Genomic DNA, 71,403 nt, shown 5'->3' on the forward strand with positions numbered 1-71,403 from the left:
TATATATGCATAAATATATATATATACACACACACACATGAAATGTATGAGATAAATAATAATGAGGCAAAAACGTGTACATATATACAATTCAATGTAATAAAAACATTCTACTCTTTCAAGATGGCAATTTCATCCTGTTACCTGGGTTCATACTGCACCTTCCCCTGTTAATGTGCAATGGTTATCTTAAATTTTTGAAGCTCTTCAATATCTGTCTTTTTTGGGGGGTTAGCATTATGGAGGCTTCATGGTATAAATATGATTCATTAAATCATTGGCCACTGAAGATCAACTTCACCTTCAGCCCACTCTTCCAGGAAGGCTAGGGGATGGGGCTACAAGTCCCAACCCTCTATTCCTGCCTTGGCCTGTCCTGGACAGACCCCATCCTAAAGCTATCAAGGGGCTGTCAACCATCAGTCAGCTGTATTTGGAAAGACACCACTTTGAAAATTCCAAGGATGTTAGGAAACAGAGATGAAGACCCAAAATAAATTTTTGCAATATTGGGCTGGGGATGTAGCTCAGCTGGTAAAGTGCTTGCCTCTCACACCACACACAAGACCCTGAGTTCTAATCCCAGCACCACACAAAAACAAAAACAAAACAAACAAACTATATATATATATATATATATATATATATATATATATATACACACACACACACACATACATACATATATATGGAAGAATCACAAGTCTATGATCTCTAGACAGAATTTATCTGCCCTCTGCTGGGCTCCAAAAGCACACTTAAGATTTACATAATCCTACTTCTCATTGAAATAATTGCAACACCACAGGTTTCAAAAATTAAATCAGATCACATTCTACGCCAGTTTAAACCCTACCATGGAACAAAATAGCCTCTTTTTTTTTTTTTTTTTTTTTTTTTTTTTACCATGCTGGGAACAAATCAGGGCCTCATGCATATTAGGCAAGGGCTCTACCACTGAGCTATGTACTCCCAACCTATGGAATAAAATAGAAAGTTCAAAACTGACCCAATATACTTAGGAATGTAGTTCTGACAATGAAGGTATTTCAAGTCAGTAGGGAAAAGATGATGACAATATGATCATAACTTGATAGTCATTTGGAAAAAAGTTTTTGATTTCTACCTCACACTTCATATTAAGAGAGTGTTCAGTATATTTAAACGTAAAAGATGAAACCACATAAAAACTAGAAGAAACCGAGAGTGTTTTTTTTATAATATTGAACTGGAGAGTTTTTTTAATATTATTTTTTAGTTTTAGGTGGACAATATCTTTATTTTACATTTATGTGGTGCTGAGGATCGAACCCAGTGCCTCCCACATGGTAGGCGAGCGCTCTACCACTGAGCCACAATCCCAGCCTCAAGAATGCTTTTTTTTTTTAAGTATGACATAAAACCTAGAAAAACTGATAAATTAAGACACATAGAAAATAAAAGCTTTTTCCATGATAATAAATTGGAAAAGTATCTATTATTCATATGTAAAAAAATAAGTAATGAGAAAAAAGTTGAATAGGAAGACGAACTGAAAAAGGAACAATAAAAAATATAAATGAAGAATTCAAGATCCACCCTTCCAGAAGAACTAAAACATATGACATATTGCTTAAGCTCACTCGCAATAATAAAAAGAAATGAAAAATAAAGGTGCCTCTCAGTTTTCACCTGGTGGCAAGGATAAAAAAGTTTGATAACACAATGTATAGTTCAAGATGTGAGGAAATAAGCACTCTTATTTAATGATGAGAGAATAAATGGATACAGCTGGGTGTGGTGGCACAGGCTTACAATCCCAATAGCTTGGGAGGCTGAGGCAGGAGGATTGCAAGTTCTAAACCAGCCTCAGCAACAGCAAGGTACTAAGCAACTTAGTGAGACACCATCTCTAAAGAAAATACAAAATAGGACTGGGGATGTGGTTCAGAGGCTGAGCACCCCTGAGTTCAATCCCTGGTACCAATCAAAACAAGAAAAAAGCTACATGGATTACTTTGTCAATATTCATCAAAATAAAACAAAAGTAACTAATGTTGGGCCATGATGGCCCATGACTATAATTTTAGCTACTCAGAAGGCTGAGGCAGGAGGATCGAAAGTTCAAGGCCAGCCTCAGCAACTTAGCAAGATCCTGTCTCAAAATAAAAAAAATAAAAAGTACTGAAAATGTAACTCAGTGGTTAAGCACACCTGGGTTCAATCCTAGTACCTATAACACTATACATTGTGTTATCAACCTTTTTTATCCTTGCCAATCAGGTGAAAACTTATGTCCTCAAGTACAGGAACGGGCAATTAGATCACAATGTGTCCTTATAAAGTTATTATTTTTTGTGGTGCTGTGGATGAAACCCAGGGCCTTTCACATGCTAGGTATTCCCTCTGCCTCAGAGCTACACTTCCAGTGCTAAAGCTAATTTTTATGAGGATCTGGGGGTATAGCACAGTAGCAAAAGAGCATGGTTGGGCTGGGGACATAGCTCAGTTGGTAAAGTGCTTGCCTGACATGCACTAGGCCCTTGGTTCAATCCCCCAGCACCACCCCCCCCCCAAAAAAAAAAAAAAAAAGCTTAATATGCCTGAGATCCCTCAGGTTCAATCACCAACACCATAAACACACACACACAGAATTCTGAGGGGGTGGGGAGTGCATGCCTGTAATCCCAGCAGGAGGCTGAGGCAGGAGGATCATATGTTTGAAACAAGCCTCAGCAATTTAGCAAGACCCTAATCAACTTAGCAAAACCCATCTCAAAAAATAAAAGAAGGGTCAGAGATGTGGCTGTGTTGAGAACCCCTGCGTTCACTCCCTGGTACTAAAAAAGAAAAAAGAAAAGTTGAGCCATCTTCAAAATGTAGAGCCCAGTGTAAAAAGCAAAGTACAGAAGTGTTTATACCAGGCTACTGCTTGAATACAACTTTTATACACATGAATATTCTCTTGAACACACCTTGGGAACGCAAACCAAGAAATAGGTTATGAGTGATGACCTATACCTATGTGATGGAAACTGGGGACTGAAAAGCAGGTGGAAGAGGATTTAATTTCCATTCCATGCTCTTTTTTATTTAGGTTTCTGTACCCTTTCTTTCCCAGGGCCTTGTGAATACTAAGCTGGTACTCTGTTACTAAACTACACCCTGAGAATATATATATTTAGAAAAAGGAAAAAGAAAGAAAGTTTATTGCTTTGCTTTGCTGGCAAAGAAACACAGGAGACTCCAGTCCCAAAGGCTGTGATTCTGCAGGAACAGGAACAGGATATATCTTTTTTTTTTTAGTTGTTGATGGACCTTTACTTATTTATATGCAGTGCTGAGAATCGAACCCAGTGCTTCATCAAACCCAGTGCCTCGCACATACTAGGCACACATTCTACCACTGAGCTACAATCCCAGCCCCAGGATATATCTATTTTTAATCAACTAAATTAACATAAAATATTTTCACTGGGCAAGGTGGCACACACCTGTAATCCCAGCTATCCAGGAGGCTGAGGCAGAGATTCACAATTTTGAGGCTAGACTTAGCAATTTAGGGAGACTCTGTTTCAAAATTTAAAATTTAAAATGAGTCCACACTCTTTTATATGATTTCTTTGGCACATGAGGTGATGCCAGCTATATCCTCTTTAAAAGTAATTTGAACCAGGTGCGGTGGTGCATGCCTATAATTCTAGTCATCTTGAAGCTGAGACAGGAGGATCACAAGTTCAAGCCAGCCTGGATAACTTAGTGAGAACATATCTCTAAAAAATAAAAAGGTTTCAGGGTGTAGTTCAGTGGTAGGTTCAATCCCCAGTATTGTTGAGAGAGAGAGAGAGAGAGAGAGAGAGAGAGAGAGAGAGAGAGAGAGAACGAACTGAACAAAACAAACAACAATAACAACAAAGCTTCAATTTTTAGAATCAATTTCAGTTCATTTCCAAGGTAAATTTTCCAACTTCTTCCCTACTATACTTGCCCTCATTCTAGCCACACTGCTTCTGTTTCAGCTTTTGGGACAAGCCAACATCTTCCTAACTTACAATATTTGCACATGTGCTTCCCTCTGCCTAAATTGATGTTGCCTAGGCGCTTAACCATCCCTTGCATTTTCAATCTTGGGTTCAGGACTGGGGATGTAGCTCAGTGGTAGAATACTTGCCTAGCATCACAAGGAAACAAATACCTGGATTCAATCATCTTTGCAAAGAGGCCAGCCCTGGCCACCCTACATAAAAATTATTGAAAATGCCTCTCTCGGCAGGAAAAGTGGGGCTTACATCTTAGACCACCCACTCTAAAGAAGACCCTCTCTCTTTACCATTTTCATTACAATACCCTAATTTACTGTTTTCATAGCATTAGTCACTATTTGCGATTATTCTACCTCTAGACAAGTTTTAGTGAAAGCGAGACCATGCCTTGATCCTAAAGCTCTATCTTCAGCAACCCAAACAATAACCATTTGCTCAATGAATTGATGCAGCATAGATTATGGACCATATACTGTTCTGTGGGATTTACTTAATCTTTGCAATCAGTAAAAGAGGCTGGTTCTATTACCCATTTATAGTTGAGGAAATGAAGATACAGTGCAGCTGAGAAACTTGCCCAATTAGCAGAGCTTGGACTTCAGAGAAAAAAGTGTTTAAGCACAACGTGGCCTTTTTTTTTTTTCTTTTGTATACAAACTATGGATGGATGAATTTGAACGAATGAATGGAAATGTGAATATAAACCTTGATTCTTTGCGTCTCGGGATTCCTTAGGCCTTCCGCAAGGGGGTGCTCTATCCCAGGTCTTGACGCCAATCATTTAAGGCGCGCGCTCCCTTTGCGTCTCGGGCTCGCGCGCGCCGCCTCGGCACCGGAAGTGAGTGAGCTTGCAAGTTCCCCCCCGTCTCTTCAGGGGAAACTGAGGCCGGCTTGTTCGAGACAGACGGCGTGAGCAGTCCGCCAGGTAGGCCGGCCCGGGTCTGTGGCTCGGAACTCGACTGTGAAGAGCCCTCCCGTTTGGAAACCACCCGGCCGATGAAGGGGGATGTGGCCCCCCACGGCTCGCTGGGCTCGCAGGTGAGAGCGCCGCCTCCCCTGTGCGTGACAGGCGCTGCGCCCAATGGGAACTTTCGCCGTCCCGCTTCCGTGCCGACTGGACTCGCTGATTGGTTCTGATGGGGCGGGCCGCCGGGGGCGAGACCCCTCCTCCCAGAAAGGTCTAGGGGGCGCCCCTGAGGGAGGGCGGTTGCCTAGCAACAGGGCGGTGGCTCGGCGGGTACCCGGCCTAGGAAGCGCGAGAAGCCGCAAGGCGGTAGCCCACCCACCCTGGGCTCGGGAGAGGTGCTTCCCCCAGCCCCTGAGCCCTCCCTGGGGCTCCAGAAAGCCGCGTTGGGCCTGTCCCCAGGAAAACGTGGTCTCAGCTGTGAGGGGCCTAGAGCAGGCCTCGACCCCTCTTCCTGACCGGAGGAGAGGCCCAGCGCCTCCTCTTCACCCCGTCTTTGTGCAGGGCGCCGGCGGCCATTGTGTCCGGGCGGGGAATGGAGGACCTGGCAATCCCCCACCGCCACATCCAGGGCCTTTGGGGAATTCAAAGAAAACCAGCGACGTGTGTGGGGGGTCTCTGGCCTTCAGCCTCCCGGAAAGGCCCGGGGGTGGCCTTTCCAAAGTCAGATCGCAGATCCGAGGCAGATTTCCTCCCCCTGCATCGTTCATCGGAACCTTGAGACCCATTAAGACGTCCCTTCAGGGTTTCGGAAGCCTCACCCAGGGCTGGTACTTAAATAGGAGGGGGGGAGAAAAAAAAACTCCACTGAACCCATACCAGCCACCTCCGGGAGAGTTCTCCTGACTCCCAGTAGGAGGCGGAGAGCCAAGGGGCGTGCAAGAGCGAGGGGGCTGGGCTCCCGGGTGGCTGGAGGCCGCGGTTGCCGAGCGGAGAGGCTGTCCTCGATCCTGGCGATGCGAGGAGGAAGCCAGCCAGGGGGCAGGTTCCTGAGCTTCGCAATTCCTGTGTCGCCTTTTGGGCTCCCAGCCTACCAGGTCGCATGATCCCTCTGGCTGGAGCTGGTTTTTTTGCCAGCCGCCGTGAGGCCGGCTGAGTTACCGGCAACCCGGCCGCCACCTCCTCTCCCGACCTATGATACAAAAGATCTTCCGGGGGCTGCACCTGCCTGCTGTCGCCTGAGACGGATTTGAATGTAGGTGGTGCGGGAGGGGGGGGTGCAGACTGCCCATGGGGGTGACTTTCCGAGGAAGGTATTTCGGAGAAAAGGGGGTGGCCGGGGTGAAAGAGACCGATGGGATGATTCAGAGCCTGCTGGTCCTTTCAATTTGACTTCATTGAAGTCTCTTGGAACCTGGACCCAGACCTTCACAAGAGCCACAAAGAAACCAGTTCGGGTACCTGGAGGGGAAATGAGATGTTGTAGGATAAATGACATGCATATTAATTTTTTTTCCTGAAGCTCTTTCTCTCTCTTCAGAACCTTATCTTGGCTTTGGATCTTAGAAGAGAATCACTAAGCAGAGACCAGACTCAGTGAGTGAGCAGGTGTTTTGGACAATGGACTGGTTGAGCCCATCTCTATTATAAAAATGTCTCAGAGCAACCGGGAGCTGGTGGTTGACTTTCTCTCCTACAAGCTTTCCCAGAAAGGATACAGCTGGAGTCAGTTTAGCGATGTGGAAGAGAACAGGACTGAAGCCCCAGAAGGGACTGAATCAGAGGTGGAGACCCCCAGTGCCATCAATGGCAACCCATCCTGGCATCTGGCCGACAGCCCCGCGGTAAATGGAGCCACTGGTCACAGCAGCAGTTTGGATGCCCGGGAGGTGATCCCCATGGCAGCAGTGAAGCAAGCATTGAGGGAGGCAGGCGACGAGTTTGAACTGCGGTACCGGCGGGCATTCAGTGACCTGACGTCCCAGCTCCACATCACCCCGGGGACAGCGTATCAGAGCTTTGAACAGGTAGTGAACGAACTCTTCCGGGATGGGGTAAACTGGGGTCGCATTGTGGCCTTTTTCTCCTTCGGCGGGGCACTGTGCGTGGAAAGCGTAGACAAGGAGATGCAGGTATTGGTGAGTCGGATCGCAAGTTGGATGGCCACTTACCTGAATGACCACCTAGAGCCTTGGATCCAGGAGAACGGCGGCTGGGTAAGAACCACGCCCCTTGTGTGTCCCTTTTCTTTGGAGACCTCCAATAACCCTTCCCTCTATCTCTTTCTGCTTGTGTTGGTGATTGTGGGAGATGTTGATTGTTAGGAGAACTGCCTGGCTTCATTTCACCACAAGAGGTGAACTGTTTGGAAATCTGGATAACCCAGTTTCTGAAGGAACCGCATCTTTTCATTCTGGTCACCCATATGACCCCACTCTTTTATACTTGTGTTCCAGTTTCTTAGCAAAGACTAACATAGCCTATGTGTTCATTTGGCTCAAAAGCTTTGAGACTGAGGAGTTCATATGGTGTTTCCTTCCCCTTGATCCAATGGTTCACCATGCAGAGGGGTGGTGAACATAGTGCCTAGAGGATCTGATGGCCCACAAGCCCCTTCATCCTTTATCCTGCAACAGTGTCAGTCCTATCCTGGCTTCCCTTCCCCAAATCAGGTTCCCTTTATTTCAGAGTTTGCATGCACAGTCCTCTTCTCAGACCACTTGACCAGGCAGGAGTTCCCACTGGCTTGGATGGCTGAGGATCTTCTGATTTTAGGGCAGGGTAGACTGTGCCAGTTGTGTTTGTGCTGTGTCCCCGAGTTCATTTTACCTAAAGTGTGCAACTTTCTGCATGGTTGGCCTATTTGTAAAGCTCTTGCTGTGTCACACATAAGCCCCGGGACTTTGCACCTCACTGCTCGGGGTCGGTTGGGGAGCTCCAGCTGCTCTGCATTTACTTTAAGGCCAGAACCCAGAGGCCTCTTCATCAAGCACTATTTGCTGGCAAAGCAAGAACCTGGTCTGTGGGGCTCTGAAGAACATTGATGTGGTAACAGACTGGACCAGGGGTATAAGTCCTGGCCCTGTCACTTAACTGTCACTTAACTGTGTTAACTGTGTGACTTTGGACAGGCTGGTTCACCTTCTTTTTTTTTTTTTTGTAAGTTATAGGTGGACACAATGTCTTTATTTTACTTTATGTGGTGCTGAGGTTCGAACCCAGTGCCTCACGCATGCTAGGCAGGCGCTTTACCTTTGAGCCACAAACAAACCCAGCCCCTGGTTTACCTTCTTAAGCCTTAGTTTCTTCCACTAAAAATGTGACAAGCTGTTCTTACCTTGCAGAGTATTGTAAATCTTGGAGATAACATGAACACAGTAACTGATACCAGCAAGCTTCTTTTGGAATCCCCCTGCCCATCATCAAGTCAGCATGACACAGATGAGAGCTTCTTTTCTGGTGATCCCATGGGTGATTTTTACTCTTCTCTAGTGAACTCTGTCCTGTTTCCTTGCTTAAGCCCCCAGGCCCCCTAGACAGGGAGATATGAGAGGTATTCTGTTCCTTTAGAATATTCAGAAAACCGACAGGCTGTAGAAAATAAGTCATCTATTGAAGGAGCTGAGGTGGAAGGGGCCTTGCACCCTGGACTCGGGAATGTCAAGAATGCGATTGTCCTAGGCCCTGCCTAGGGCGTGGCAGCACTTCACTTTACTACTGAGCAGGAGAACTCCTGGGTTTGCCCTGGAATCCACACCCTCTCTCATTTCCCATTTCTTTTCAACTTTATCAACTCTTCCCCACTACCAGCTCTTGTAAAAGGCTAGGGGGTGAAGTCAATGGAGGTCAGATGACTGTGGGTGAGGTTGGGGGAGATAAAATGGTGAGAGGCGGTGGTCTCTTTAAAGCTAAGGGTGACCAGACTTGAAAGCCAATCTGTAAATGAACTCCCTGGGGGGGAATAAATGATTAAATAGTTTGTGTAGTGACTTCCCCTCTTGCCTCCTGCTTTGATTCTCTTTTGGGGCAAATATTTGTTCAGCTGATTACAGGAGGGACAGGATTACAGCATTTCAGACACACCCTCTGAGGCATCTCCAGGTAGGGACTTCAGCCCTTTGCCCACTTTGCCTGACTATTGTCTTTGGCCCCTGGTCCTAATACCAGGTGGGTTATCGGCTATCAACAAAAGGCAGTCTGGTAGAGGTGCCTGATCTTCCAGCCTGCCTCTGCAGAGGGCTACCCCAACCAGAGAATTGCCAGCTGCCCAGTGTCGCATGTGAAAGGAGGCTTAGATACAGCAGCTCTGGGCAAGTTCGTTAGGTTTCCACTGGATTGAAATTCCATCTTCCATCTCTGCTCAAGAATTATCAGAGCCTGTTGGACAACATACCACATGTCACTTCCTCTTGGTGAACAGAGGGGATGTGTGCAGAAGAGCCAGTTATGTCAGAACCATTTCTGGGCATGCCTTCCTCCCCTGAGGCCAGGGGGGGAAAGAATATTTGACTCAGGATCCTTTGAGCCTGGGTAGAAGAGACCTGCCCACTTCCCTCTCAGGTGTTGTCCTGCTCCGAGCCGCACAGACTGGCTGCTGCAGTGGCATCTCAGAACCTTCCTGGAGGCTGCAGCTGTGAGAGTCTTGAGTGTAGGAGTTACTGGGCTGTTCCACCCAGGGATCTGCTCTAAATTTAGCATCCCTACAGGAAAAGGGGAAGGAAATTGGCCTTTATTGAGTACCTCTTATGCATTGTGTTAAATCCTTTACTTACACAACCTATTTATTGAGCATCTACTATAAGGCAGGCAGTGTGCTAGGTGCTGGCCATAAGCCAGACACGATTATCTTCCGTCATGGAAATGACATGTTCTTTTATATATTCCACACAGGAAACTTCCAAGATAGGTGTGTTCATTCCGGTTTACACACAAATCTCCTAGTGGCTTAGTGGCTGACCTCAGGCAGTCTCTCAGCCAGTCAACTATCTGAGACTTTATATCAAAATTGGCCTAACTCTGAAGCCTAAACACTTTCCATCCATCTCAGGTCCAGAGAGTAATAAAGTAACCTGGACGGATGGGCATAGAGAGCCAGAGATGCTGTTGGGTCAAAACTTTCTTATGAAAGTGCTTATGCTGGGCTGTGGTCCTTGTATTGTTCAGGTAACTGTGGGAAAGACAGTGCCTTTGTCACCAGTAGCAGGTTCCTACAAAGGTGTGGGTAGCCTCAGATTCTGGCAACAGTAAAACTCAGACATGGCAGGTGTCAAGTGGATATCAGTGTTTTCCCCCATCAAAATGGGCTTCTTGTTGGTTTTTTCATCCTTAAAGCTTTTGTAGGCCCTGCCAATAGATGACAGTGGTGCATGTGCAGGGAGGTGGCTTAATTGCAGGGTGATGCTCCGAGGACTGGAATTTCAGCCTCTAGCCACCCCACCACCTGCCTGAGTCACTTGGAGAAATGCTGAACCTGTTGGTCTCTCTTGTCTGTCTCTCCCACCTGTAAAATGCAGTAATGATAGCCAGCTGCCATAGCTTGACTCTAGTAAAGGATCTAGAATAAAAGCCCTTCCCCTACCTTAATTGAAGGGTAGAAGCACTTTTTTTTTTTTTTTTTTTTTTTTTTTTTTGCGAGAGAGAGAATTTTTAATATTTATTTTTTAGTTCTCGGCGGACACAACATCTTTGTTGGTATGTGGTGCTGAGGATCGAACCCGGGCCGTGCGCTTGCTACCGCTTGAGCCACATCCCCAGCCCCAGAAGCACTTCTTTTAATGAATGGGCTTCCTCCCTCAGGGAACTGAACTTTGTCCCTGGAGTTATTCCTTAAGAAAAATAACCAGTTCCGGAAACATTCACTAAAATTTTGTATGGGCTTTCCATTGGGAAGGTGGGTGAGGATGGAGGTGGTCCAGGATACTTTTGGATAGCTGTCCTTGGAGAAACTCTTGAGTCTGATGGAAGCACCATGGCTAACAGCATTAAGCACGGGTGTGTGGGCAGAAAACATAACTTGGCCTTTCCCAGACTGCATGGCTGTGTGGTCTAGTTCTGTCTCTTCTTGCCTATTTGTTCTTCTTTGGCATGGATTTATGCTTCGTTGAAGCACCTCAGCTCCTTTTGCAAGTGTTGGCAATTCTGCGGTTTTCTTGGGGGAAATCCTATTAAGAAACCCCAAACATGGAAATTTTTAGTAAACCCATTCAGGTACCAAGATGAGGTACAAGTATCTTAGGGGCTCCCCCTTGGAACACCCACTTCTTCTGGGTGTACACTGTAGGTTGCTCTATGCCATCACAGGATTTTCCAGACTTCCTAGGAATAATTTCCCCAGTAGCCCAAAGGAGCCCTTCAGCTTCTGGTTGAAAATTACCCAGGTATTTTTTCTTGGGGCCCCAGTGGAACCTGGAGGGTTTTCTTGGCTTTCTTAGGGGGCATCAGCAGATTTGTTTGTGCTGCATGAAGCAGCAGTTGTTAGCTGACCCTTCCCTGGCAGATATCTGTCCTGAGGCCAGTGGGCTCAAGGTTCACCTCTGTGCCCAACCTTCCTGGTTTCTCCAGCATCCCCAGCCTTCTATCATGGGACTGCCTTTTTTAGCAATTGTGGTTTTGTCTGGGTTTAGTACTGCTTAAATAGATATGGGATAATTCCCAGTGTGCTGCTCTTCTACAGTAGCAGAATCTTCTACTGTCTTAATTTACCAAGGATTCTGTGCCCCACCTCAACCTCCACCCTAAGTTCATGGAGTCCTCCCCAATTCCCTCGATTTTCTTTGAGAGTCACACTGTCCTGGACCACCTTCTCAGCTATCCCTGAAGCTCATAGTCTATACCATTCCCACTTGGCCAACCTGAATCAGACAGTTCCACTGGATCTTTTTGTTTAGCCTGGGCAAGAGAAGACCCAGGAAAATATGTTGCTAGCTTCGCACACCTGTAATCCCAGCAAATTGGGTTGCTGAAGCAGGAGGATCACAAGTTCAAAGCAAGGCCCTACGCAACTTAGTAATAAGACCCTGTCTTAAAATTAAAAACAATCTGGGGATATGGATCAGTGGTTAAGATCTCCTGGGTTCAATCCCAGGTACACACAAAAAAAGGGACTCCTCCTTTTTTATTGGTATGATCCTCTGCAAAACTGGCATAAGTGGAAAGAGATTAATAATGGTAGAGTTTTTAAGTTAGCACAGAGAAGATATTTCTCACAACTCCTATCTCAGGGTTAGGAACTTCCTAAGGGTGGAGACAACATCTTGTCCATACTTGTTTCCTTAGTTCTGAGCACAGGTCTTGGGCATAGCAGGCACCTAATGAGATACTCAATTTCCAAAGAAACAGATTTGTTGGATCAGAGTAACAATTACGGGATGGGCCCTTTTCCTAATCCTTCATTTGTTGTTATTTGTTGTATACCAGGTTATCCTAAGTACTGGGGTATAGCAGTAAATAAAACTAAATTTCTATCCTCATGGAGCTCACAGTTTAGTGGGGAGAGAGACAAAAAATTTCTGTCAATGATAGATTGTGTATACCATAGTAGCCCCATAAAATTATATGGTGTGACACTGAATTCATCTTAGTTTGTGTAATAAGTATACCCTGGTGTTCACACAGCAACCAAAGCTCCCAACAACGCATTTCTCCCATCCTTGTTAAGTGATGCGTGGCTATACATATATGTATCAGGTGATGGTTAAGTGCTCTGAAGCAAATAAGGCAGGTTGTGGCATAGGGCGTGCTTGACAAGGAAGGGTGGTGCTGCAAGTTTAAGTGATCAGGGCTAGGGTTTGTGGCTCAGTGGTGGAATGCTTGAATAGCATTCCCAAGACCCTGGGTTTGATTCCCAGTAATGTCTAAAAAAAATGACCAAAGAAGGTATAGGGGAATGAGAAATGGCTTTCCACCACCCATCTAGGTTTGGCTGGGCTGTGAATTAAATTGATGTAAGAGAGATTAATAGGAAGGGAAAAACATGTTAATTAATTGCAATATGCATGGGAGTCTCACAAAATATGAGACTCAAAAGAAGGGCTAGATGATTGAAGCTTATATAGTGTGCCCATCTACTGAGAGGAAGGAATAGGGTCTTGGGATTTGAGGTGGGCAGGGTGGCAATGGTGGGGAGAGTGGCAAGCCAAATTATGAGAAGGTGAGGGGGAAAGGTCTACTGAGTAAAGGTTGTCTTGTGCGGACTCCAAGGCTCAGGTAATAAACTGTTGTCTGAAGTGGCCCTCTTCCTGATATAGATACTTTTATTAACATAGATTTTCTCGATAGATGTCAATGTCTTTGACAAAAGAACAATATTTCAGAGCTACTCCTGTGCCTGCAGTTTCTCAAAATAACCAACTCAAAGTATGCCAAAGCTGGGTGGGTGGCACATGCCTGTAATCCCAGCTACCCAGGAGGCTAGGACAGGAGAATCACAAGTTCAACACCAGCCTCAGCAACTTAATGAAGCCCTATAAGCAACTTAGCAAGATTCTATTTCAAATAAAACTTAAGAGCTGGGGATGAGGATGTAGCTCAGTGGTAAAGCCCCCCTAGTTTCAATTCAATCCCTAATATATGCATATGTATGAAGTATACTTTTCGCTTGGCATATTGTTGTTTCCCTACTGTTGTACTTGGGTAGTATGTGGGGTCCTAACAAAGGTATTATCTACAGGTGTTATTTAAACCTAGACTTGAAGGAAATGAAGGAGTGGATGGCATGGGTCCCTAGAGAAAGAGTATTTCAAGCAGAGGGAGTGGTTTCAGGAGGGAATGTGCTTGTCATTTTCAAGAATGGGCAAGGAGAACAATGTCACTGGAGAAAAAACACCCAGGGGCTGAATGGTAAGAGGTGAGTTGAGGGTGGGGGAGGAGAGGGAGGTAGCAGGGAGTCGGGACACCCAGGACATTACAAGCCACAATGAAGCTTTGGCTTTGGAAGGAGAGAAAGGCAAAAGGTTTGGAGCAGGGGAGATAATGCTCTGAATTCTGCAAGGGTGACAACAAGCAGCCTAGTGAAGAGGCCCATGCAACTGCCAAGAAAAAAAAAAACACCTAGTGGCTTTGACAGAGGAGGTAGAGATGATAAGGAGGCACATAAAACAAGACTAGGCTTGCTTGTGGTGTATTGATGGGTCCACCCAGCCATCTTTGAAATTGTGTTTTTCAACCATTTAAATATCCTAAAATCAGGGCTACATAAACTATTTTTCAGGAATACTTCTCTCAAATTTGGCATCCTGATGAATGTTCCTTCGTCATTCTAGTGGTATTTCTGTCTGATAATTGTGGTTTGTCTGAGGCCAGGTTCCAGATCACCCGTGTCTAGCTAGCTGTGTGACCTCGGGCAAACTCTTTTGACCTCCCTGAACTTTGGGGCCAGTAATAATACCTGCTTCACTGGGTGGTAATGAGGACCCAAAGAGATGTGCCAGAGATGCGTAGAGCCTGGTACCATGTTAGTGTCATAATTTTTATTATTTTTATCACAGAACTCTTATCAGAGACTGTTAACCAAAATTTTTTGTGGGGGAGGGGTGGTACTGGGAATTGAACCCAGAATCCAGGTGCACTTTCACTGAGCTACATCTCCAACCTTTTTTTTTTTTTTTTTTTTTTTTTTTTTGTGGTACTGGGGATTGAACCCAGGGCCTTGTGCATGCAAGGCAAGCACTCTACCAACTGAGCTATGTCCCAGCCCACCAACCTTTTTTTTTTTTTTTTAATTACTTTTTTAGTTGTCAATAGATCTTTATTATTTGTTTATTTTCATGTGGTGCTGAGGATTGAACCCAGTGCCTCACACATGCTAGGCAAGCGCTGTACTACTGAGCCACAGCCCCAGCCCTCCAACCTTTTTATTTAGAGCACAGGGCCTGGATAAGATGCTGAGAATGACCTCAAACTTATCTTCCTGCCTTAGTCTCAATTTGCTGGGATTACAGGAGTACAGCACCATGCTTCACACTGGATCTTGAACATCCATTCTCTTTTTTAGTCATTGTGACACACAGACACATCCTCAGAACACACCTGACATGGGAGGAGGTGCATAGTGTTTATGTGCCATGGTGGTCCAGGCACTCTCTGGTCTTGGAGTCCAAATCCAAGTTCTGCTCTCAACTTTTCACTTCAGCCTCTAGGCACTAGTTTCCCCTCTGCAAGATAGAGGTCTTGAAGCTGACAGCCTAGGAATCCTGTTTCTCACTGGCCTCTGGCCTTGTGGCAGATTCCACTTAACATTAAGGCACTTTTCACATGTGTTATGTTTTTGGTTGTTTCCTGCCAATAGATACAGCATGTTCATTAACCCCATTGTGAGCTCCGCCTCAGCCTCGCACATTACCGCTTACAAAGCACTTGCATATCCACCTTGCCTTTTTAAGCCCTATAACCACCCCAAGAAATGAGCAGGAAGGATGTTATACCCATTTCACAGGAGGTGAGAGGGATGAAGTGTGAGGGAGTCCAACTGGTATAAGGGATGAAGCGACTTCGCTACTCAGTTGCTCTGTGACCTGGACAAGTCTTTTAACTTATAAATGGCTATAACAGTAGCATAATAGCACCTCCTCCTGAAGAGTCGGTGGGTTAATTCATGTCCAAAGGCTCTCAGAAAATAATTGTTGCTAGCAGCAGCACCATCATCTTCCCAGGCCACTTCAGTCACTTGTCTGCCCTACCACTTCTAACATATTGATTTTTGCAAATAGTGTTTTCATAGAAAGAAACTGCCTTTGGGACGGACTTTCTGCTACTTGGTTTCATCCCTGATGAGACTCTCAGGCCAAACTTCCAGTGAGCTCCAAGCTACAGGGCTTTTTGGGCAGACTCCAGAGCTCCCCTCGGAACTAGAGGTTTTCTCTTGCTCTTCAGGAAATGCCATTGCAGTGACTTCCATGGACTGCTTCCTGTCCCAGCCCAGCAGCTGAATTCCTGCCTGCAGGAGTGTGGAAACTGGAATAATATCCCTGGAGGCTTCTCCAACTACTTTTTTTGGACACGGCCCTCCCTTTCCTCTTGTCATTTACTTTCTTTGCTCCCACCTCCTTCCCCCTCCACCTAGCTTCTCCCCTCTAGCCTATGATTCTCCCTTTAAGATCTAGAAAATGCCTTTCTGGTCAGTTTCGCTAGACTGTTCCCTTACCCCACCATAGGCAGTGGGGATCAGTTGGAACTCCTGAGTTCCCTCCATGGCTTCATCATTCAAAAGCAGTGTCAGTCATGGACTCCCCATAGAGGGCATTAAACGTGTCACTTGGAGTGCCCTGTATCATCCATTAACTGAGTTTCCCCAGGAGTTCCCACCCCACCTCTGCATAGGACAGAGATTGCTAGGAGTGATCTCTGAAGTTTGGTGGAGTAAGACGGAGCCTGCCACCCCTCCCCCAGCCACCTTTCTGGAGGAAGCTAGAAGGTTGAAACCTTGTTGGATAATCATCTGAGGAATGGAAGCTGGCCTGGGAGGGGATTGGAATGTATTCAACTATGCCTCAGATCCTTTGTTCCACTCTTGAAAGGGAAACATTCCCCTCCCTCCTCCCTGGCCACACACACACACGTGCCTTTGTTCCCCAAGTCAGAGTCAGGCAGGGCCAGGAACACGGTGTCCCTTCCAAGGAGCCTGACTCGCCTCCCTAGAGGCTAGCCACTGGTCAGTGGGACTGGGATTTTTGCCCAAGAGCCCCCAGCCTCATGTCCTTTGCACAGAAAAGGCTGAAAACTCGGCTACAAACAGCTGCCCAGGCACTTCTGGAATTATTCCCTGGGATGCCCAGATCCCAGGATTCAACAGTCCCTCCCTCTTATTCCGCTTGATGATGAATATTATTGTTAACATTGCTATTAATAGCACCTAACTTTTATTGAGTGCTTAACTTTTATGCCATGCATTGTTCAAAGTGCTTTACATGTATTAATTGATTCCATTCTCATAGCGACACTCTGAAGTAAGAACTATTATTATCCCCTTCTCAAACATAAGGAAACTGCTGGTGACAGTGGTACATGCCATAATCCCAGCCACTGGGGAGGCTGAGGCAGGAAGATCGCACATTCAAGGCCAGTTTAGAAGTCTCTGTCTCAAAATTTAAATGGAAAAAAAAAAGTGGTATCTCATGTGAGCCCCTGGGTTCAATCCCCAGCACTGCCAAAAAAACAAAAACAAAAACAAACAAACAAAAAACCCTGAAGTACAGAGAAGTTAAGAATCACAACGTAGTACAGTTATTAGTGGCAAAGCCCAGGAGGGTAGACCTTGCATGTTCTATCAAGTATTGTAAACATCGAGTCACATCCCCAGCCTTTTTTTTTTTTTTTTTTTTTGAGACTGGAGTCTGTCCCTGAACTTTTGATCCTCCTGCCTCAGCCTCCCAAGTAGCTGGAATTACAGGCAAGCCCCATCAGCCTGGCTCCAAGCTTTCACTTTTAAACCCTGCACTGTGTTCCCTCTGTCAGTTCACCAGTGTCTAGATGATTGTTGGCACATATCCAGTGTTCAGGACAGGCCTTTATTGACGTCATCTCTGTGCTATCCCAACAACCTTATTGTTACAAGACACTGAGATTTGGGAGGACTTGCAGTTAGTAGCAGGCAGAATCAGAATTTGAAACCAGATCTGCCTTACTCTAAAGCCTGTGCTTTTTATCTCTAATCCTTAAAAATCTTATAGGGTAGGTGGTTATCTTCATTCCGTTGAGAAAACTAAGGCTCAGAAAAAGACCATATGCCCAAGCTTCAAGGCTAGTTCCAAGAAGAACTGGGATTCAAACTTGGGATGTGTGGCTTCACAACTCTCTACCTAGTAGTCTTAGCATAGTGACAGTTCCTTTTATGTGAATTGTAATGCTTTATAATTTACCAAATGCCGTATATCTGTCATTTTCCAGCAAGGTAGGTGAGGTGGAATGTTCACCCTCATTTCCAAGGAGGAAATCAAGGCAAGGGAGCTCTTCCACAATAAATGGCAGCCTCAGAATCTGTGTTCTCTTTTTACCTGGTTGAACCAGTGTTGCTTGCCTCCCTTAAGGGTTTTTGTTTTTTGTTTTTTTTTGTACCAGGGATTGAACTTGGGGGTATTGAATCACTGAGCCACACCCCCAGCCCTATTTTATATTTAGAGATGGGGTATCCCAGAGTTGCTTAGCACCTCGCTTTTGCTGAGGCTGGCTTTGAGCTCATGATCCTCCTGCTTCAGCCTCCGGAGCTGCTGGGATTACAGGTGTGTGCCACCACATCCTGGGAGTTTGTTTTTGTTTTTTTTTTTTTTTTTTAAAGAGAGAGAGGAGAGAGAGAGAGAGAATTTTTAATATTTATTTTTTAGTTCTCGGCGGACACAACATCTTTGTTGGTATGTGGTGCTGAGGATCAAACCCGGGCCGCACGCATGCCAGTTGAACGCGCTACCGCTTGAGCCACATCCCCAACCCCGGGAGTTTGTTTGTTTGTTTGTTTGTTTGTTTGTTTGTTTTTGATTACATCAGCAAATACTGACAAATGCCTTAAATGTGTTAAATGATGAGATATCTTGGCTGTGGTGGTGAGTGGGACTGAATGCCATATCCCAGTGGTCTGTGTCAGTGCTCCACACCTTGGGCCTGGCTAATGTCCCTTTGCCATCCAAATAAGTCTCTGTATTACCCATCTGCCCTCTTCATGTCCCAGGCATGCCAGGCAGGGTTTGTTGTAATTATTGTGTGTGGTCAGCTTTCCATTGCTGTGACAAAATACCTGAGGAAAACAATTTCAAAGGAGGAAAAATTCATGTTAGCTCATGGTTTCAGAGGTTTCAGTCCATTTGGCTCCATTGTTTCTGGGCCTGTGGTGAGGCAGAGCATTGCGGCCAGGAGCATATGGTGGAAAAAAGCTACTCATCTCCTTGCTGCCTAGAAGCATAGAGAGAGCATATGAGAGAGGAAGGGGCCTGGGACAAAAAGTACCCTTCAAGAACACCTCCCACTGACCTACTTCCTCCAAGGAAGCTCCACCTCTTGAAGTTTGCACCACCTCCAAGTAGCCCAGTAAGTATGAATCAGTCTAGGGATCATTCCTGTGATGAAGTTAGAGCCCTCATGATCAAGTGTCTCAAAGTCTCCGCCTCTGAACACTGCTACATTGGGGACCAGGCTTTTAACCTGTGAGTTTTGGGTGGACATTGACATTTCAGATACAAACCATTAACCGTATGTATTCTTCACTATCAATACACACCTAGACAAAACCCTGGACTCTTAGTTGAAATAGCTTGACTTCTTCCTGGTGACAGAAAACTAGGCAACTCAGTTTCCAATTCTCATCCATAAGCCTAAGATGAGAGTGCCAACCTACCAGGGAAACAAGACATAAATGAAAACATGAAATGCAGGGGGGGTTTTAGTAATAATAATAGGTATTATACTTGCTTTGTGCCAGGGGCTGTGTTTATGCCCTTGATATAATCTTATTTGGTCCCCACAATTGCTCTGGTATAAAGAAGAATCCAGAGCTCAAAGAGGTAGAGCTGAGTATACACAAAGATGTGTCTGGTGTCAAAACATATCTTTTTTTTTTTTAATAAAATTTTTTTAGTTGTAGATGGATACAATACTTTTATTTATTTTTGTGTAGTGCTGAGGATGGAACCCAGTGCCTCACACATGCTAGGCAAGTTCTCTTTTTTTTTTTAAAGAGAATTTTTTAATATTTTTTAGTTTTTCGGCGGACACAACATCTTTGTATGTGGTGCTGAGGACCGAACCCAGGCCGCACGCATGCCAAGCGAGCACGCTACCGCTTGAGCCACATCCCCAGCCCACTAGGCAGGTTCTCTACTACTGAGGTACAACCCCAGCCCATCAAAATTATCTTTAAACCACTCTGTCCTTGCTTTTTGTGCAGGCCGGGACTAGATTATTTTTTACCCTGAGTACCTGACAGGGGGCCCAGAGTTGGACAAGGGCTGGGCCAAGGTCTACTCAGTAAACATGAGGGGTTGTTGCTATTAGATGCAGGCGAGGCTACAAAAATAAATCTCAGCCCCTGAGGAATCAAATTCATCTGAAGCAGTCGGAATAAACCTAAAAACTCTTGGTGAATGGCTTGTGCCATGTCTGTGGTATGGGCTCTAAAAGAAGAAGAGGTCAGACCCACTGGCTTATCCCACAGTGCCCTGGGTCCCTGCCGAATGGGCCCACTTCCCCCATCCACTTACCCTCTGTAGCCCGGGACCTAAACCCTCAGCCTACATCATGGCCCTGAACCTTTTCCCTGCACTGCCACTCCAGATGCTCTTCTGCACCAACAGTGGAAAGGGTAAGGAAGGGGGGGGGGGTGTTGACTAATTCCAGCTTTCTCCACAATGTAGCTTTGTACAATTCACACTGACACTTCAGTTTCCTCATCTGTAAAATGAAGATAATGGCAATTAATCTGTTTTTCCTCTGCCCAGATCTCTCTTCCCCTAGATCCGATTAGGGCTGTCTCATCATTCTGGTCTCAAATATCACTTCCCCAGAGGCCACTCATGTTTACATGTTTACTGTCTGTCTTTTCCAGGAAAACGTGAGCCCCCAGAGTAGAGGGGCTTTGTCTTGTTTTTCCCTTCATTCCCGGCATCTAGCAGAGTTAGCAGAGTGCTTGTCACAAATATTTGTTGAGTGAATGACTATGTAGATAACATCATATAGGCCGCCACCTGGCATGCAGTGGGCTCAGTCAGTGTTGGGCACCATCACCTGTTAGAAGGATGTGGAGTATGAAGGCTGTAAGGAGAAAGGAAGGAGGCGAGGGCAGGCTTGTTGGGTGAAACCACCCAGACAGATCTGGAGGGTGGGTGTGTAGGAAGCACTCGGAAGATGGTGAGGAAGCAGACTGGCTGGAGCTGAAGAGGATCTGGGCCGGCGGTAAAGCCAGTCAGGCAAAAGGGATGGCAGAGGAAGGGGAAAGGGGTGGCTAGTGGTAGAAGTAGGTCCAATGGGGAGAGGCCCAGAGCACCCACTGATGCAGTCAGGTCGGCAGTAACCCCTGGGAAGAAGAATCCCTTGTCAGCTGAGTTCCCCAGACTGAGCTGCAGGGAGATGAAAGCCAGAGGCACCTGTGACCTGCAGAGCAGGAAGACTGCCCTGGTTGTTATCCTGGGGCTCAGAACCAGGTGCAGATTCAAAGGATTGATTGAAGCCTTTTGGTAACTCTGGCCTCAGCAGGATAAACATCACCTGTCTCCTGCCACCTGCTGTGATGATGCCAGGAAGGTGCCCTGGGCAGGCTCAAAGGGTCCTGACTTTCTAAGTATCCTGGTGGACTGAGAAAATACCCTCCAAGAGGGGCTACTTCTTTCCTGCCCTACCACGCCTCCTCTGAAGGGCTCAGTTGACAATAACGTATCTCCTGCCCAAGAGTCCCCACATGGTTTCTGCCCAAGTAAGGCAGAGGTGTAGCCGTTGACAGCTGGACTCAGCTGGGGGGGAGGGGTCAGTTTGGGAGCAGGTGCAGATTTCGGGGAGGGAGGAGCCTGAAGGGAAGTAGAGATCTTGGTAGGCTGCAAAATTTCCCTCCCCATCCCCCAGCCACAGCTGGCTTCTCCAGGAACCTGATGACCTAGTTACAATGCTTAGAAAAAGTTAGCTTAGCTTGCAGTTCAGGGCTATGCCAGTGTCTCCCCTCTGAAGCTTCTTGGGTCCAGAAGGTGCCCTGGCATTTCCCAAAGGGGGTTCCATGTGAAGGACGTGTACCCTATCACATGTACAGGCTTCTTGCCTCCTTCTTTGGATCGCCTCCCCGCCAATCCCAGGGAGAGAGGACTTCCCTAGTCCCTACTGTCTTCTGTTTCTCTCTGGGGGACGAGTGGGTGGCAAAGGAAGGCCACCAACTTCTTCCCTTTGGGTCAGCAGAGAGGGAGAAACTTTCTTCTAGTATTTTTTTTTAAGTGCCTGCCTTGCCACTCCCTCCTGGGGAGAAATTTTATCACTGTTAGAGGCGGGTACAGGGGCTGGGGTTGTGGCTCAGCAGTAGAGCGCTTGCCTCGCATGTGCGAGGCCCTGGGCAATCCTCAGCACAACATAAAAACAAATAAATAAAAAGTTGTGTCCAACTACAACAAAAAAATAAATATTAAAAAAAAAAGTCAGGTACAAAATTTGACAAATTCCTTGGCAAACTTCTTAATCTCTCCTAGCCTTAGTTTCCTCATCTATTTTTTTTTTTAATATTTATTTTTTAGTTCTCGGCGGACACAACATCTTTGTTGGTATGTGGTGCTGAGGATCGAACCAGGGCTGCACGCATGCCAGGCGAGCGCGCTACCGCTTGAGCCACATCCCCAGGCCCTAGTTTCCTCATCTATAAAAAGCAAATAACATAGTGCTTTTCTTGAAACACCAGTGAACATGAAAATCCCTTATAAGATGCATGGAGCACTGAGCATGGGCCCTAGTAATGCCTTAACCCTTTCTGTTGTTACTATTATTACCAGATTGCAATCATAGGTGATCAGATTGCTGTGTTACTGGAGTCACTCTCCAAGAACAAATTTTCAGACTGACAGAATATGTGGACATCCTTTGGACCAGAGTATAGGGATCTGAAGACTCCTAAAGCTGGTGGTCTTAGCACACAGCCTTGTTCCCCAGCTCCTCCCCTAGGGCCTCAAGTCATAACTTGTACACAGTTTGACCAGTGTTGTTGACTTCAGTGTTTGTTGCCCAGTTGGAAGACTTAGTGAGTTAAATATTTTACATTTATAGAAACATGCCTAGCCCATGGTAGGTAGCACATGGTAAGTGTTGGACACATTCAAGTAATTTAACAGGGCATATGAGAACTCGGGTTTTCTAAGATGGCCCCACTCCTTGTTTGCTGGAGTCTGTGAGTCTCTTGCCAAGCTCTGCCTGTTGCCTCGTGTTGAGGAAAGATAACACCCGCCTTGCTCCATCGTGGGCTACCAGGGAGGCCTAGGGAGGCGATAGATGAAAAAGCACTTTGAGAACCAGCAACTTTGGTCTTGCTGCTGTTCCTTCTTGATTAAGATCACAGCTGTGACTGTGTAATTCATTCATTCATATTTATTGAACTAACAAGCATTTTTAAAATAGAAGCAACATCTTGGGCTGGGCTTGTGGCTCAGTGGTAGCTCCAAGAGCCCTTTCCTAGCGTTTGTGAGGTACTGGGTTCAATCCTCACCACAAAGCACCACATAAAATAAATAAAGGCATTGTGTTCATCTATAACTAAAAAAAATTCTTTTTTTTTTTTTTTTTAAAGAGAGAGTGAGAGAGGAGAGAGAGAGAGAGAGAGAGAATTTTTTTTTTAATATTTATTTTTAGTTCTCGGCGGACACAACATCTTTGTTGGTATGTGGTGCTGAGGATCGAACCCCGGCCACACGCTTGCGAGGCGAGCGCGCTACCGCTTGAGCCACATCCCCAGCCCCTAAAAAAAATTCTTAAAAAAAAAAAGCAATATCTTGTCCTGCTTCCTGAATGTGGACAATTTACTTCTTTCATTTGGCCTGGACATCTATAAAAGTGGGAATATTTTATGGATGGGTTGCTTCACAGGTTGTGAAAACAAAGCAAGGGGCTAAGTTTATGGAGGATAGAAAGTGTCTTATTTACCATGATCACCTACTGTTGGGCCTAGCACATGGTGACTGAGTGTTTAATGACCAAGTTAACAAACATTCCTAATGATGAATGGAGTATGTAAAGTGTCCTGTCAGTACCTAGTGCAGAGTGCTCACCAGATTCTTTCCTTTCTTCTCACTGTGAGACTCATTATTCACTGATTCAGCCATTGGTTGCCTTCTGCTTTGGATTAGTAAACAAAGTAGGACTCCAAATGTGACTCAAATAGGAAGTAGAAATGAGTATCACTCCTAATCCCAGGACATCCATGCCCGCCTAGGCTGGACTCCAGAGTGGACGCTCTGACCTACGAGGCTCTCCTTGACTTCCATTTTAACACTCTGGCCGGCCTCAGTGTTGCTTAAACATAAAACCCAGAGCACAGCAGGCCTCACCCTCTGATTTAGAACAAGAACAACCACACCTTGTTCTACCCATTCTCCATCGGCTAATCTATGAGAAGAATTTTCCTTTGCTCACAGCACCCACATTCAGATGGAACCCTAGGGACTACCATGTCAGGGAAATTCCCAGGGAGTCACTCAGAAATGGCTCTTTCCTTTGGGGCAGAGTGCAGGGATGGAGCCCAAATCTAAGGCCCTTGGTCTCCTGGGACTGAGTCAAGCAGCAGGTGCAGGTATGAGGGTCCGGGCTAGTGGCTGAGTGGTGAAACTGAGAGGTTTGTAGGGCCAGAGGAGAGGTCAATACAGAGGAAACTGCCTGCTTGTCCATGCAGGTGGCTGAGCACCTGGGTTGAGAGGGATTCTGGGTCTGATTAGTGGTGGAAAGTAGCATTGCATATTAGCACCCCAAGCCTTAGAGAAATCTTTGGAACCCCAGAGCAGAGTCTGCAGTTGGCACCCAAGCTAGCCCTTTGAACCCTTCTCAGAGCCCTTCAGTGTGACAGGCCCCTCATGGGCTTCACAATACCTACTGCTGGAAAATATCCATGGACAGTGGCATAATAACCTGGTTTCATTTTGGGGGCCCCTGCTGTGTACTGGATGCTGTGTTGGAACTCTATGAGAAGGGGATGGTTTTATCGTAGGAAGCATGGGCTCTGGAATCTTATGGTGTTGGGTTTGACTGGACATCTTCACAAACTCACTGTTGGCTTCAGGGAATGTATCTTCCCATCTCTGAGCCTCAGTTAGGGATGATACTATTACCTGCCTCGGGGTGTCTTGTTTTGTATGTGGTGCTGGGGATTGAACCCAGGGCCATGAAAGCACTCTACCAACTGAGCTATATCCCCAGCCCTAATAGACAACTTTTATTGAGCATTTCTACTTCAATTTTATAGGTGTTAATTCATTAAATTCTCAAAATAGTATCATTGAAGTCAGTGCTTGTATTCCCATTTCACAGAGAAGTGAGACAGAGAAATTAACGAAGTTAATCAAAGATTTGAACCCAGATTGTCTGACTCCAATGCCTTTGTCCTATCTATGCATAGGAGGGGGCCTAATACCTCTTGCTGCTATAAGTGTTGTATTTAGTATTGTAGTTGTCTGTGGTTTGGGTCTCTCTGCTGAATTCTGAGCTCAGTGAGAACCAGAGACCCATCTTATTCACCTTGCATCCCCAGAGACCAACATAGTACTCATAGTACTCATTAATAATTGCTTAATGGCTGGGAATATTCCCTCTCTTCATTAATCAATCAGTAGCTCTCTATCGACCATTTCCTGTAGGCTAGCTTTGAGCTAAGTCCTGGGAGGAATGCAAAATACAACCGTGGCTCTGTAACCGGAAGATTGGGTGTGTGTGTGGGGGCGCATTCCAGAGCTCTGTGTCATTGGCAGAAACCTCCACACTGGAGGCAGAAACAATACAGGTGGCTTGGGGATGTTTTCCAAGCTGGGATTCTCACCCCTCCCAGAGTGGGCCACTCCCTCTCACTGCAGAACAGGTACCACCACACAAGGTTCCTACTCCTGCCTAGGGTAGGAATCACTCCAGTCTCATCCACTACATCCTCATCTTTCTTGCTCAGACCCAGTTCATAGGAGCTGGGAATGATCTTAGAAAACCACTCCTATCCATTACTGGGCCAAAGTGGTCTTTTAAAGACCAACTTCAGATCTTATAACATTCTTGCTTACAACCTCACCTGTGGCCTCCTCCTGCACTTGGAATAAAAGCCAGAGTCCTTATCTAGGTCTACATGATCTGTTAGTCGCTTCTTTCCATCATGCTCTCCTTCACTCTGCCCAAGCTGCATAGGCTCCTTGTCTTTCCTGGATCCTGGCATTCTCGTCCCTGTGTGAGGGATGTCTCTTTGAGATGTTCTTTCCATGTGGAATGTTCTGCTTCTGGTGTTTCCCTTCTTAGCCCACAGGGTACACCCTCTGTGAGGCTCTCCTTGACTTCCATTTTAACACTCTGGTCTTTTACTTTTTATTTTTGTTATAGCAACAACTTCTATCTGAAATTTTAGTTTTGTTTTCTTGTTTTTCTTCTGTGTCTTCTATTGGAATATAAGCCCCATGATTTGTGTGTGTGTGTGTGTGTGTGCACGCGCGCTGCTGATTGAACCCAGGGCCTTGCACATGCTAAGCATGTGCTCTAGCCACACCCCCAGCAAACCTCATGGTCATAGGGGATTTGAATCTTTAGTGCCTACAAATGTTCCTTGCAGGTAGTAAATATTCACTGGATAGTTTTGGGATGAATGATTTAATCAAATGAACAAAAATAAGACATGAGAAAACAGACCCAGAGCACAAAAGCTACTGAGAATTAATAGAGTTCCTTCAGATCTGCCTTTTGAATACTCATTAAATGCCAAACACTGTACTCTGTGATTTACATGTATTACTTTTACTACTTATCCTTAACTGTTACAATGAGTTGTTCGGAATATCATTTCTTTATACTCACAACTATAGCATTAAGAAGAAAATTGGCCGGGTGCCTGCATGCTTGTAATCTGAGCAGTTTGGGAGTCTGAGGCAGGAGCATCCCAAGTTCTAATCCAGTCTCAGTGATTTAGTGAGGTCTGAAGCAACTTAGTGAGACCCTGTCTCAAAGTAAAAATTAAAAAGGGTTATGGATGTGGCTCAGTGGTAAAGCACCCCTGGTTCCAACCCCAGTACCAAAAAAAAAAGGAAAAAAGAAAACTGGACCAACTCATTTTTTATTGGAACCTCACTTTGTTTTATAAAGAATTGGAAGTAACTTGGGAAAATTCATACAATCTAAAGCATAAAATGGCCAAGGGAGTCAAGTACAAGGAAAATATGAATAAGAAGAACTGAGAATAAAGATTAAGTCACACAGTTGTACACCTCCTAGGACCTTTTGAATTGAGCAACGTTTTCCTACCATCCTGTATGATAACTAGCTACTGTGCAGGTTTGTTTGTTTAGGTACCAGGGATTGAACCCAGGGGCACTCAACCACTGAGCCACATCCCCAGCCCTTTTTATTTTTTATTTTGAGACAGGGTCTTGCTGAGTTGCTTGGGGCCTCATGTTTTGTTTGGGTTTGATGGTACTAGAGATTGAACTCAGGGGTGCTGTACCATTGAGCTATATCCCCAGCCTTTTTATTTTGAGACAGGGTCTTATTAAGTTGCTGAAGCTGACTTAATTTGCAATCCTCCTGCCTCAGCCTCCCAAAACACTGGGATTATAGGTGTGCACCACCGCACCCAGCCTTTTATTTTCTGATTTTTTATGAGGCAGGCTTTTACTGTGTTGGGCAGGCTGATCTTGAACCTCTGAGCTCACACGATACTCTCACCTCAGCCTCCCAAATAGCTGGGACTACAGGAATGCGCCATCATGCTTAGTTTGCCCAGATTCTTGAAAAATGATGGGTTTTGACCAGGCATAGTGGCCCATGCCTATAATCCCAGTGCTTCTAGGGAGGCTAAGACAGGAAGATCACAAGTTCAAGGACTGCCTCAGCAACTTAGTGAGACTCTTTCTCAAAATTAAAAAAAAAAAAAAAAAAAAGGTGTAGCTCAGTCATAGAGCTCCCCTAGGTTCAATCCCCAGTACCAAAATGAAAAGAAAATGGTGGGTTTTAGAAAATCTAATCATGTGATCTTGCGGTTGTCAGGGATTTGCTGGCTGGCTCCCTGCCTCATCAACTGGATTCCTAGATTGTGACAGAATGATCTCCTTTTCCTATCTGCTTATAGAGAGGCCAATCCAGCAGGAAAGAGCCTAGATTCCCTCCTTAGGCCTTTCTGGACCCAAACAACTTTGTTTCAGGGAAACTTTTCCCAGGTTTTTGTTTTGTTTTGTTTGGGTTTGATGGTACTAGGGATTGAACTCAGGGGTGCTCTACCATAGAGCTATATCCCCAGCCTTTTTGAGACAGGGTCTTATTAAGTTGCCCAGGCTGGCCTCAAACTTGTGGTCCTCTTGCCTCAGTCTCCCAAATTGTTGGGATTATAGGCATTTGCCACCCGACCTCAGGTTTATTAATTTAGGTAGTGCCATTGAAGCCCCAGTTCTGGTCTTCACATAGTTCCATTGAATTAGAGACAAAAGATGTAAGACTCATAGAAAGACATCTTGTGAAAGCTAACAAGAAATGGTAAATGCCAAGTGAGCAGAGGTAAGATTTGCACTGAGATTTACAGAAGGGCTGGTGCACCCATCATAGAGGACCATGTAAACTAAGATGTGAGCATGGGCACAGACTCTCATGAAGAAACTCAGGGGTGGTCCAGTTTTGAGCATGTGTAGAAGAGTCTCTCTTACTAGGATAAAGCTAGAAGAGTTGGCTATATACAGATTTTAGTTGAGAGTAAGAGAAAGAGCCAGCTGGGAATTTGTGAAACAAAGATATTGCAGGTAGAGAAAAGGCAGGATTGACTTGACTTGGGTACAGGTGCTCAGCTCTGACACTGGTGGGCCCAGTCTGTGCCTTATTTCCCTTTGTATCATAGATAAAGATGATCTTTCAAATCCCTTATAGCTGGGCATGGTGGTGCATGCCTGTAATCCCAGCATCTCAGGAGGCTAAGGCAGGAGGATTGCAAATTAAGGGCCAGCCTCAGTAACTTAGCAAGACCTTGTCTCAAAATAAAAAATAAGAGGCTGGGGTGGTACCTCAGAGGTAGAACGCTTGCCTAGCATGTATGAGGCCCTGGGGTCAATCCCTAGCACCACATAAAACTAAATAAACAGAAGTATTGTGCCCATCTACAGCTAAAAATAAAAGAAAAAAAGAAAAAGGACTGGGGATGTAGCTCAGTGGTAAAGCACCCCTGAGTTCAATCCCCAATACAAAAAAAAATATATATATATATATATATATATCTCCTGCAAAGATCCTAATGGAATAGTGATAACTACCATTTATTGAGTACCACTCCCATTCCATGCTTTCTGCATGCATTTTCTCATTGACTTCTTCTACCTAACCTGAGTGGTATGTGGTCAGTTGACCCTATTTTATTTTACAGTGAGGAAACTAAGGTTCAGAGAGATGAAATTGCTTACTTAGAGTCCTGCAGTTTGTACATAGTAAGACCTGGGTTCAGACAGATTGATCTGGCTCTAAAGCCAGGTTTCTTTCCAGTGCTCCACCTCTGGAATAAATGAAACATCATTAATTGTGGATGTGTAGAAAGCTGCTTAGCAAAACGATGTTGGGAAGCACTTGGAATGAGGGTCTTGAAGGACACTTAATATCATCCCAAGTGAGAGAGCTCTTTCTGCTCAGCTGCAGGAGAATGCCTCCAGAGCCTGGGGTTACTGCAGGCCTTTGCCAGAGGCATGTTTGGACGTAGCCAGATGAGTATCCCCCAGTTTCCTGCTTTTACCATCTCAGCTGCTGGTCAGGAGGTTTGGGAAGGTGACATCATCTAGCTGAATCAGCTGCTGCTTCTAGACATTACGGGAACTGAAAGTCATTGCCCCTTCCTTCCTACTCTTCAAGGCTTTTCAGAATGAGGCTGGGGTAGGGGTGTTTCACCTGTCTTCAGGGTTGTGGCTAGAAGGAGCAATGCTCCTGTGTGTGTGTGTGTGTGTGTGTGTGTGTTTGAACTGGAGATTGAACCCAGGGCTTTGCTCATTCTTAGAGAAGTGCTCTGCTACCAGGCATGGTGGCACACACCTTTAATCCTAGCAACTCAAGAGGCTGAGGCAAGAGGATCCCAAATTTGAGTGCAGTCTCAGCAACTTAGTGAGACACTGTCTCAAAATAAAAAAATGAAAGGTTGGGAATATAGCTAATGGTAAAGTATGCTGGGTTCAAGATCTTAGTACCCCCAAAAAAGGAGGAAGAAATGCTCTGCCATGGAGGTACACCCCCAGCCCTTTTTAAAAATTTTGTTTTGAAACAGGATCTTGCTAAGTTGCTCTGACTGGCCTTGAACTTGCTATCCTCCTGCCTCAGTCTGCCCCATAGCTGGGATTATAAGCATGTTCCACATACATGGCCTCACTGCTTTTAAAGACCTAAAAGATTCATTTTCATGGGAAAAGCTGTCCTCATGCCTTCTCAAGCTAATGGATCACTGTCCCTGAGGGACTGGACAATTCATAGGAAAGTCCCCTGTCCCTCTCCTCCATCTTGCCATCTTCATTTTGCTCTGTGACCTTGGCAAGAACTCCTGACTCTCCTGATCTCCTGCCCAAGTTCTAGGCTCAAACCCAGCACTTTAGAATGGGCAAAGTGGACTTTCACCTTAAAACTTTCAGAGTCTGGTCCAGAAGCCAAAACTGCTTACATTTCCGAGCAGAGCAGACCCCACACTGTGATCAATTGGAGATTCCCCCTTGACCCAGTGACCAAGGGGTGTGGGGAGTAAAGGAAGTACATTTTTTAAAAGAAAGTAGTAAAAAGATGGCTGAGTGCCCTAGAGGTAGGGACAACATACAACTGTCTTGCCTGTGACTTTGCCTTTCTCAGCTATACTATTTTCATGTGTAAAATATATGCCACAGGTTCGATCCTCAGCACCACATACCAACAAAGATGTTGTGTCCACCGAGAACTAAAAAATAAATATTAAAAATTCTCTCTCTCTCTCTCTCTCTCTCTCTCTCTCTCTCTCTCTCTCCTCTCTCACTCTCTCTTTAAAAAAAATAAAAAATAAAAAAATAAAATAAAATATATGCCACAGGGTATATGACTCCGGTCACTAAAGTATACCATGAGATAACATGAAAAGCATGCATAGCTGGGCCTGGTGGCCTGCATGTGCCTGTACAATCAGCTGCTTGGGAGTGTGAGACAAGAGGATCGATCACTCAAGCTCATGTGAGTTTTAAGACCAGCCTGGCAACGAGTCCAAATAAATAAATAGGCATTCTGCAGTACACCCAATACCCTAGGAGTGCACCCAATACCCTGGGAGTACTCAGCAGATGGTAGTCCTGTTGATAGGTTCTCAAAAGAGAGACCAGCCATTGGATAAGCTTGGGCAAGGCCTGCTGAAACACTGGCTTGGACCTGAACTTTGGAGCCTATGTAGAATGATGCTGCTTTGGAAGCAGCCTATTCAAGCGGAAAGAGGGCAGGCTTTGGAGGCTGGCAGTTTGCTGTGTCTTTTTTTTTTTTTTTAATTTTTAGTTGTAGATGGACACAATTTATTTATTTGTTTGTTTATTCATCTTATGTGGTGTTAAGAATCGAACCCAGTGCCTCATATGCTAGGCCAGTGCTCTACCATTGAGCCACAACCCCAGCTCTTGCTGTATCATCTTTAACATGTGACTTTACCTCTCAGAACCTTGGTTTTCTTCTGTAAAATGTGATTATTGCTAGAACTTCACTAGCTTTTGGGAGGACTGAGGAGGTATTCTACTGATAAAACGGAAGCCACTCAAGAGAGTCCCCAGAACGTGCTATTGCCATTTCAGGTCTGGTTTGGGCAACAGCTGGAAAACAGGATCTGAGAGGGCAGCATCTGCCATTGTGACTCACCTAGACAAGGAGACCACCTGCTCCCTGGTCTCCCTGCTCTGCCCTGGCCCCCTGTGATTGGTTATCCGTATAGCAACCCGTGATCCTTCTCAAATGTAGGTCAGATCCTATCATTGCTTTGTTCAAAACCCTCTAATGACTCTGTTTGTGGGAATAAAAGTCAAATTGTACAAAGTGCAAGGACCTCGTGGGGCAGCAGTGGCAAGGACAATGACTTAGAAACAAGTGCCCTAGAGTTTGCTGAACCTGGACTTCAACTGCCCAGCTCATTCCCTCTTTCAGCACCGCCCTGCTCCAAGTCCCATGCTCCTGTGTGTGTGTTTGTGTGTAGACACAGGGATGACACAGTGATGATGCTGTGTGCTCAGGTCATTTCGTAATAGAGAAGGACATTGACCACTGCCTTGGGGCTACCGAAGGTCATCCAGGCTGAGAAAGCCAAGGACACTCAGGCAGCCTTCCCCCACTGAGTCTGAGTCATTTCCTAAGGGATGTTGGCCATTCATTCATTTGTTCATTAACAAATATTTATTGAGTTCCTGCCATTTGTCAGGCACTAAGCTAAATAGAGGTTGGGCATACTGTCTGAACAAACTGAAGTCCCACTTCTCAACAAATGGATATTCTAGGGAGGGAGAAGGATTCTAAGTAAATTAACATGTCAGGTAGTAGTTAATGCTATAGGAATAATACAGCAGGGTGGGGGCACAGCGATGGGAAAGGTTTCCTTTTTATTAACTAGGGTAGTCAGGAAGGCTTCTTGATAAGGTCATTGGATCTGATTGCAGTGGAGGCATGATTCATACAGATATCTGGGGAGGAGTGTTGCGGGTAGAGGGGAAAAAGACTCCCAGACATATTCAGGTACATCAAGGAGGCCAGGATGGCTGGAGTACAGGCTAAGCAAGAGGAGAGTATGGAAATAAGTCTGAGAGGTGGCCATGGGCCAGCCCTATAGAGCCATATCCAACCTTCTTTTATTCTAGTAGTGGAAAATCTAGAGGATTTTAAAAATTATATATGTATATTTGGTTGTAGTTGGACATAATACCTTTATTTTATTTATTTATTTTTATGTGATGCTGAGGATCGAACCCAGGGCCTCACACGTGCGAGGTGAGCGTTCTACTGCTGAGCCACAAACTCAGCCCAGGAATAGAGGATTTTTGAGCCAAGAAATGATAGACTTTGACTTAGGTTTTAGAAAAATCTCTTTGGTCACTGGAGAACAAATTATACAGGCAAGAGCAAGAGCAAGATACCAGTGAGAAGCTGGGCAGATGACAGTGGAGGTTTATCCCAAGGTGGAGCTGTGATAGGAGAGGTGAGCAGTGGTCACAGTTTGATAGGCTGGATTTGTTGATGACTGGATGTGGAAGAAGGGGAAGAGAGAGAAAGAGAGATCCAGGGTTTTGTGGTTTTTTTTTTTTTTTTTAATACCTTTATTTAATTTATTTATTTTTATGTAGTGCTGGGGATTGAACATGTGCTAGGCGAGTGCTCCACCCCTGAGCTACTACCCCAGCACCAAGATCCAAGTTTTTGACTGGACCACCTGGAAGGAGCTAGCCACCATTTAATGAGAAAGAAAGACCAATAGCCAATGATGGTTAGGCTGGGGCTGTGGAGTGTGGTGACTGCCTGCATTCAAGTTCTGGTTTGCTTGTTGATTGACTTTGGGCAAATTTCAGTTTCCCCAAACGTAAACCTTGTCTAGGCCACAGGCATTTGGATGCTGTGAAAACTAAATGGGGGTAATTTGTGTGAAGAGCCTTGAGTAAGAGTTAACTCAAGCCATTCTTATTTTCACTGGAAGTCAGTGAGTCCCAGGGACTAACAGGCCTCTGAAAACAGGCAGCAGGTCACACCCCACCTCCACCATCCCCTCAAGGATCCCACCTTCCAAGAGGCAGCTCAGACACCATCTGTCCAGCAGAGAAAAGCCACCGGGAGACAGCTTTCAGGAGCATTAGATAGATGAGCCCTTCCCAAGAAACCTAATCTTACTCTCAGCAGGTGCTAATCCCACCAGTCTCCCCTGGTATCTGCTCCCAGCCCACCCACTTCCTTCTCCACCCCCATCTTGCTAGGAGAACCCCTTTCCCTTCTCACAAGCTCTAAGCTGTCACCAGCAAGTTTCTTTACCAGAGGCCACCATCTATCTGATTGGGCCCAGCCCTTCACATGTATCAAGTCACCAAGGACTGCAGGTGCCACCTGTCCAGAGGGCACCCCCCACACACACACAGGTGCCAGTTCCTGGGCGTGTAGCTGGAGCCAGGCTGGAGCCAGCTGGAGCCAGGAACTCCCATTGTGCCCCAGCTGCTGCCTGCCCTCCCACCCACAGGCAGAGAAACAGGCTTAACCCTTCAGGCACCACGTATGTAGTCAGTTACTGGTTGCAGTTCTGGCTCAGAGTATTGCATTGTTCCAATGCACCTTCTGCCCCTCTCCCATATACACACACACTGGGGATTGAACCCAGGACAGTTTACCACTGAGCTACTCCCCAGCCCTTTTTTCTTTTTCTTTTCTTTCTTTCTCCCTTTTTGAGACAGACTCTCACTCAGTTGCCAAGGCTAACCTGAGACTGGCATTTCTCCTGCCTCAGCCTCCCCAATATCTGGGATTATAGATGTGTGCCAGCATGCCCAGCTGCTGCTTCATCATCATCATCTTTTTTAAAATAACTTAATCATAAATACAATGGAAAATATCTAATGCAAGTGTACAGTTTCAAGAATAGGAAAATAACTGTAAAGGCATCACTCAGTTTAAGAAATCAAACGTGTGAGTACCACAGAGCCCCCTTTGTGCCCTTCCCTAATCTCAGCCACCTCCCTACTCATTCTCCTGGGGGAAAAAAAAATTGGGGTGGGGGAGGAGTACCTGGGATTGAACCCAGGGGTGCTTAACCACTGAGCCACATCCCCAGCCCTTTTTTACATTTTATTTAGAGATGGGGTCTAGCTGAGTGGCTTAGGGCCTCACTAAATTGTTAAGGCTGGCTTTGAACTCTCTATCCTCCTGCCTCAACCTCCCAAATCATTGGGATTACAAACATGAGCCACCACACCCAGCTCATTCTCCTGAATTTTGTGTTTATAACTCCCTTGCTTTTTTTTTTTTTTTTTTAAACTACATAGATGTGTAGGGGAGGGAAAACTTTGCCTTTGCCCTCTGAGTCTATGAAATAAACTGGCAACAGATTCGAGGAGAAAAGGCATACATATTTATTATATGCATGGAAGAAAAGTGTACCTAAATATCCAGTGAGATTAGAAACTTACATAAACTCTTCATAGGGGCAAGGGGGAGGAATTGTAAGCAATTTAGGAGAAAGTAAAATGATTTCTGAGAAAAGATGAATGGGCCCTTAGAAGAATCCACTGGTAGCCTGTGGCAAAATCTTGTCTGAGAATGGTATCAATCTGCAGTCTCCTCTCTTGAGTTAATCTTTTCTGGTTGATGAGATGCCCTGGGAGGGTATTCATGACAGAGGTGAACCTTTGAAGGGTCTGTCTTCAGGCAGATAAGGGAAGTTCAGAGAAAGCCCCTCCCTGCATTTGCTGTTCCTCCAAGTGCCCTCAGTTTGAAGTAATCAGGATACCCAAGCAGCATATTTGGGGATGGTGTTTTCTGAACTCCTTCCACATATACCCCTACATAATGCCAAATATTCTTCTGCATGCCTTTAGAATTCGTTTAGGTAACATGCTGTGTATGTTTGTCTGCATTTGCTTTTTCATCCAATGTTGTAAGATCTGTCCATGTTATATGTATAGCTGTAGCCCATTTTTTTTAAATATTTATTTTTAAATTTTTAGGTGGACATAATATCTTTATTTTATATTTATGTGGTGCTGAGGCCCGAACCCAGTGCTTCACAGATGCTAGGCGAGCGCTCTACCACTAAGCCACAAGCCCAGCCCCTCTAGTCCATTTTTATCTGCTTTTGTCATATGTCTCAAGTTATGTGTCCATTTTACTATCAGTGACTATTTGGGTTGTTGGCTTGTTTTATGATTTCAAACAATGCTATTGCAAAACACTGTGTCTCCCACACTTGTACCTGTTCAAGAATTTTTCCAGGGCCTTGTTTCCCAAACTTTAGCTGCCTGTCACCTGGAGGGTTAAACCACAGATTTCTGGGCTCCACCCCACAGTGTTTGATTCTGTGTCTGTTGGGGCCCTCTATGGTGCTAGGGATCTAACCCAGTGCAAGTGCTCTACTACTGAGGTAAATCCCCAGCCCAGACTGCTGCATTTCCAACAAATTCTCAGATGCTGCTGCTGCTGCTGCTGCTGCTGGCCCTGGGACCTCCCTTTCAGAACCATTTCTATAGGGGATAGACTCAGGAGTGGAAGTGCTTGATTAAAAGGTAATGCCAAGTTGTTTTTCTCCATTTATATGAATTTACACTGCCATAAGCAGTGTGAGTTTCCATTGCTTTACATCTTTGTGAGTATGTGATATAGTCAGACTTTTAAACTTTTGTGGAGCTTGTGGGAGTGAGATGGTACCTTGTGGTTTTAATTTGCATTTCTCAGATTACAAATGGGGCTGAGAATCTTAACATCTGTTGGTCATTCATGTTTCCTCTTTGTGAATACTTGTTCAGGTCTTTGCTCCATATTCTTTTGAATTGACTTTTTCTTAGTGATTCATAGGGATTCTTTATATATTCTGAATATTAATATTTCATCTGTATATGTTATAAGTATTGTGGTTTGTCTTTTAACTTTATATGAACTCTCTCTTTTTTTTTGGGGGGGGCAGTATTAGGGATTGAACCCAGGGCCTCATGCATGCTAGGAAGGCACTCTACCACTCTGCTACATCCCCAGCCCTTTTTATCTTGAGACAGGATCTCTCAGGCTGCTCAGACTGGCACCAAACTTGTGATCATCCTCCTTGCCTCCCTGGTAGCTAGATATCAGGTGTGCACTACTGCGCCTGACATGATATCTCTTGATAGCTAGAATTTCTTTTAATGTAGTCTTTTCTTCTATGATTTGTACCTTTTATGTCTTGTTGAATAAATTCTTCCTTCCTTAACTGTAGTCCTAAAGATATTTGTCTATATTTTCTTGTATAAGTTTTGCCTTTCACGTTTAAGTCTTTAATAAGATCTGGAAACGACTCTTATGTCACCTTAGTGTTTTTGTTGGTGAAACACCTTTATTTCAGTAGGTTTTATCTGAATTATTTATGATGAGCTGTACATAGAGCCTATTATATACACTGCATTAATGTTTCATACTGAATGAAGGTGCCCTCTTTGGGAAAGAGTTTTGATCATATTTAAAACCCTTCTGAGATTTTTTTCAAATTTTAGACATAATAATGATATTGTGGTTTTGTGAGCTTTTTTTTTTTTTTTTTAATCTTTATTAAAGTTCCTTACTTTTTAGGAATACATGCTGAGAGCCAGCCATGATAGCACACACCTGTAATCCCAGGGATTCGGGAGGCTGAGGCAGGAGGATTGTAAATTCGAAGCCAGCCCGGGCAACTTAGCAAGACCCTGTCTCAAAAAAATTAAAAAGAGCTGGGAATGTGGCTCAGTGGTTAAGCACCCCTGGGTTCAATCCCCAGTATCAAAAAAGGAAAGAAAAGAATGCTGAGATATCTGGGATTTGCTTCAAAATAATATGAGGGTGAGGGGAAGTGGTTGGAGAAAAGTTGAAACCAGACCAGCGCTGAATTGATAACTGTGATAGCAGAGTAATAGGTTCATTTTATCATTTTACTTTTGTACATGTTAAAATAGTCTCATATAAAAATTGTAACATTTCCAAGGAGTGGGTAGCAGAACCTTCTTGTTGTTGTAGCCAGATGTAACCTAGAGGACAGAGGAGCCTCAGCATGGATCCTGGGCTTTTCCTAGCTTAGCAGCATCCAAGGACAAAGGGTCAGAGATGGTAGCAGCCGGAATGCAGATGGTTCTACAGTAATAGTGATTTTGTTGTCTAGGATGCAAATACCAGAGTTGGCATTTTTCTCCAATATGGTATCAGCTCGCCAGTCTCTGTGGAGTCCCAGCCAGCTCTATGGGAGGATCCCTCCTTCTTTTCATTTTTAATTTTCTTGGAATAGTTAATATATTTCAATAGTTCAAAATTCAAAAAGGTCAAATGTCCCCCTATCTCCTAGTTTTCCAGTTCCCTGCCAGGGCACATAGACTCTAGGACACACGTGTTTTCCCTACCTTTTACACAAATAGTCATGTACTGTTTGCTCAGCTTCATTTTCTCACTCAACAGCATCTCTTGAGATTATGTATGAGTGGTCCACAGACGGTTTTCTTGTTCTTTTTATTTTATTTTTATTTTTATTTTCATGGTGCTGTGGGGATAGAGCCCAGTGCCTTGCGTGTGTCCTAGTCAAGTGTTGATTGCTGTTTTTTTTTTTTAAAACCTCTGAGTCACTCCAGCTCTTCGTCCTTTTTTTTTTTTTTTAATATTTATTTTTTCGTTTTAGGTGGACATAATATCTTTATTTTATTTTTATGTGGTGCTGAGAATCGAACCCAGTGCCTCATGCATGCTAGGCGAATGCACTACCACTTGAGCCACATCCCCAGCCCAGTCCTTTTTTTAAAAATAGCTCCACAGTGTTCCATACAGGGCACTGTCCCATATTCCATTTCACTTCTCATTGGTAGATATTTATTTTTCCCAGTCTTTTGTAATTTTAATAGTGATAACTCAGTGCATAGCTCTCTCTATTTGTCGTTTGACCCATGTACAAATACAATATAGCTGTGGGACATAGATCATTGGAAGTGGAATTGCTGAGTCAAAAGGTGATTTTAGCAGGTATTGCCAGCCCATACCTGTGTCAGTGTCACCATTTTATAGGAGCATGGTCTTCTCTGAACACCCTCAGAGTAGTTTGGTACCTTGTGTTTGTTGAGTATGTTCTAGTACCAAACCCTGGATGCAAAATATACTTTCATGTATCATTTGAAATTGTCGCTTTGTGCCAGGTACAGGCACATTATCTGGTAATCCTTGCAGCCATCCAACAAGGAAGGTTTTTAGATGAGGAAACACTAAAGATCAGAAGGGTTAAATGGTGTGCAGTGGTCACTGGCCCAGCTAGTAAGCAGAAAGCCAGGATTAAACCCAAGTTAATCCTCTAACACCTTAAGGAACATTCCTGAATGCCTCTCAGGAAGAATAGCTCATGGTCTTTGGGTCTAATGCAGATAAGTATGAATGGCCAGGAAACTATGGAGTACCCAGGAGGAACCCACATATGTCAGATCTGAGGCCTGTTGTCTGGGCTGAGCTGCCTGCCTTCCTCCCCCAGAAAGTTTCCAAATCTCATTAGGGTTCTGTTGAGGATTTTCTCCACCCAGAGCCCTAGTTACTGTTGGGAGCCTTAAGTCATCTTTTGGCCATCAGAGGAGTCTCTAGAGATGGCCCAGCTCTGATGACAAATGACAGTTGCTGCCATTTATTGAATGTCTACCATGTGCAGAGTACTTCAAGGCCCATTGTGTAGTGTTTCTAATCCTGTCACAATAACCCTGCCTGGGAAACATGTTATTGTCCAGATTAGAAAGCCCAAAACAAGTTAAAGAATAGTCCTAAGGTCAAAGGACAATCCAAATCCAATCTGAAGCCCTGGTTGCTCACTAGCTCTCCCTCCCTCACTTGCTGTGACGTTTCTTGCCCTTCTCTGACTCTTGTTCTCTTCTTTGTTGTTTGATGCTCCTTCTGGAGGGCATGCTTGCCTTCTCTGCCACACACTTGACCCTTTTAGTGAGACCTGCAGCTTCCATTTACCTTTCTGTCCTTCCTCCAACCCCAGTGCTCATCAAAGAGTGATGCCTGAGGATTGGAGGGTGATCTTCTGACAGCCCCCACTGATACCAACTCAGCAAGTATACATTTCCAAGTCGTGTCATGGGTGCTCACTGAACACCTGTCACGTGCTTTAGACCTATACCAATATATAGGCCCAGTTCATGGCAGCTTAGTTCATGAGACTGGAAAAGACCACAATGGTTAGAGAAGTCCAAAGGACTCCTTGAGTCTCTGGCCACACTAGGAGATACATGGGGTCTTCCTCCTCCCCTGGAGGGAACTGAGGTCATCTGACTTTCAGACTCGAGTCCTTCCTGCCATCCCTGCTCCACCTACATTTCTACAGTAAGGAGGACACCCGCTCCAATATCAACATTTCTGAGTTTGAACCCCCACCTCCTCCATTTTGTGTTTGCAGGATCTTGAGCAAGTGAATCCATATCATCTTTGTGAATTTCTTCCTCATCTGAAAAATATGAATTTTAAACACATAAAGGCCTGGCACATCCAAGATATTCAATAAATAGCAGTGTTCTTTTTATTGACATCAGAAGGAGACTAGGGACCCATAGTCTATACCAGTTTCTGTTACAGCTCTTGGAGCCTGTTATTCTCAAGGACTGGTGTGTGTGTGTGTGTGTGTGTGTGTGTGTGTGTGTGTGTGTGTGTGCATGTACCAGCAACACAGGGGAGGAGCAGGCCCTTTAAGAGGCCAGGGATATGCTAATGGGTGGACAGTGGAAGGGAAGCAAATGGTGCCAGCAGCTTCCTACCTTGTTCTTTCCAGTGCACTTTGGGGTCTTTGATTTATATATGAAGAAAGTGAGGTGAATGAAGTGACTTGCCTAGGGTCAGATAGTGAGTTAATTAAGAGCAGTGCTGGGGGCTGGGGATGTAGCTCAGGCAGAGCACTTGCTCAGAATTCAGGAGGCCCCAGATTCCATCCCCAACACTGTAAAAGTGGGCCTGGAGAATGCTAGGATTAAAACAGTCTCTGTCTCCTGACAGTATTCCTTTTCCTTATACTCTTTTGCTCCCTTATGAGGACAAAAGAGGACCAGGGATAGGATCATAGGCCTTTGAAGCTGAAGAGAAGACTTTAGACATCCTGTGGTCAATCCTCCATTCTTGTCATGTAAAACAGTGAGGCCCATAGGTGCTTAACTGAGATGACCTTAGCCTCCTAGAGGCACCACAGAGCCGGAGAGATCCCATGTCTCCTGACTGTAAGACCTGGGTTCTGTTCTGAATACCATGCAGCCTTTCAAAATGCTTTATTGATTTATTTATTTTTCATACGTGTGTGTGTGAAAAACTAAGCCCTTATTCCAAATGTCAGTGGTTTAATAAGAGCAACTAACTGTTCAGTTTGGGAAGTTTTTTTTCCAAACCAGTCAGTCAATTAATTTCTCTCTTTCCTTTTTTTCTTTTTAACTGGTGATTGAACCTGAAGGTGTTATACCATTACATCCCCAGCCCCTTTTTAAATTTTTTTTTAATTCGAGATAGTGTCTTGCTAAGTTGCTGAGGCCGGCCTGAAATTTGTGATCCTCCTGCCTCAACCTCCCTTAACCTCCCAAAAGAGGCAGGTGTCACCATACCTCTTCTATTTTTTTTTTTTTTTTTTTTGGTGGTGGTACTAGGCATTAAACCTAGGGCACATGCATGCTAGTCAGGCACTCTGCCACTTGGCCACATGTCCCTCCCTCCCTCATCCTTAATAAGGATAGTATATACTGAAAGAAGAAGAAAAACACTTCAGTGGAGGGCCTTGGTAGAAGGAAGATTATAGTCTGAAATCCAGGGAGGTTTCCAGAGCCAGGAAATGCTTGGGAGACCAGTCCTGGGTCCTGTCCCAGCCAGCTCATCACCATGCTCCCTGCTCACAACAGTCCTGCATGACGGAGGGAGCCATCCCAGAACCAGCTGCATCTAGAGAATACCAACGACAATCCTGGTATTTTTCTTTCATGCAACCAACCGTGGAGATGTAGGTCAGGCGTTGCTGGCCTGTCAGTTACAGCAGCTCTAGCTTCACCCCCTGCACCTGCAGCCATATTCACACAGTCCCAAGGGATGGGCCTCTCTAAACAGGGATGGAATCTCCAAGGGTCCATGTGGGCGGAGCTGGCTGGACCTGGGGAGAGTATGAAAGAGAACATCTGGAAGGTGGGGACCAACAGGGTGGCTGTGCTCTGGTAGGACTGGTAACTGGATTGGTGGTGCTTCTGCTCAGCTTACTCATCATCACTGACAAAAGAGACTGGGGAAGCCCCGTCCTCCCCCTGGGCTCAGCTGGGTCTCTAGACCTGCACCTGAACCCCAATGCCTGGTTGGTGTTTACGGGATTGAAGCTGCTGTCCTTTGGGACCTAGCCTGTTTTCATTTCTGCTCTCAGCTGTCTGGTCTCCACGGACCTCACCTACAGGTTCATGCGTGCCTGTCCCCCACGATGCAGCCCCACGAGGCCTCTCCAGCCTGCCACACTCCTCTTTGGCCTTTATTCTCTTCAGCAGTTCTACTAGCTTTGTCCTTGGCATAAGAGAGGGCTTCCTGGACCCTGAGCAGGCTCTATTGGTCCAACCAAGTTACACCTTCCCCGAGACTCAGTCTCTTTGTGTTGTGGTTCCAAGGTATGGGACAGTTCACCTGTGTGGTCGCTTCAAACTTTGGCTGGCTCACTGTCCTGAACTTTCTCCTGCCCGGGGCCTCACATAGCTCCTCTTTAAAAGTTGGAGCAAGATCAGGATGTGTTCTATTGATCTTTGTATACTTACAAATGGACAGTTTTTATTTTAATAGTCAATGTATCTTATGGTGATTTCTATCTGTGGCAAATGATACTGTTTTCTATTTATGGTAGTAGTAAATTGCCTTTTTGTGACATTTTTTCACTTACCAAATAATTACTGAGCATCTACTGTATGCCAAGTTCCATTTTAGCTATTTACCCGCCTTCGTGGGGTTTACATACCAAGAGTGATATGGGGGTGCTAGACAGCTTTGGTGTCTGTCTTAAAAGGTGATTAGGAAAGGCCCTGAGGAGGGGGAATATGAGCAGAGCTGTGTCATAAATCCTGAAGGAGTATACTTTGAAACAGTCTGTGGAAAAAACATTCCAGACACAGGGAAAAGTACAGAGGCCCCAGGGTGAAAAAGGTATGCCTGGCCATGTTTGAGAAGGAGCAGAGAGAGTATGGCTGGAACAGAGCAGGAGAGGAAGCCGTGGAAAATGAAGGTTTGTGTGCGTCATGCTAGGACTCCGTGGTCTTTTCTTGAGTGAGATGGTTGGGCAGGTAGTAGAGGATTCTGAGCAGATGGGAACCCTTCTAGCTGCTGTGTGATGAAAGGACCATGGGGTAGGCAAGAAATGGGAGTCCAGTAAGGAGGTGCTACAAGACCAGTAGGAAATGACGTTGACTTGGATCACATAATAGCAGTGAAGGTGGTGAGAAGTGCTAACATTCTAGATAGATTTTGAATATAGGTCCACTGCAACTTATGACAGATGAGAGCTGGAGAGGATTTAAGGATTTGCAAAGTTTTGGGAAGGGAGGAAAATGCAGAAAGATGCAGAAAGAACAGGTTTAAGTGCAACAATTGATAGAAAAATGTTAAGTAGGGGCTGGAGTTGTGGCTCAGTGGCAAAGCACTTGCCTAGCATGTGTGAGGCACTGGGTTCGATCCTCGACACCACATAAAAATAAACAAATAAAATAAAGGCATGGTGTCCATCTACAACTACAAAAATAATTCTAAAACAAAGAAAAATGTTAAGTGAATAATAACAGGTAATAAATAAATAGATAAGGCAAAAACAGGAATGGCTGAAATTATGGATGGAGCGGACCAGATGGGTCTGTGCTTCCTCCAGCACTAAAATTCTGCTTCAGTGAATTCAGACCTCCTCGTCTTGTTCATGCGGAATGGGAACTTGAGCCTCAGCCTAGAACCTGATTGATACTGAAGGAGTGACAAGAGGGGAGGCCCTTGGACCCAGGCTCACTTATTAATTTGGAAGGACTTGGGAAGTCCTTTTATACACCCTGACCTCCTGCCATCACCTCATTCAATCGGTCAGTTTGTCTGTCACCTAGCACTTTCTGCCTCCTAGGCCTACACGGCCCTGCTGTCCTTCCCCTTCTACTAACAAAGCAAGCTACCTATTCCCACCTGAGCCTGTCTGCTTTGTGGCCCTGTGTGTACCTGGTAGTCAAGTGGGTCAAGCCTGTATTCCCAGCAGCTTGGGAGGCTGAGACAGGAGGATTACGAGTTCAAAGCCAGCCTCAGCAAAGGCAAGGCACTAAGCAACTCAGGGAGACCCTGTCTCTAAATAAAATACAAGATAGGGTGGGGGGTGTGGCTCAGTGGTCCAGGACCCCTGAGTTCAATCCCTGATACCAAAAAAAAAAAAGGAAAGAAAGTGGGGCAGCCACAGCCTAAGCAGACCCCTGCTCTCCCTTTGCCTCACTGTCCGTCCAACCCCCTCCTTCGTCCTCCTCTTGCCATCCACCTTTCCTGGCCTGATGAGCAAATCCTTTTTGCCTCCATGAGAGCAGAAGAAATAGTTTTGCCTCTTTCTTCTTCTAGGCCTCCATATTTATCAAGCTGGAGAAAAATCCTTGAGTGACTCTTTGCCTGCCTTTTGTAGATAGAACACAAAAGACAACTCCCACAGTCTGAATCCAATTCATCAGTACACGCTTTCAGCTCCCTTCTGTAATCCTAGTAGTATAGGAGGCTGAGGCAGGAGGATCACAAGTTTGAGGTCAGCCTGGACAACTTAGTAAGACCCTGTTTCAAAAACAGATAAATGAATAGGGAGCTGGGCATGGTGGTACATGCCTATATAATCCTATATAATCCCAGCAATTTGGGAGACTGAGGCAGGAGGATCACAAGTTTGAAGCCAGCCCAGGCAACTTAATTGAGATCATGTTTCAAAGTTTAAAAAAAAAAAAAAAGTTTTTTTAAAGACTGGGGATGTAGCTCAGTGGTAGGAGTATCCCTGGGGTCAATCCCCAGTAGCAGCACCACCAAAAAAGAAAGAAAGAAAAATCCTTTCAGCTCTATTAAATTCTGAAATCTACTTCACTTCAGATTCCCTGGCACCATCGGGGTGAGCCACCATCCTGTTTTTCCTGGGTGGCTGTATCAGCTTCTTACCAGACCTCTTGCCTCTGCCTTCCCCTGGAGGTTTAACCCAGCAGCCCCAGGAACCTGTTAAACCAAAGTTAGTCATGTTCTTCTGCTTAGAACGCTGCAGCCATTCCACAAGTCCAAGGCCATAAGTGGCTTACAAGGCCCTGCACGGTCTGGCAGTGTCTCCAGACCTTACTGTGGATGTCTTCCTTCACCAGCTTCTACCACACTGGCCTCTTTCCTGTGTCTTGGAGCACCTCAGGCATGTTCCTGCCTGGGGGACTTTGCACTTTTTATTTCTACTCCCTTTTCTCAGAATTCTTGCAGCGCCTGATACTTCACTTTATTCAGGTGTCTGAATAAAGCCTCCTCAAGAAGTTGCCTCCTAGCAGGCACGATGGTGCATGCCTGTAATCCCAGGGACTTGAGAGGTTGAGGCAGGAAGATTGCAAGTTCAAGGCCAGCCTCAGCAATTTGATGAGACTGACTCAAAATAAAAAGGGTGGCAAAGTGCCCCTGGGTTCAACCCCCAGTACCACAAAAATAAAAAAAGTTTTCCCTCATCACAGATTCTAAGCCTCTTTCGGATTTCTCTCTGCCTCTTCTCACATTTATTCTTTTTTACACTGTGACCATCTGACACATTTATTTATTAGTGCCTGCCTCCTCTCATAGATTATAAACTCATAGAGGTAGGGTTTTCATCTGATTTAATTACTGCTCTATCCCCAGCACTTAGCCCAGTGCCTGGCACTTAGTGGGCACTTGATAAAGACCCAATGGATGCGTGAGTGTCCAGGGGTGAGGAGGGCAGCTTGTCTGACCTTCCTGCAGCTCCACAGGTTTAGCCTGGCTCATGAAGATGTCCTGTCTTAGAGAACTAACAGTGTCTCCAGTACGACTTGGCATTATGTTTTTTCCCCAAGTTATGAGGGGCCCTCTTTGCAGGCACTGGCTGAGCCCAGAGGAGCCTGCATTCAGAATTCCTTTGCTTTCTCCCCAGGAGGCACCTAGGAATCCAGGGGGCATGAGCTCCCCTATCCTCAGTCATCTCCAATTTCCAGGGTCCAAGAGTAGCAGATCTCAGTAAAAATTGCATGGGAAAAAGAGTGACAAAAGGAAGAACATCGTGATTTTCTCCACCGGTCCCACTGCACTGGCAGTTTAATGTGCTGCGGAGCTTCACACATCCTCACCAGTAACCTGTGACCTCAGCCTCATCACACCTCAGAGTCTTAGTTTCCTTGTTGGTAAAATGGAGACAACACCTACTTAGAAGATCTTGAGAAATCAAGCAATAAATATTAGCCCAGCAAATATTAGCTGTTATTTTTTTGTTTATAGTTACAAAAAAGCAGAGGTCCTGTGAGAAGCATATTTTGGCTTTAGTACTATGGATTGATCCCAGGGATGCTTTACCACTGAGTCTTTTCCCTAGCTTTTATTTTTATTTTTTATTTTTTTTTATTTGGAAACAGAGTCTCACTAAATTGCTAAGGCTAGCCTCAAACTGTGATCCTCCTGCCTCAGCCTCCTGAGTTGCTGGGATTATGAGTGTCACCGCACCCATCTGAGTCACTCATTTTTGGCTGTAAAAAAAAAAAAAAAATAAGAGCTAACATTTATCAAGTGCTTACTATGGACCATTTAATTCTGCCAAGGCTGTGAAATAGATTCAGCCGTTCTCATTTTAGCCAAACACTGGGCTCAGAGAGTAAAGGGTCTGGCCCCTGGTCCAGCAGCCCAGACCTCCCAGAACTGGGTTTGGAAGCCACTCTGCTGACCCCAGGGATCAGGAGGCCTGAGGCCAGGCTCTGTGCTGATCCTCTGAGAGACCTTGCAGGGTGTCTCTTTACCTCATCTGGGTCTCAGTGTCCCATTTGCTCAGGGAGGGGGTTAAACCACAGATCACACATTCTTGATTTCACTTCAGGTGGGACAGTGGGTTGCTTCTGGGTCTCTGGTGGTGGCGGCAGCATTCTTCTGCAGTTTACCAGTGCTCTGGGCATTGCCTATAACCAGCACACCTCTGAATGTCCCTTCTCTCAGTGATAGTAGAGTACCCAGCCCCGCGGGCATCAGCTCAGGCATCTTGCAGTCCCGCACCTTGAGGGGGGGATTGCTGAGTGAGGCAGAGATGAAAGGGGAAGAAGACTAAAGGAGCTGGAATGTGGGAAATGCAGCCCTGCAGGAGCCTGCAGCACTGAGTTTTTGGTTACTTGGAGAGTGTATGTGCACTTACGCATGTGGTGGGGGGAGGAGAGCAGGAGGGAAGAGGGTTGCAGGGATTTGCACCCATCCCCAAATCCTCCAGAGCTCTTGCCCTCTGTGGAATTCCAAACATTTCCTATCAGATAAAGGTGGCTGAAAATACCCAGGACTTGTCTGGACTAGTTTGAAGCAGTGCTGGGGTGATGAGGTTGAGGCCACCAGGGCTGGCCCAGCAAGGCTGACCACTCAAAGGAGCTTGCCCTGACCACTCAAAGGGATGTGCCCGCTGCCCTCTTCCCCTGGATTCCTCAAGCCTGAGGGCGAGACTCAACAGGCTTGTAGGTGAAGAAGGATCAGAGCTTCCTGTGGCATGTCCTTCTGCTCTTGAGTGTTGCTTCTTACTGTAGACACTAGTTACTGGATCTTTTGGACACCCTTGAGACAGCCAGCCGGGCAGTGGGCAGTTGCTCATCTGTCCGTGAGTGAGTTCCTTTCATCTTCCTCCTCATGCCACAGCACCGCAGGGTCCCTGTGAGGTACTGTCCTCCCAGACAGGGAATGGATTCTCCCCAAGCAAACTAGTGAGAGAGCTGGAACACAAAACCTCCTCCACTGACCATCTGCCAGTGCTCGTCCTCCACCACATACATCCAGCATTGAGTGGCTCCAGAAGAGGGGGCGGGCACACCCTTGGGTGGCAAGGAAGGAGAAGCTGCTTTGGACCACAGAGCCCAAGGAGCTAGGTGCAGTGGTGCACACCTGTAATCCCAGTACCCTAGAGGCTAAAGCAGGAGTTAGACCCTGTCTCAAAATAAAAAGGGATAGGGGTGTAGCTCAGTGGTGGATCACTTGCCTAGCTTGCACAAGGTCCTGGGTTTGATCCCCTGTAAAACAAAAGAAAAAGGGGGGAAAAAGGATCTCAGAAGGAAGCAGAAATTTAGGGAGAAGGTTGGCCCTAGTCTTTATAGGTTGCTACCCCAATCCATCCTGCCTGTGGCCTTAGCACAATGCAAGATATAGCTTTTTTAGAACTTTCCAATAAACTTCCTGACCTCCTTGAAGAAGTGACCTATGGATTGAAACCTGAGAGATACATGCCTAGGAGGCTGGCCGAGGAACTGGTGTGGGCAAAGTTCCTGGGATTGAGCAGACCATAACCTGTGAGGAAGCCAAGGACACCCTGAGGCCCTTCAGGCTGTGGAGAAGCCTTCAGGACTCAAGCTGAGCCTGGCCTAATAGTGGAACTGTCATCGCTGGCATTGACATGATCTGTTGTGCCATGCGTAGCTCCAAGAGCTCCACACATGTTACCATTGACTCCTCAACAGGGTTCTTTTGAAGTTCATTTTTTATCTCATTTTTCAGGTGAGACCCAAGGTTGAACATCTTGTCTAGTTGCGAGAGTTACTGGTTACCTGGCCACTTTGCACTCTGGCAGCTCACTTGGTGGGAAGAGGAGTTAATTAGCCCTGGTCCAGATCGCACCTCCATTTCACAAAAGAGGAAACTGATACTCCTCGAGCGCCACAGAGCCTGGACCAGGGCCCCTAGCAAGGCTGGCAAAGCCGTTTCTGCCTGCCTATGTTGCTTTCTTAGGAAAAAATTGCAGATGAGTAGCAAAGAGACCAGAACAGAGGCCCGTGGGCAGCGGTTCAGCTCACCAAGAGGGAGCAGCTGTCTGGTTTTGAGGGGCTATCCAAAAGCAAAATGTTCCACCTAAAGGGAGTGAGCTTCCCATCGCCAGCGTATAGGCTGGGCATGCCCTAGGAGTGACTGAACTGCCAAGGGCGGGGTCCACCTGGAGTGAAACAGACCTGGCTGTGTGATCTGAGCACCATCTTTCTGTGGGCTCCTCTCTGTCTGTGAAGTGGGGTGTTAGGGAGAACATCTTGTTAAAGGCTTGTTTGTTGGGCAGGTGTGTTGGAAGGTCACTCTTGAATCTGACTCTTTCAAGGGTGTGCGTTGGCCTTCAACCTGAGTACTAGAAGAGCGGAGGACTATGGCTATCACTTGTGAAAGGATATGGAATTCCCAGGGATGAAATGAGGCTCAGGAGGCACATGTGTCAGCCACCAGGAACCATGGAGGGCTTGGGCTCCACCATTGATGACTGGTGTGACCTTGGGAGTGACTTTACCCCTCTACTGTGCCTTATCTGTACTGTAGAGAGTAAGACAGCAATCCCCCATGGTCATTGCATTGTGTGAGTTATTATGCACAAAGCACTTGCTTAGTAAAATCCAGCTGTTGTGTCACTATCACTCCCAGGGCATGAGGTCGTGAACCCCATCGAGCATCTACCTCAATAAAAGCCTGTCTGAATGGTCTCCCGGCCTGGTTCTGAGCCACGGAGGTGGAGGGCCCATGCTTGCTCGCGGCCTGATAGTTCTCTTGATTCCCCAGCGGGGTGTTATCTCCTCCCGGCACAACCACTTCCTTTTCTGAGAAATGAGCGCAATCTGTCAGGCTCATGGCTTCTTAGAACTAATGGTGGGGGAGGAGGCGGGGGAAGAGAGTCTGGCAGCTGAGGGGCAGAATGGAGGAAGATTAATACAAAGTGTGCTGTGACGTGCCTCCAGAGTCCCCAAGGCCCAAAGGCTCAGGCCTCTCAGGACACTCCCTTGAGCCAGGAGCACCAAGGTCGCTATGCTTCCCTGGATGGCTTTTACCAGCTGGTCATACCACTATCACCTTGTGATATCAGGGCAAGAGAAACCAGGCTTCAGAAGTCCAAGGGCCATGGTGCCCACAGCGGGACTAGCTGGGCCGAGGTATTTTGCCCTGCAGTCGGCACCATCGCAGCCTCTCCCTGAACCCCCTCTCCAGGTTCTCCCATGCAGACTACATTTCCCAGGGTAGAGGAGAGAGGCTTATTCCTCTCACATCATAGAGGCCAACAGCTCCCCGAGGAAAGCCAAGGGAAGTGGATTCCAACCACAAACCTCACCTCTTCCGAGTCTCCGCCTGCAGCGCCCTGCCAGGAGAGCGATAAGGCTCTCAGTCTGCCCCCCTTCCGTCCTCGCTCAGGGATATCCTAACAAGGCCTGTTTGTCTACTCAGCAGGCATTTATCAGCTTCTACCTCAAGGAAACTGAGACCAGGCACAGAAAGTGACTCTGCAAGTGACTCATGGCTTACCCGTGCAGGGCTATGAGAGGCCAGGCAAGGTATAGTCCTGATGTCCCTGGCACTTTCCCTGGCTGCTAAGAGCCCCTTCCTCTTCTCCACCTACCTCTTTCCTGAAATAACCAAGCAGGAAGGAAGCGGTGGGCCCAAGGTCTCCAGAGTCCCTCAAGAGGAAGGAAGAACCCGTCTGGCACAAGAACTTGTTCCCCACTGAAGCCAGGAAGGAAGGGTTTCACTTTCCCTCCTGGTTTTCGTCACATCCTTTCCCTCTACCCAGTTCCTCTCAGCTGGCTGGGCCAGAGCATGTCATTCAGCTGGTAGCCTCGGGCCACTTTACCCACCTAGGGGGACCCAGAGGCATAGCCCTGGCCCAGAATATGGGGTTCACTGCCCAACATACAACATACCAGGGCTTAAAACTGGCTTCTTTCTTACTTAACTGCTTTGGCCAAGTCTCAGTATCTCTGAGCCTCAGTTGACCTAAGCTCAGAATAAGGACCTCCTTCCCTCACAGAAGTGTGCACCGGTGGCCCATGGTAGCGACTGGAGAAGATTGCACTGCCCTTTTGAAACCGAGCAAGCACTTCATCAAAGCTGGCAGCAAGGTGATCAGCCAGGTGACCAGCTCCCAGTGTGACCTTGAGCAGTCAAGATCATCAGCTGAGTGGAGTTAACAGTGGAACCCATGGGCAGCTTGTAGAGATGGCTGATGAACATGCACTAAGGGCCGAGAAAGAAGAATGCCCATGGGCTCTGTGCTCAAGAAATGTCAGCAGCTGCTGCTGTTGCAGAGATTGGGTTTTCTGTGGGCAGACAACAGGGACTGAGGTGGCAAGATGGGACATCAGAATGAGTAGGAGAACAGAAGTAGGACAAATCCCAGTTCTGACTCTACCTAAGATAGGAGGCCTGAGTAAACTCTGGAGCCTCGGTTTTCCCCTTTGGAAATATGGTTCTTGAGAAATGTGCAAGGATTAAAAAAAAAAAAAGCATTCATTTATTCAGCTACTGTAGGCTCATTTAGAATGTGCCTGCTGTGTCCCAGCTGTGGTGCCACGTTCTGGAGATACAGGGGACAAAATACACATGTCTAGTGGGGGAAGCAAGACCAAAAATCACCTGTCAAGTCAGGTCAAGTGCTTTAGGTTAGTGCCTGGCAGATGGAAAACATTCCAATGTTCAAAAATATTAGCTTCCATAATAACTGTTATTTTATTCTTGTTTAGTCAGTGAGGACACTGGACCAGAGAGGTGAAATAACCTGTTCAAAGTCAAAATGCGAGGAAGAAGCATTGAGATGTGGGACGTGAGAGAGAAGGATGACAGAAGACAGATCAGATTCAAGCAGGACTGCAGGGACCAAACAGCCCCTGGCTGCATGGGTGGTTCCCTGGCACCTAAGCCTCTCCCTCTGGGTGTCATGCCAACCTTTTTACCTGATTCCTTCAGGGTCACAGGTAGCTGCCAAGGGATCTGAATCCTTCTGTCCTCTGCTCTGGGCAGAGATCTAGCTGAAGTCGGTGTGTGCCTGTGTGGGTGGGCAGATGCCAGACCTGGGTACCCTTGGTCCCGCCTGCCTGGCTCCGAGACTGACAGAGGAGACTAGCAAAGAGACAGGAAGGTTCAAGTAGGGAAGCCCTTCCTCTCCTCCCTTCTGCAGGGCCTTAGTACACTCTGCTGGGATGCTCTCTCTCTCTCACCTAAAATAGTTTAATCCTTCCCTGGCTCCGCCACCGTGTCATTCAGTTCTCAGTTCCAACCTCGCTCATTAGAGAGATCTTCCCCGACCACTCCACCTACCTCAGGTGCTGTCACCTCCCCCAACTAATTTTCTTCAAGACCCCATCATCTCTGAAATTATCTTGGGTATTTCTTGTGCCCTTTTCTCTGCTTTCCACTAGGACATCATTTCTCCACTTTTTTTTTTTTTTTTTTTTGTCTTATCAACCCCACCAACAAGAGTCTTTTTAGACATTTTTGTGCTAATTATCTACCCATGAAATTTTAAATGCCACATCCATACTGTGAATCTCTTTTTTGGAGATGGGGAAGTGGTACTGAGATTGAGCCACATCCCCAGCCCTTTTAATTTTTTGAGACAGGGTCTTGCTAATTTGCTGAAGCTAGCCTCAAACTTGTGATCCTCCTGTTACAGTCTCCCTAGTTGCTGGGATTACAGGTATTTGCCACTGTACCTGGCCAAATTATGTATCTATATACCGTGGCCCTCTCGCAAGCCACAAATTGTTGTAACATTCTGAGAATTTTTCACTCCAGACCATTGGAGCTAATCTCACTGCCATTGAAAATGGATTAGAACATAAACTCGTGGCAGCCATGTTCGCTGCTGCATTTTCAGCCAGACTTGAAGCATAGTAGGTGCTCAATAAATATTTGTAGTATGAACAAAAGTCCAGTTACCCTGGGGTCACAAAGGAGATGTGTCTCCCAGAATTGGAGGAGAGGTGAGCAGGGAAGAGGCGACTCTGCAGTGGAGTTCCCACCAGCTGACTGAGGAAGGGAGGTGGGAGGGTGACCAATTCCAGGGCACAATATTGGTAAAGGCACAAGGGCATGAAGCAGGAGTACCTATGTGGCCCCTCCACATGTGTGGTCAGGACTATTAGAGGCTCTGAAGTCAGAGGAAGGACCTTAAAAGTAGTGCTAGCCTGAGCTCTCCTGGGGACCACATCAGGAGAGATGGCTGTAGGAAGCCATAATGGATAGGTGGATTGACCTTGCAGACTTATGGGGTTTGCCTGGCTAGGAGTCCATGACCCTCTTATGAAGGTCATTAACCGTCACATGTCACAAATGGCCATGGATCCCCATGGAAGCTGTCAGTTCCAAAGAGAAACTTCTCCCGTTTTGCCGTAATTCAAGCTAAGGATACAGACAGGCCCTCCGGCCGGGGTCTCCTGGAAGCCTCTCTGACCTTAGAGACCTCCCTGAACCCCAGCCTTACCCCTGCCCACCTGTGCCAGGCCTAGCTAAAATCAGTGGGAGCTACCTAGAAGTGGTGGGGCTTATCTCTGCATTCCCAGACCAGGGCTGCTCTGCAGTCCTGTTTATTTATCCAGAGCAGCCACCCACCCACTGAGAAAATGGCTGTGTTTGTTTCCAAGTGTGTCTGTGTGAACCATGGGCTAAATATACCCACACCACCGCCCCTCCAGCCCCCGCCCTGGAACAGCACGCCTCATTTTGCTCGTACTCTCTGCGAAAGCAGTCCCCAGAACCCACGCCCTTGGAAATCCTACCACCCCTCCCCAGGAGAAGGAGCTCCTGAAACGGGGATTGTCCGGCCAGGACTGCATGAGTGGGGAGTGGAGCCGGTCAGTGCCTTGTTCTCTGTGGCACTGAAATGAGAATGTCCCCTCTACTCTGGAATGACTGTTCCTGGACAGTGGACACTTTGTGTCCTTGCAGGGATAGGGCCTGTTTACTCCAGCCCAAGCCCCAGAGCTGAAAATTTCCTGTGGCTGTCAGCCTCCTACTTCAGGAAAGTTCCCATCAAGAGAGTCAGGCCCCTCCCATTTTGGCTACAGCCCCAGTGTCCTTGGTTCCTTGTGGGACATTTGGCCCCTTGGGATAAGCAGGGTCTTCTGGCCCTTGCCTCACTCCTCCTGGGTTCCCCCAGCCTGGTACTCTCCCACATCATACAGAAGTTGTGGTGTCCTCATCTGGGCCTAAATAACTCGAGAAGAAAAATTTCAACTTCCATAGAGTTTTCTCATCTGCCAAAACCTATAGAGGCAGGTCAGGATGGAGAGGAAGACAGGGAGGCCTGGGCAGCCACTGCCCCTCCCCAGATCCTGGGCTCCACCTCAACCCCGCTTCCACAGTCAGATGACTGACGGGACAAGTCTCCAACCCCTGACATAAGAAAACTGTCCTGCTGTAGCTGCACTCTCTTTGATTTGCCTTTTTGTTTGAGGGATGCTGAGGAGGGAACCCAGGCCCTTAGGCACTCTCCCACTGAGCTACACCCCAGCCCGGGCACCCACCGTTTAACTGGGCAGCCCTACAGCCCAATTCCATCTCTGCTGTTAACTCTCTGTTCCCTCCTGAAGCCTCACTCATGTCACTGTGATAGGGAGCTCACCTCTCTCTAAGGACTCTGATGATGGTGAAATGTAGTAACAATGCCTGGTACTTAGTAGACAAGTGACACGTTTGTTCTACTCATGAACAGTCACGCGCTGCTTAACAACTGGGAGACAGCCTGAGCAACGTGTTAGACATGTCATTGTTGTGAACATCATAAAGCGTTCTTAGCAAACCTAGGTGGTTGCACAAGAGGAGGCAACGCAATCGAGGGAGGGGCGCAGTAAACAGGAGCTGTCTGAGGCTGCTGCTGGCCTGACTGCTGCGCAGTAACCGTGGCCTTTATAAGTAGGAGGACACCTTAAGATAATGATAATAAGGGTTGTGTAATAAATACACAAGCCAGTGACAGCCATGTATTGTCACTATCAAGTCTTATGTACTGTACGGAATTGTGCTCACTACACTCCTCTTGTGACTGTGAGCTCACAAGAGCATCAGCACCCCGCAGACACATGAGGATGCCTCGTGCCCTGGAATGGCAAGAACTCTGACCCCAGCCAGACAGGCGAGAGGAAGTTTTCAGCTCACCGTAATGTTATGGGCCTACCATCGTTTATGTGTCATTGACCAAAACGTCACTATGCAGCGCATGATCTTTATCGAGCCCCAGCTCTGTGCCAGACACTGTTCTGAGCACTGGATGTACAGGAACAAGACAGGATGTCTGCCCTCATCAGGACACATCTAGTAGAGATGGGCTAGTATAGGAGTGCTCGCCCTGCTTGTACAAGTAATAGAACTTTTCTCACTCTTGAAAAAAGATCCAGTACTGAGATGGGTTGCCACAGAACAAAGTCTGCAGACTGGCTATGAGACATGCTGAGGGAAAAAATAAAGCAAGGTTGGGAGTAAGCAGAGAGAGATGGAGTGGGTGCTGTTTAGAAAAGGTGGCCAGGAGAATCGGCAGAGGGGCCAGTGTGCCTAGGGTTAAAAGGGACAGAGGGCTCGCTAGGTCTTGCCAGCTGGGGTAAGCAGTGAGGACTTTATTCTAGGTATGAAGAAGCCTTGAACGTGGCGATCTCTGAGGGACCAAGTGGAGTGGTCAGGTGGAGGGGCCTTCCCCACCTGCTTGCTTCCCCAGGGTCCTCTTGTCCACCTGGCTCAACTCATGGGCACTGCTGCCCCCCTAAGGGCATAATAAATGTTGAGGGTTCTTGCAGCCAGATCTGCAGCTCAGTGTGTGTGGCACTCTGCTAGGTACCAGGGATACAAAAATAAGTGACGCTGCTTTGAAAGTGCAGGGGAATGCTGCTGGGGGTGGGCCTGGGTTAAGCACCAGTGTGCTGTGACCTGATGTGTGTTCTTAGAAACATGAGTGGGGACTGGAGCCAGTCAGTGCCTTGATCCCTGTGGCACTGAAGTGAGAATGTCCCCTCTACCCTGCAGAGAACATGGAGGAAGGGGGTCATCAGTGGGGCAGATAGGTACCCCCGGCAGCACACTGATGGGTGGGTCCTGAGGCTAACTGGAGATGGCAGGCCCTGTGTGAGGGAGCAGCCGCTTGGCTAGCTGGGACTGGATGATGCTGTGGTGCCGGGGGAGAGCGTAGTAGAGGCTAAGCAGGCCTCTGGAGCCAGCTAGTGGTCCATTCATTCCATAGCACACACTGACCACTTGGTCCTGGGGCTGGATCCAGGTTTAGGTTCTGGTTCCATGCTTGCTGACCAAGCTTGGTGACCCAAGCAGGGCTACCATGATCTGGCCCTTTGGTCCTTAGAACCCCAGCTTCCTGAGCTGTGCAGGGAGATCTGCACTGAAGGCCGTGGGAAAGGTGAAAAGCTGAGCTGGCCTGAAGCTCACTCTCAGAAGGAGCCCTGCAGGCCCTGCTCCCTGTGCTGGGTCATTACCCACAGCCCCCTCCTCCTGTCCTGTGCTTCCCAGGACTGAACTTCAGGGCAGAGGGCTATTGCTCACCTCCCTCTGGGCTCAGAATGACAACCCTAGGTGGGACGGTACGGGTCTCAGAGACCACATAAGGAAGCCTCCCTGCTAGCCCTGGTCTTCTCATCCTCCAACCTGCCCTGCCAGAGGCTCCCTCTAGAAGGAGAAGGGGCCTCTAGTTCAAAGACCCAAGAACGAGTCTGCCCCTAAATGATTCTGGGAATCTAGTTCAGTCCCTTCTCCCCCTCTGGTGTGGCAGCGGAAGGGCGAGGCACAGCCCCACTCAGATTTGACCCAAGCTCCTCTGTGGCTTCCAGGCTGCATCGTCTGGCTCTTTTGGCCGCAGGCGGGGAGGGGGTGCTGGCGACTGAACCAGAGATGCTCTACCCTGTGCCACATCCCCAACCCCTTTTTAACTTTTTTATTTTGAGGCAGGGTCTTGCTAAGTTGCTTAGGGCCTCAGCCTCCCATGTTGCTGGAGTCCTAGTTCTTTCCCCCCTACCTGTGTCAGCAATAACCTGGGTTCACCATGCCCACCTGGGGGTCAGGGCAGCCCTTAACTAGCCCACAGCGGGCCCTGATGCTGCCATTTTCAAATCACAGGTACCACTGCATACAGATGGTGCCTTCTCCCACCCAGCCACATTAGGTCTGAGGATTTAAATGGTGCTTTCACTTCTCTTTCCTGCAGGACACTTTTGTGGAACTCTACGGGAATAATGCGGCAGCAGAGAGCCGGAAGGGCCAGGAGCGCTTCAACCGTTGGTTCCTGACGGGCATGACTGTGGCCGGCGTGGTTCTGCTGGGCTCGCTTTTCAGTCGGAAATGACCAGACACTGACCACCCACTCACCCTCCCACCCCACCCCACTCCACTGCGTCCCTCCGTCCAGCCACTATTGCCACCAGGAGAACCACTACATGCAGCCCATGCCCACCATCCATCCCTGGGTTGGGCCTAGACCTGGTCCCCTGCAGTTAGTTTTCTAGAATCTACCACACTTCTGTGAGAGCCACTTTCCCCCATACCTCAGTTCTCTTGGCCTCAAAATCCACAAAATTTCCCTAAAATCTGTCCCATGAAGGCTGTCAGGGGGTGGGGGTGGCTGGGGGCGGGAGGGCCCTACCTAATTGGCAGAACCTTGCTACCCTCAGCCTTGGAGACTGCTTTCCTCTAAGGAGCTAGAAAGTTTTTTGAACCTCTTCCCCAGAAAGAGATTAGATTGCCTTTGTTTTGATGTTTGTGGCCTCAGAGTTGATCATTTCCCACCCCCCTCTGGACCTGGGCCCCTATTCCTTCCATCTCTACCCCCAAGAGCCATTTAGAGGCCACTTTTGACTAATTAGCAGTTCAGGTTACTTGGGATAAAGAAGCTGATCAGGACTTCCTCCCACCTCTGGCCTGGCCCCAGTCCCCTCCTGGTCTGAATGTTCTCCAGAAGCCTCTGCTAGAGGCTAGTCTCACCTAGGAGGGAGGAGGCTCCAGCTGCAGGAAGTACCCCATGCTAAAGCTAGGGTGGCCCTTGCGGTTTAGCACCACCCTAGTCCCCTCCTTGTCTCCCATAACTATGACTGAGGGACCAACTGGGCCCAAGACAGGTGCCCCAGAGCTGTTTATGGCCTCAGCTGCCCCACTTCCTGCGAGATCAGCCTGTGGCATCTTTGCCTTGGGCTGCTGCTTATCGGGTCTGGGGTTCAGGCACCTCAGCCCACAGGTAAAGGGGAGCTATAGGGAGCAGCTGTAGGAGCCCTGGGGTCTTCCCTACCTCGGGCAGGAAGGAGAGCCTGGTGCACGGGCCAGGGGCGGGCGATGACTGGAGGGGCCTGTCCTGCCTGGCCAGGCAGATATCTGCCCCACTCTGTCTAGCCTGGGCAGCAGGGCTGCCAAGGTCAAAGTGGCCTGGCCAGGAGCCCCTCAGGCCTCCCTCTCTCTCTCCTCTGTTCCACCCTTGGCCTCTTTCATCCCTGGGGGTCCCAGCACAGCACTGGCCACCCCGGGCTCTCTGCTGTACATATTCCAGACTAGTTTTTATTCCTTGTGAAGATGATATACTATTTTTGTTAAGCGTGTCTGTATTTATGTGTGAGGAGCTGCTGGCTTGCTGTGCGTGTGCACGTGGAGAGCTGGTGCCCGGAGATTGGCGGCCTGATGCTCCCTCCCCTGCCCTGGTCCGGGGAAGCTGTCCTAGGGGTCTTGGCTCCTGAGGGGCACCTGTCCCCCCTCCCACCCCCACTTGTTCCAGCTCTTTGAAATAGTTTGTGTGAAGGTGAAAGTGCAGTTCAGTAATAAACTGTGTTGACTCAGTGAACCAAAGGCTCGCGTGTGCTTGGGATGGGGAGGGAAGGAGCTACTGGGCAGGCAGAGGCTGGAGGAGAGCCAGTTACTGGTCCTGGCTGCTCTGCCCTCAGAGACATATCCCTTCCTCCCTCTGGGCCTGAATCGCTTCACCTGTACATTATAGTGTTTTTACTGAGCACTTACTATGTGCCGGGCACTGTGAACAGGACAGACATAGCCCCTGCCCTCAAGAGCTGACATTGTAGTGGGAGAAACATCAAATAGCCACTCAGCAAGTAAGAACTGAGCGTTGATCTGATGCTCCCTCCCTTCCCCTGGCACAGTCCTAGGTACTGGGGATCCTTGCCTTTTTTAGTGCCCATTCTAGTGGGAGAGACACCCACATATCAGCACTGTTCTGGTTTCTGTAGAGCAGCGGGTGGTCATGAGGAAGCCATTGCATTCTCCTGGCATGAAGGACTTGGGGAAGGATGGAAGAAGCAGTCAGTCTTGAGGTAATTTTTTTTTTTTTTTTTTTTGTACCAGGGATTGAACTCAGGGGCACTTGTCCACTGAGCCACATACCCAGCCCTATTTTGTATTTATTTTTTAATTTTTTTAAATATTTTTATTTTTTTTTTAGTTCTCGGCGGACACAACATCTTTGTTGGTATGTGGTGCTGAGGATCGAACCCAGGCTGCATGCATGCCAGGGGAGTGCGCTACCGCTTGAGCCACATCCCCAGCCCCCTATTTTGTATTTAGAGACAGGGTCTCACTGAGTTGCTTAGTGCCTCGCTGTTGCTGAGGCTGGCTTTGAACTCTGATCCTCCTGCCTCAGCCTCCCCAGCTGCTGGGATTACAGGCAAGTGCCACCACACCTGGCTCCCACCCCTTTTTAATTTTTATTTTGAAACAGGGTCTTGCTTAGTTGCTTAGGGCCTTGCTAATTTGCTGAGGCCTTAAACTTTTGATCCTCTTGCCTCAAGCCTCCCAAGCCACTGGGATTACAGGTGTGTACCACCACACCTGGTTTGAGGTAAAATCTTAACATTTTTAAGGTAGATTCTCAGGATTTCTCTGGGAGGCAGAAGACAGGGCGGGCTCCCTGGACAAAGTGATATGAGAGCAAGGACCTAAAGTTAAGTAACAGAAGGGGGACGCAGGAGAGTCGGTCCTGGCGAAGCCGCAGCAGATGCGCAGGGCCTTCTGCCCCGAGAGGCATGAGGTCCGGGACTGAACTTGGCCCTGAGGGCAGTGCCAGCTGAGAAAGGTGGTCAGAAGAGGTAAGAGACCTGTGCCCCGCTGCTCCCAAGGGTCCCCCTGGCTGCAGTGTGGAGAACGTCCTGGAGGGGAGCAGAGTGGATGGAAACCCTGGTTTGGTTGAAGCTTCCGTTCTGAGAGTGGCAAGACGTGTCCCAGGTCACCGTGCTTAGTCTTGTGTGGCTGTACAAGTCCCCTAACCTCTTCATGCTCCAGCTTCTCCTCTACAAAATGGGTGTGCATCCCTCAGGATTGCTTTCAGGATGGACTGAGATGACCCTGTGGGGTGGGGGCCCGGAGGCGGGGTAGGGTCGGGATGATCCCGCCACCGGGCAGGCAGGCCCTCCAGGAGGAGGAAGGAGGAAGGAGGTGGCTGCGGCCCGAGGTCCCGAGGCTCAGGGAGTCCAGGGGCGGCTGCTCCAGCTCCGGGGAGTGACCTGCCTCCCGCCCCCTCCTCGCCCTCTTTCAGGAGCGGGCCCGACTGCCCCCTGGTGGCCAGGGGATGCTACCCTAAGCCACCCACAACCCAAGCCTCTCAGTGTCCATCTCGGGCCCGCCTGCTTTTCCCAGTGTCCTCCAGAGTCGTCCTGCTCCTCAAAGGACAGATTCAGAGCTTGCCTCAGCTTTCCTAAGGCTCAGAGTCGCCATTCTTGATTCAAGGCTAAAGCCTCCAGCCTCCCACCAGCCTCTCCCCGCATGAGGTGTTCCCAGATCCTACCCCTACGCTGTCACTCAACGTCTCTCCCCAGATTTTCGATATGCTTCCAGAAACGTCTTTTCACCTACAGGGAAATACACACATCCGATTATATTTGTATCCCTCCCCTTTTTAAACAAATGGTAACATTAGACACACTTTGTCTTGCTAGTCCTGGCACGTGTGTCTTGTAGAAGTGTCTGTTTTCATACATAATTCTCATCAGGCAGCCCCAACAATTATCAGCTGGTAACAACTTCATCCTTTTTTCCAGTTGTATAAGTATTCCACAAAAATTTTTAGCCAGATCTCTCAGTGATTCCCAGCCATGTATATGCCATCACACGTGAAAAAATGTTGGAATTGCACACTGAGGGAAAGTTGGAAGGGATGTGGGCTGTACATGTGGTGGGTCTTGGGAAAAAATTCATTCCATTTTTGTATATTACATATTTATGATGAAAGAAGTGAAATGACACATTTCATAAGAAAGATATGAAATATTAATTTTATTAAAACATCCAGATAACATATTTCTAAAATTGTTTCTTAAGAAACTTGATTTGGGGTTGGGGTTGTGGCTCAGTGGTAGAGTGCTTGCCTCACATGTATGAGGCACTGGGTTCAATCCTCAGCACCACATAAAAATAAGTAAATAAAAGTATTGTGTCCATCTACAACTAAGAAAATATTTAAAAAGAAAGAAAGAAACTTGATTTTGAGCTAGGTGTGGTAGCAGACTGCTGGGATAGCTGGCTGTCCTGGACAAGTGACTCTTGGTACCTGAGTTTATCTATCTCTGTAATCCCAGCAACTCCGAAGGCTGAGGCAGGAGGATCTCAAGTTCAAAGCCAGCCTCAGCAAAAGTGAGGTGCTAAGCAACTCCGTGAGACTCTGTCTCCAAAGAAAATATAAAATAGGGATGGGATGTGACTCAGTGGGTGAGTGAGAAAAAGAAAGAAAGAAACTAACTTGATTCTGAGTTGGGCACAGTGGTACACACCTGTAATCCCAACTCCCAGCTACACAGGAGGCCAAAGCAGAAGGATTCCAAGTTCAAGGTCAACCTGGGCAATTTAGGAAGATCCTGTCTCAAAAATAATATTAAAAGGGCTGGGGGTGTAGCTCAGTGGTAGAGCACCCCTGGGTTTAATCCCCAGTACAAAAAGGAAGGAAAGGAAGGAAGGAGGATAAAGGCAGATGACATGTCAGATACTTAGGGGACAGCTTCAAAGTCCTATGTCAGGGTCTTTTCTGTTTTTTTCTCTTTTCTGTCCTCCCTCCCTCCCTTCCTTCCTTCAGTGCCGGGGGATCTAACCCTAACCCTTGTGCAGGCTAGTCAACTGCCCTCACCACTGCACCACACCCCTAGTCCTGCTTGTGCAATTTTGTAAAAAACAAGCTGTAAAAAAAAAACCATTTGAGCCCATATGGTGGTGCACACTTACAATTCCAGTGACTCAGGAGGCTGAGGCAGGAGGATGACAAGTTCAAAGCCAGGCCCTGTCTCAAAATAGAACTTAATAAAGGGCTGGGGATGTAGCTCGGTGGTTACATGCCCCTGAGTTCAGTCCCTGGTACCAAAAACAAAAGAACCTATTTGATCATGATCAGTTTATATCATGATCAAATTCATCATACAATGTTCAACTCTCCATTTTTCTATCTCTACCTGTCATAGTCTTTGTTATAGGCAAAAATAACAAGAACTTTTATTTTTTTTTTTTAAGAGAGAGTGAGAGAGAGGGAGAGAGAGAAAACTTTTAATATTTATTTTTTTTTAGTTCTCGGAGGACACAACATCTTTGTTGGTATGTGGTGCTGAGGATTGAACCCGGGCCGCACGCATGCCAGGCGAGCGCGCTACCGCTTGAGCCACATCCCCAGCCCCAACAAGAACTTTTTAAAAAAATTTTTTTATTTCTTTTTTAAGAGAGAGAATTTTAATATTTATTTTTTAGTTTTTGGCAGACACAACATCTTTGTTGGTATGTGGTGCTGAGGATTGAACCTGGGCCGCACGCATGCCAGGTGAGCGCGATACCGCTTGAGCCACATCCCCAGCCCTAAATAACAAGAACTTTTTTTAATATATAGAAAATAGTAGAAATAAACATATATGACCTATATAAATTTATGTCGTGATTTTAATAAATATTAATGCACAAATGTTGGAATTCTGGGCATATGGAATATTTATTCCCTTCTAAATTATTTAAGCCATCTTATTTCAGTAGGTTCACACATGAATAATTAGCTGGAATAATTTCATTATAAAGGGTTTTGTGAATTCATAAGGAATATAAATAGGTATATTACAAAGTTTTAACAAGACAATCTTAAAATTTGAAGAAGGCAGGCTGGGCTGTAGCTCAGTGCTAGAACATGTGCCAAGCATTATCTAGACCCTGGGTTCAATGCAAAGCACTAGAAAAAAAAATTAAAAATTAAATTAAAATAAACAGATGGGCACAGTGGTGCACACCTGTAATCCCAGTGGTTTGAGAGGCTGAGGCAGGAAGATTGCAAGTTCCAAGCCAGCCTCAGTAACTTAGTAAGGCCCTAAGCAACTCAGCAAGACCTTGTCTCAAAATAAAATACAAAAAGGGCTGGGAATATTGCTCAGTGGTTAGCACCCCAGGGTTCAACCCCTGGTACCAAATAAATAAATAAATAAATTGAATAATTCATTCTTAAATCACTAAGGTACCAAGAATATGGACAAGAAGTAGTTCTAGAGCCAGGTAGGATGGTTCACACCTGTAATCCCAGCCACTCAGGAGGCTAAAGCAGAAGGATCTCAAGTTCAAGGCCGGCCAGCCTCAGAACTTAGCAAGAACCTGTATCAAAAAATAAAAGGAGTTTTAGCAGAAGAGCTACAATTCCTAGTTACACACACACACACACACACACACACACACACACACACCTGTGGTTCTGGAGACAGGCATTGTGGTGCTTGCCTATAATCCCAACTACTTGGGAGACTGAGGCAGGAGGATCACAAGTCCAAGACCAGACTCAGAGACTTAACCAGACCCTGACTCAGAATAAAATTACAAGGGCAAAGGATGTACCTTGGTGGTACAGCACTTGCCTACCTTATTCAAGATCTTGGACTCAATCCCCAGCACTGCAATAATAATAAAATTATAATAAAGATAAAACCTTGTGTGCTGGGGTCATGGCTCAGCGGTAGAGCACTCACCTCGAATGTGTGAGACCGTGGGTTCAACCCCCAGCACCACATAAAAATAAATAAGTGAAATAAAGGTAATGGGTCCAACTACAACTAAAAAATAAATATTCAAAAAAAAAAGATAAAATCTTAAATTGCAAGCCATTTATGTGGTGAAGCATCCCTCGGCTGCTATTGGCTGTCCCTTACCTGGGCTAGGAGCCAAGCTCCCTGGGCTCCTGGAAAGCAAACAGTGGAGGGTAGGTGGCCACCATATGGCCATGCTCCACAGTTAACTGCTGCTTCAGAAGGTAGGACCCGGCTGGGCCATCCTCTGCTTATCCCTGTCCAGCAGCGGGGTCCAGAGGCAGGAAGGCCAGGTGGTGTTTAGAAGCAGGATTCTGAGAGCAGACTTCTGGGATAGCTGGCTGTCCTGGACAAGTGACTCTTGGTGCCTGAGTTTCTTTACCCCAAACTGGAGGTGGTAATCATCCTATCTCAGGGGGTGACTGTGCAGATTCAGTGCTTCTGTCGCACAGTACTTACCAAGGGCTCTGGCACTGTGAGCGCTCCATCAATTGTATCAGGCAGAGCTGTCAAACCACGGCCAAGCTCTCACGGCTCCATATGGAGCCTCCCAATGCACAGCCTCCAATCAGATTCAGGTGGGAGTGGTGAGAGGTGAGGCAGGAAGGACAGGAAGCCGGGTGCTATGCTGAGAATGTTGAAGGACCCCCAAAGGCTCTGTGTTCAATGTATGGTCCCCAGGATAGAACTGTTGGGGGGGCAGGCTTTAGGTGGGGCCTGGTGGTAGGTTCTGGGTCTTAGAAGTGTGCCCTGAAGGGGACTATAGGATCCCAGTCTTCCTCCTCCCTTTTTGCTCCTTCTTTTTTCCTGGTGGATGGGGTGAGTGGTGATTGTTCTGCAGTCCTGGGGATTGGACCGAGGGTGCTCTACCCCCGAGCTACATCCCCAGCCCTTTTAAATTTTTTTAAAATTTTATTTTAAGACACTCTCTCTAAATTGCCCAGGCTGGACTTGAATGTGCAATCCTCCTGCCTCAGTCTCCAGAGTAGCAGGGATTACAGGCACTCGCCAAACCACCAGGGTTGGCAGATGTTTTATAAAATAACTGATCTGAACTCTTTGAAAAGTATCAAGGTCATGGGAGAAAGAGACTGAAGAATGGTCAGATCAAATGAGGCTAAAGAGGCATAATGATTTAACACCATGTGGGATCCTGGATTAGATTATGAATAATGTGAACAGCAAAATGACTTGTGTAGGAAAACAAGAAATCTAATAACTTGCCTTCTTTTTTTTTAAATATTTATTTTTAGTTATACCTTTATTTATTTGTATGTGGTGCTCAGGATTGAACTCAGGGCCCCGCACTTGCTAGGCGAACGCTCTACTGCTGAGCCACAACCCCAGCCCACAACCTCCTTTCTTCAGTTAATAGTCAACAGTAATGTGCCAAGGTTGATGTCTTACTTTTTTTTTTTCCATACCAAGGATTGAACCCAAAGACACTGAACCACTGAGCCACATCACTAGCCCTTGTTTTTCCTTTTTTTTTTTTTTTTTGAGACATGGTCTCCTTTAGTTGTTTAGGGTCTCGATAAATTGCTTAGGCTGGCCTTGAACTTTCGATCCTCCTGACTCAGCCTCCTGAGTGTCTGGGATCACAGGTTTGAGGCACCACATACAACGCAGTGAGTGGTTTTGTTCCACCACAGATTCCTGCCATGTTGTGCTGGATGGACACAGGCCCAAAGCAATGGAGCCAATCAGTCATGGACTGGAACCTCTAAAACTGTGAGCCAAAATAAACTTTTTATCTTTATAGAATAATTATCTCAGATATGTCATCGTAGTGATGGAAAACTGATAAACACACAACACAGGGTGTGACAATGAGTAAGTTACCATTTCAACCCAGGGGATCCTTGGATCACCCCCAAGGGATTCTTCAAAAGAACTGTGGGACTTGCCTATAATCCCAGCAGCTCAGGAGGCTGAGGCAGGAGGGTCACCAATTCAAAGCCAGCCTCAGCAACTTAGCCAGGCCCTGAGCAACTTAGTGACAACTTGTCTCTAAATGAAATATAAAAATGTCTGGGGACGTGGCTCAGTGGTTAAGTGCCCCTGGGTTCAATCCCTGGTACAAAAAAAAGGAAAGAAAGAAAGAGGGCTGGGGTTGTGGCTCAGTGGTAGAACACTCACCTGACATGCATGAGGCACTGGGTTCAATCCTCAGCACCACACAAATATAAAATAAAGATATTGTGTCCACCTAAAACTAAAAAATAAATATTTTTTTTAAAAAAACTGCAGGATGCTCCTCAGAATTATATCACCAAGGGACACTAACAAGAGCACCAAGGCATTCAACCCCCTCGCTCCGTCCCTTGTTGGCCCAGGGATCCAACTTCTCCTTGGCATATGGCACATCCTGTGGAGGAAAGTGTAACCCTGCAGTCAGAGAGACATGGGCACCTGCGCCCTTGGATAAGAATGGTTCACCAAGTCTGCATATGACCTCTGAGGGTGTGCCAAGGGCACATGCCTGGGCCACCAACACGGCTGCCACAACTTGTGATAACTTGGTGGCACACCAGCTGGGACATGCTGCTGGAGGGAGGAGCAGCTAGCAGTTCCCCAGTTTTGCTTCTCTGAACTGTACTGCAGCAGACAAGCCCGTGCATCCATCCTGCTGGTGCAGCCACAGGATGGGTCCCCAGGAGAATGACTGCTAAGCCAAAAGGGATCTGCATTTGTCATTTTGATGGATCCAGTCAAATCTGGCTCTGGCGTCCTGTGAAAGTGCCGGGTCTCCTGCACTCCTGCCAGCCTCTGTTAACACTCCTTGATCTTTGTCAGTCTGGTAGATGAGAAAAAACAGTCCTGGGACTTTAAAATTTCATGTTTAAAATTCTAATTGAGGCTGACATCTTCTCACGTGGTTGAGAGCCCTCTGCACTCCTAATAAGTTAATGAATCTACACAATGACCGGTGAAAGCTGCTAATGGTACACAAAGAACACCAGGCACCTCGCACCTTCTGAAAAAAGAACACAGCACACCCAGGCATGGCCAGGCCGACAATTAAAAATGAGCTGGATGCAGTGGCACACGCTTGGAATCCCCCAGCAACTTGGGAGGTTGAGGTAGCAGGATCTTAAGTCTGAGGCCAGCCTCAGCTACTTAGTGAGGCCCTGTCTCTAAATCAAAACTACATGGGCTGGGGATGTGGCTCAAGCGGTAGTGCGCTCGCTTGGCATGCGTGAGGCCCGGGTTCGATCCTCAACACCACATACAAACAAAGATGTTGTGTCCGCCGAAAACTAAAAAAATAAATAAATATTTAAAAAATTCCCCCCCTCTCTCTCTAAAAAAAAAAATAATAATAATACAAAGGGCTGGTGAGGATGCAGCTCAGAGGTGGAACAGTCCTGGAAAGAAAAGTAAAGAAGCCATGGTGTCGGGCACCCTGGCGCACGCCTGTCATCCCAGCGGCTTGGGAGGCTGAGGCAGGAGGATCACAAGTTCAAGGCCAACCGGGCAATTCAGGGAGATTCTGTCTCAAAAAGTAAATAAATGCTGAGAATGTCTGTCAATGGTAGAGTGGTCCTGAATTCAATCCCCAGTACTGGAAAAACAAGAATAGAAAATACAGCCCCAGAGCTGGGGATGTGGCTCAAGCGATAGCGCGCTCGCCTGGCATGCGTGTGGCCCGGGTTCGATCCTCAGCACCACATACAAAGATGTTGTGTCCACCGAGAACTAAAAAATAAATATTAAAAAAATTTAAAAAAGAAAAAAAAAAGAAAATACAGCCTGGAGATGTGGCTCAGTGGTGAGCACTTGCCTAGCATGTGTGACATCATGGGTTCCACCCCAGCACTAAAAAAAAAAAAAAAGGTATTCTTGAGTAATCAAGGAGAATTCAAGATATTATCACATTATCAGATGAAGGCATACTAAGAGATCTGTTGTCAAAAGACCCATTCTCTATTCTTTCTTTCTGTGTATTTAAAATTTTCCATAACAAGTTTTTGTTTTGTTTTTCTCTAATCACCCTGGTTATGACCTTTGCTCATACCTCCCCCCTCCCCTCTCTCTCTCTCTCTCTCTCTCTCCCCTGCGGATTGAACCCAGAGCCCTGCATGCTAGTTAAGCACCCTACCATTGAGGTACGCCCCACTGCCCCAAAGCTATTTTTCTATTCCAATCTAATGCTTCCAAGTAAACATCACTATGAAGATCACATTCTTCTTTCATTCTTTTTTCCTAAATATTTTTTAATTTATTCATTTATTTTTAATCATTTTTAATAAATGTCAGCAGAATGCATTACAATTCATATCACACATATAGAGCACAATTTTTCATATTTCTGGTTGTATATAAAGTATGTTGACACTAATTCATGTCTTCATACATGTACTTTGGATAATGATGTCCATCACATTCCACCATCATTGCTAACCCCTGCCACCCCTCTGCCCTATCTAGAATTCCTCTATTCCTCCCATGCTCCCCCTCCCTACCCCACTATGACTCAGCCTCCTTATATCAGAGAAAACACTCGGCATTTGTTTTTCTGGGATTGGCTAACTTCACTTAGCATTATCTTCTCCAGCTCCATCCATTTACCTGCAAATGCCATGATTTTATTCTCTTTTATTGCTCCTTCATTCATTTTGAGTTTGTATCTGCGTTCACTAGTTTTGTGTCATTGTGTGTGGTGTTTTGTGTCCATTATTTCCAACGGGTCCGATTTCTTCAGGTCAAATATGCTTATTTAAATGTCAAGATTTTGAATTTTAGTCAATAACCAATTTAATATGGTCAATTTTCATTCCTGTTAATTTGATTTGATGTTTCAATCTATTTATCTTTTGGAACTGGAGATTAAACCCAGGGGAGTGAAAGTGCAGATCTATAATCCCAGCAATTTAGGAGGCTGAGTCAGGAGGATGGCAAGTTCAAAACCAGCCTGGGAAATTTAAAGAATAAAAGAAAAGAAAGAAAAAGAGCTGGGGACGCAGCTCAATTGTAGAGTGCTTTCTTTTCCTTTTGGTGCTGGGAATTGAACCTGGGGCCTTGTACATACAAGGCAGGCACTCTACGACCTGAGCTACATCTCCAGCCGATTGTAGGGTGCTTTCTTAGTCTATGTGGGACCCTGGGTTTAGTCCTGAGCACAATCAAAAAAAAAAAAATGATAATCAGTTTTATTTATTTATTTATTTACTTATTTATTTATCTTTATGTGGTGCTGAGGATTGAACCCAGTGCTTCGCACATGCTAGGCAAGCACTCTATTACTGAGCCACAACCCCAGCCCATAATTATCTTTTAAAAACCCTGTCAACTCGATATTATGTTGACTCTCTGCACATCTGTGATAGGCTTTACTATTTGCTTGTATCTGGCTGCTTTCCTGACGCTTGCCATGAATCCTCCACAGGAAAGCTATTTCTCTGCCCGTTAATATTGGGCTTGACCTTGAGCGACAGACCATATTTTCTAAAGATGACCACAAAAATATTCCCATTTCACAAGCATCTCAAGTCTTGTGATCCTGAAGTCCTTCTACTAAGCAGTGGGGTCCATGTCCTCTTCGCCTTGAACCTGGGTGGACCTCTGGGAGTGCCTGACCTAGGGGCTCAGGGAAGTCATGCTATGTGTCTTCTGAGGTTAGAATATAAAAAGTCAATGTCTCTCCTCCTGGCTTTCTTTGGACACTTGCTCTTGGAACCCAACCACCACCATGCTTTGAGGGAGCCCAAAGTAGCCCCTACAGAGAGACCACTGGATGCCACACAAGGTGTTCCTACTGAACTCACTTCCAGCTGAGGTCCCCGATGTCAGCCTGCGTCAACCACCCAATGTGTAAGTGAAACACCCCAGACAGTTCTGGCACGGCCTTTGAGTGTTTCCAGATGAAGCCCCACACTCGTTGGAGCAGAGCTAAGTGGTCTCCACAGTGCCCCATCAGAACTCCTGACCCACAGAATCTCTGAGCAGAACAAAATGGTTGTTTCGTGCTCCTCCATGTGTTCTGGGGTGGTCTGTAACGCAGCCACCCTCACTAGAGCGCTGTGGTTGGTGGATTTACTGCTACTTCTCTGTGCGCTAGTCTAAGCCTGGACATGGAGAGGGTCCCCACTCGTCCCTCTGCCTCCTCAAAGTCTTCTGCCAGGAGAAGAACATGCCCTAGGTGCCCGATGGTCCCACACCATGGAGACACAGGGAAGAAGCCTGAAGCAAACTACAGGCTGAATCATGTCCCGTCAAATTCCTACACTGGAATTCTAACCTCCAGGACCTGGGAATGTGACTGTTTTGGGAGAATAGAGCCTTTGAAGAGGTGAGTAAATTCCATTGAGGCCGTTGAGGAAGTCCCTGATCCAATCTTTAGTACTGAAAAAAAAAAAGCACTATGAAGATACTAATATGAAAAGAATGTAAACTGGCTGGGGATGTGGCTCAAGTGGTAGCGTGCTCACCTCGCATGTGTGCGGCCCAGGTTCGATCCTCAGCACCAAATACCAACAAAGATGTTGTGTCCGCCGAGAACTAAAAAATAAATATTAAAAATTCTCTCCCCTCTCTCACTCTCTCTTTAAAAAATGTTTTTTTTTTTTTTTTTAAAGAATGTGAACTAACCTTCAAAGAAGAGTAGATATGATCAGGGGAGGGAGAAGGGAAGTGAAAGGGAAGGTATGGGAATGAGATTGATCAAGTTGTTTTGTGCATGTACAAATATGGTATTTAAAGAGTAGATATAAAATACCATTATGCAGAAGCAAGACCTACATAGAAAACACTTAGGGGCTGGGGTGTAGCTCAGTGGTAGAGCACTCACCAGGCATGCACGGGCCCTGGGTGCAGTCCCTAGTTATGCAAAAGAACTCGAAACAGAACACCCAGGTTGGAACACATTTCTGAATATTTCTATAGCTTCTGCCTCATTACCTTCTGACTATCATGTCCTCCCAACAGGCTGGGAGAGCTGGCAGGAAGGTCCCCTACTGCTCTCTTTCTCTGTGTCCCTGCCATCTCTCCACTCAAGGCAGATAGAGCCTGGGGCCAAGAAAGCTGCTTTCTCAGATAAATTAATGTTCAAGGCTTCCCATACTTTTTTCCCAATGTCCTCCAGATCCATCTTCCTGTCCTTTCTCTGCTTTCCTCCAAACTCATCACTTTGGTAGAGGCACCAAACTTCCAGGACCTGGATGGTCTCCTGCTCCCACCTTCCCTGGTTCATCTCTTCCTTTTCCTCTTGGTGTGACAGCTCCATGGATTCCCTTTATTTCTTCTCTTATGCCATGATCCTCACTACCACAGGGTTTTTGCATATGATTTTTCTCTCCACCTGGAATGCTGTCTCCTACCCCTCACCCAGTTTACATCCAGGATCCAGGCTCTTTTTTTTTTTTTTTTTTTTAATACCAGGGTCTGAACCCAGGGATGCTGAACTACTGAGCCACATCCCCAGCCCTTTTTTATTTTTTATATTTAGACAGGATGTCATTAAATTACTTAGGACCTCACTAATTTGCTGAGGCTGGCCTCAAACTTGTGATCCTCTTGCCTCAGCGTCCCAAGTTGCTGGGATTACAGGGGTGCACCACTGCCCCTGGCTCATCTTTCATATTTTAGGAAAGAGGACTCTTCCTCCACACCCCGTCAGTTCCTCAATTGGTTACTCCAAGTACCTTGAACCTCCACTTAGCACACAGTTGTGCTACAATTTATTAAAGCCATCCTCTGGTTGATGTCTCTTTTCCCATTTCAGACTTTCATATTCACAAGGACTGGAAGTCATGAGACTGGAATGAGGTCTCATTCACTGCATCCCCAGATCCTGGGACACAGTGGGTACATAATCATCAATGAATATTGATCAAATGAATGTTGCCACAACTGCTCTGCCAAGTCCTTCCCTTGGCATCTAGTGTGTCCAAGGGGTGTGCTTCTCAGATCTGTCTTCAAAAGATTGATTGGTCCAGGACCACCCCGGCTGCCGAGGCTAGGACCCCTTGGGCGGCTCCCCGTCAAGGACTGAGCCCTGCGGGGTCACGGGGACGGGGCAGTTGGGCCCAATGCCACACTCCTCTGATGGGCAGCACGGGCTCTGGGGCTCCCTGTTGACCACCCCAGGACTTTCTCGGTAGTTGTACAAGGTATCAACTGGCGGCGTCTCGGCTCCGGATTCACTCCTCAGTTCCTGCTCCACCTACTGGGGACGGGGGGCGGCGAGCACGTCTCCTCCACA

The 71,403-nt window shown here is 46.6% G+C and overlaps 1 protein-coding gene across 4 annotated transcripts; it reads left to right on the plus strand.

Moving 5' to 3' along the window:
- Positions 1–4,877: 4,877 nt before the first annotated feature.
- Positions 4,878–58,011, plus strand: BCL2L1 (BCL2 like 1). Of its 4 annotated transcripts, none has more exons than XM_081291543.1 (3): positions 4,878–5,060; positions 6,467–7,142; positions 56,390–58,011. In XM_081291543.1, the coding sequence occupies exons 2-3, from the start codon at positions 6,579–6,581 to the stop codon at positions 56,525–56,527; spliced, it is 702 nt and encodes a 233-aa protein (XP_081147669.1). In that variant the 5' UTR covers positions 4,878–5,060; positions 6,467–6,578; the 3' UTR covers positions 56,528–58,011. The 4 variants fall into 4 exon arrangements, with proteins under 4 accessions (XP_081147669.1, XP_081147670.1, XP_081147667.1 ...); XM_081291544.1 differs by lacking the exon at positions 4,878–5,060 and adding an exon at positions 5,774–6,181 and having other exon boundaries at positions 6,449–6,953; XM_081291541.1 differs by lacking the exon at positions 4,878–5,060 and adding an exon at positions 5,787–6,181 and having other exon boundaries at positions 6,449–7,142.
- Positions 58,012–71,403: the final 13,392 nt, after the last annotated feature.

This window comes from Spermophilus citellus, assembly GCF_964194105.1.
Source record: "Spermophilus citellus genome assembly, chromosome: 4".
In the NCBI taxonomy this organism is placed as follows: Eukaryota; Metazoa; Chordata; class Mammalia; order Rodentia; family Sciuridae; genus Spermophilus; species Spermophilus citellus.

Excerpts from the sequence above, each read along its gene's own strand:
- BCL2L1 (XM_081291543.1), top strand. The coding sequence starts at position 6,579 with ATGTCTCAGAGCAACCGGGAGCTGGTGGTTGACTTTCTCTCCTACAAG. Across the intron at positions 7,143-56,389 it reads TCCAGGAGAACGGCGGCTGG|GACACTTTTGTGGAACTCTA; the intron begins GTAAGAACCACG and ends TCTTTCCTGCAG.